This window comes from Lolium rigidum, chromosome 3, assembly GCF_022539505.1.
Source record: "Lolium rigidum isolate FL_2022 chromosome 3, APGP_CSIRO_Lrig_0.1, whole genome shotgun sequence".
In the NCBI taxonomy this organism is placed as follows: domain Eukaryota; kingdom Viridiplantae; phylum Streptophyta; class Magnoliopsida; order Poales; family Poaceae; genus Lolium; species Lolium rigidum.
In genome coordinates this window covers 407,456,389-407,527,574 of record NC_061510.1, presented here as the reverse complement: position 1 = coordinate 407,527,574, position 71,186 = coordinate 407,456,389, and the positions used below count along the sequence as shown (strand labels likewise).

The window sequence follows — 71,186 nt, the reverse complement described above, 5'->3', positions numbered from 1 at the left end:
ATGTTCCGGCACACGTCCTAGCGGTCGCAGGGGCGTGCCACCCGACCTATACCCGGTCGGAAGGGGTGTTGGATCAAGCTTCGATTAGTTTCCCGCATGGCAGTACACGTAAACATTAAACAGCGAGCCCTATCGGCTCTCAAAGTTGCTCGCGGATCGGGCTCAAAGAGCCGATCGCCCCCATGGTTCACGTCGGTCAACGATGACACGGGGCTCCTGCTTGATCAATACAAAGCTAAACCAATCTACGACAAGCTTTGGGATTTTCACCGCATGATCGGAACATCCTACGCGGTGAAGGTTGAGCCTAGTTGACACCGAAAGATAATGGAAAACTAACCCTAGAAGAGGCCTAAAAACCAACATTAAGTCAATTCCCTAACATCCCTCTTAGGATTAAAAAACCATACCTTACGTGCTACCGGATCGCTCAACCCGTTTGCAAGGCCTAACCATACGATATTAAACCAATCCTTGCAGAATCAAGGAGCAACTATAACAGATTGGATCTACTAAATAACGAACAAGCAAGCCTGCTCCTTACACCTGGTAGGAGTAGGGGCAGCTTAGATATCGGGGCAAGCATAGCTAACCAAGCAATGTATAAGAAAAGCATCCATGCCAGCCCCAAAACACCTATGATAAATAGTGTTACTCGCCATCAACAACGCTTCAAGCACGAGCAACACAAGGTAACGAATAAACGCGTAATGCCTAGATCGCAGGATGCGCATCTAGGCAGCATGATGCTTACCCGAAGAAACCCTCGAAAGTAGGGGTGGCGATGCGCCCGATTTGTGTTTGTTGTGAACGTGATTGTCCTCCTTTTTCGATAACCCTAGATACATATTTATAGTCCAAGGGGCTTTCTTGACTTCGAGTGCACCTAACCGTGCACGGGTTAAACTCTATCTTTTAATTCTAAACTAAGATGTGATCTACTATATTACGTATACACTGGCAATCTAGCCCAAACTCTTCGTGAAAGGCCGCTCGAAGATGCTCCACGCGTATATCCTTCAAGCCCATCTTCACTTACGGCCCATCTCCCGATTTGGGCAAAATCCGGTGATAACACATGCCCCCCGGTTTTGGTAATGATAATTTCAAAACCACTCGTTTTTTCTTCGAAGGGTCATGTCGTGGCAGAGCAGAACTGGCCGAAAGATTCTTCATCATGATGCCTTGCCTTCCCAACTTCTCTCGCACGATTTGACAGCTGTGGCACCACATCCTCGAAAACTCGCTTTGAGCATTAAATCTCCGCTATATCCCCTTTTATTTAGCCGCATCCTCAGCTCCCTTCGCACTAGCACTCCAAAAACCCTCCTTTCCCATCATGTCTTCTTTCTTCTTCTTCCTCCTCCGCTTCATCGGGTCTTTCCGCCTAATCCTCCCCTCCGCGAGCCGACGCCGGAGTGGATCCCAATGGCGGACCAAGTTCGCCGCGCCTAGAAGACGCGAGACGAGGCCGCCCACGACTTCTCCGTCTGGTCCAAGGACGACAAGTCCTCGACCGACGGGGAGAGTGACCTCCGCTTCCTCGCCGACGGGGAAACGGAGGAGGAGAGCGATGACGATCGCTTCTCCTGGGAGGACTTCACCTTCTCTGAGGAGGAGAAGGAGGAAGAGGATGAGGAGGATGACACCTCCTTCGACGAGCCGCCGGCCAAGCGCTTCTGTCCCGGGCCGGAAATCCCTCAGCCGACTTCGAGCAGCGACGACGATGCCGACGAGGAGGACGAGGACAACGAGGGCCCCGCCGGCGGTCTGCAGGCAGCAGCCGACGACAAGCTCGTCGGGAGTAGTGCCGACAACGGCGACGACGGCGACGACGAGGGCAGGCGACGCGCCCGTAGATAGGATCCTTAGTATAGGACCAGCAGTAGTAGATGGGGCAATGTATCCCCTAGTTCTCCCTTTTAAGAGCAATCAACTCTTTTATGTAAGAAATCCTATTATCAATGAAGAACTTCCCTTCAATTCGATTTTGCCGATTTCCTCCATGTTGATTTAGCCGATTCCTCCTCATTCCGAATTTCGCCGATTGTTAACTTGGTCAATGCTCAATGAGCCGATGGCCGCGCATCGCTCCTTCACAATGAATTGCAAGGCAGGTCAATTCAGCTATCCTCTCGTACGAGAACTCGCAACCCCTGCTCAAATTCAGATCCCAAATTTCCAATCGAACAAGTCCAACCCGCAGACTCGCACAAACCCTAGATCTTGGACTCCAAATCACCTCGAGCTTAATGTTAGATTTAACGGCAGAAACTCCTGAACCAATGCCCTCGTGAGAGCTCTAGGACCATTGTCGAAACACCTTGATGTCGAAGCTGATACTTCGCAGAACAGTACCATTTGCCCACAACTTTCCTTGTAATGCTCGTTTCTTCGCAGCAACAAGATGGCCTGCAGCCTATCAATGATGATGGCTCCTCTTCAAATTCCTCCCACCAGCTTTGGTGGTTTTCTATCGTAAGAACTTACCACCTTTCGAAAAGGTTGTACATCGAGAGCGCACCGATTCCAACAAAATCGGCTCTCAAGAGCAAAGAATCTTCAGTGACCGCATGCCCCCCGAGCCTCGCTCGTGGCGAGAATAGCAGATGAGAAAGATGGCTGCCACGAAAACTTTGAAGGGCGTCATCCTTCTAGCATATTCGTTCATTAATCCCGCTCTTATAGACCTCCACCGAAGATGATATCGCGAGGAGACGCAATCCAGCCGACGAGGCTCAAGCTTGGGCACCTCTCGGGGACACCACCACGTAAAACCAGCCGCATGTGCCACCATCGGCTTCCAAGAAAAGGTCAGCCCCCGAACTCCGCTGCCCCTCCAGCTCCCATCAAAGCAGTAAGGGAAGCTTACGCACAAGGGGCCGATGCACCAAGAGGGCTCCTAAGGATCAAGCAAACCCCTTTCTCGAACCAAGAAGCTTCATATGTAATGGCTCTCTAACTCCCGAAACTTCCAAAGGGGAATGTTGATGAGGTTCCGATGCCCTCCACATCTCCGGACGTAACAACCTCTAAAGGGGACATCGACCAAGTCGCCACCTTGGCCAAACCCCAGGCAGAAACGCCATAGCCGATCGCATCGTCATCGGCTGTTCCCATGGTATGCTGCCCTTGTTGTTTGTCAGGGCTGGGATCTCTCAGGCTTGCTGTCGTTCGACCCTGAATCTATCGAGCCGGCCCCTCCACAGCATGTGATGAACCAAGTCCCAGCTCCAACGCCTCAAAGCTCTGCTTTCTTCCCCCATTGAGACATTGGTCGAAAACTCTGAGGAGGTGAAGAACATCCTTGAAGAAATCCAGCCCCACGTCCCAATGACGCTGCAGTTGAAGCTCCGGCCAGTCGTGACGTTGTCTGCCTTCAAGTCAAGGGTGCGCTTGGCTCATCGAGAGGCCTGCTCAAATTCTAGAGTCGATGGCGTGCATCGGCTTTTTATTCTGAAGTCGATGCCCGAGCATCGGCTATGCTTAAATTTTTTTCTATTTCCGATTTTTTATTAGCCGATCGATTCGGCTCCTCCTCGGGTACATACTTCGTGGCCTTGTATCTTCTCCGTGTGTATGCCCTCTGAGCCGACTCCTTCAAGTGATTGAAGATATCGGCTTTTCAGCCAACTATAAGCTTGTCACACCACTCACCATGCTAAATAGCACAGCGACTAGCAAGTGTGGTGAGAATGTGTTTTGGCCGATTGCTGGAATCGGCCTCCCTTGCAGTTGTATCGCCAAGTAAAGGTCTCTACTCTTCCGATCATTCCATCAGATGCTGTAAACCCATTCCCCAGCTTCCCATCGCCTGCTAACTCAATGCTGAACACAGGCAGAAGGCATGTTGAGGCTAATTTTGGCCGATTGCTAGAATCGGCCTCCTTTTTCATTGCAATGATTACTGAGGGTTCACAACTTTTTGGTTCTCCGCTATGGCTACATGACCTGCTTGAGGTGAGATCCTTGCCTTTTTATTTTTGGGGCCGATCGCAGGGATCGGCCTTGCCACATACGTCCATAGACTTGGAACTTGTTACTCTGTCAGGCCGGTGGATAAGACCAGCCTCACCCCGTTTTTTGAAGCTTCGATGCGCTTACGGCCGTCCAGATTAATTCCAGAGAGCGGCTCTTGGTCGTTTGCTTCCCAGATGTTCATGGCGGCCAAAGAGATTTCGATCGAATCATCTGCATGAACAACCTCCACTTCATCTCCATCCCATTGTATGATGCACTGATGCATTGTGGATGGAATGCAACAGTTAGCATGGATTCAATCCCTTCCTAGTAGGACAGCGTAAGTGCTCTCGTTGCCGACGATGAAGAATGACGTAGGGATGGTCTTTCGTCGACCGATTAAGTCCACGTTCGGAACACCCTTGGCTTCCGACGCTTGGCCGTTGAAATCGCTCAGAGTGACGTTGGTCTTGATCAGATCTTCGTTGGAACGTCCCAAACGTCGTAACATGGAGTACGGCATTATATTGACTGCCGCTCCCGTGTCCACCAACATCTTGCTGATAGGCTGCCCATTGATGTAACCTTTCAGGTATAGGGCTTTCAGATGCCTGTAGCTCCTCTCTCGTGGCTTCTCGAAGATAACTGGTCGTGGACCGCAGTCAAACTGTGCCACTGACACTTCCTCGTCTTGGAGCACAAAACTCTGACGGGAGTATGAATACCATGTTTGTATCAGCCGATGCCTCCGCATCGGCTTTTGTCCGCTTGCGTCGCCACACTTTCTTCCGTGGCCGTGCCTCCGTCTCCAATGTTTGCTGAATTTTCACGGCCGGATCGGGCCGTGCTTTCCTCAATGTGTACGAGTATTGCGCCTCGGCTTCCTCCAAGTTACGTAGCCGTTGCACCCTGCGCTTTTGGGAGTGGTCGAGTCCATCGGGCACCACCTTGGTCGGTGATACCTATCTTCTTCGTCTCGACTCCTCGAAGTCTTCATCTTGGAGATGACTCAGCCCGTTTTTTCCGAGGTGGGAGAGGTCCTAGACGCTGAACACGGAAACTTCATTTGTTCCCTTCCTCTTCTGTCTACATTCTGGCAGTTCTCGATTGTAGGCAATCGGCTCATTCCCGAGTCCCAGCAGTGTTTGAAGAAAGGACAGGCTCCAATGCCTCTCCACGTCCTCTTGCTCTCTTGACCTCCTCTAGCGTGACGCTCATACCCTTCGTATCGACGGTATTTCCTGTTGTCTGCATCGGACCGACGATATCTATCATCGTCTACGTCGTAGCGCCGACGTCGGTCATACTGCTGCTCATATTTGTTGAGGAGGTGCGCGGAAAGTGGCCGTTGATACCGCACGCTTCTCACCTCTTCCTCGCCCAGGTACCGTCCGTCATCATGCCGGGGCCGGTCGCGTGGGTCGGCCTCCTCTTTATCTTTGCCACGGGAGTGATCTGCTCTCCGGCTTATCCTTGCTATGGCGATCTCGCAAGCCCTGCCATGTTGATATCAAAAGAGAAACCTGGCTCGCGTATGCAAGTGACCGAGATCCACCATGTTGACGTCGGGAAACGGATTTGTGTCAACTCTCATGGCAAACCGACCGAAGAGTAATCGGCCTTGTTCTATCGCCATTTGAATCTGTCCGCGCAAGACTTTGCAGATCATTGGTGGCGTGAGTGAACGTGTGATGCCATTTGCAGTATGGCATGCCGTTCATCTCTTGTACCGTGGGGATTTTGTGGCCTTCGGGTAACTTCAGCTGTTTTTCCTTCAGTAGCAAATCAAAAATTTGCTCCGTTTTGCTTAAATCAAAGTCAAACCCTTTTGCAGGCCCTGGTTGTTTCACCCACTTGCAAGACACGGGCTTTGCCCCCCGAGTCCATTCAGCTATAGCCGACTTCCCCGATCTCCCGCAGAATCTTCATCTTCTTCCATCTCGATCGTGGCGACGCGCTTGAACTTGTCCCTGGTACAACTCCGGGTGGCGCCGTTCATACGATGTCAATTTCTGAACCATATGCGCCAGTGAATTGTAGTCTGCTTGGAAGGTCACATCCTTGAGCGGCGCTGACAGGCCTGCTATCGCCAGCTCGACTGCTTCCTTCTCAGATAAACGAACCGAATAACATCGGTTCCTGACGGTCCTGAAGCGCTGAATGTATTCAGACACCGTCTCTCCTCGCCCGCCGAACTCCGTGTCGGATCGGCAATGCCGCCTTCGGTAGCTTCGAATGATACCGTATGTGGAACCGCTCTTCCAGGCTGCTTCCACGTCCGAACCGAATCTGGTGGCAACGAGGTGTACCACCCAAAGGCCGGACCCGTGAGAGATTGTGAGAAGAACCTCACACGCGACTCGTCTGAAGCTGAGACCATGCCCAACTGTGCCAAATATCGGCTCACGTGCTCAATTGAGCTGGTTCCTTTTGATCCACTGAATTTTGTGAAGTCAGGGAGCCAATACTTAGGCGGTAGTGGGATTAGGTCATACTCATTGGGATACGACTTGGAATAGCCGATCATTCTCTTCTTCGGCAGGATGCCGAACTGATCTCTCAAGATTGCAGTGATCTGATCCACCGTAGGAGCTGCGGAGGTTGAGCTTTCATGACTTGTTCCGGTGGCATATTTAGCTAGCCACGCCTGTTTCTCAGCATCTGCTCCAGAATTTCTTCCTCCTCCGAGCAACTACTCCTGTTCCGGCGACCCTTCCTGCCGTGGCAGTCCCTCCTGCTGTAACCTGGCTCATCCAATTGTTGCGATCCGGGACGTATGTGCACACGTATCCATGTGGAATCTCCTTGGGCGGCTCATACAGGAATTGGTAATCGCCGTGATCACCTCCAACCTTGTAGACAACGTACACCGGCGAACCTTGTTGCTCGTGGAGCTGCCATCGTGTACGGCAGTGGTGGCCTGGTGTAGAACGGTATCTCTCCCTGATGAGTTCATAGCGCAGGTCCTGAAGGAGAATACTGATGCTTCATGATTTCTTGCACCACGTGAAGCGCAACACGCTCCAAAGTGTTCACCAGGCTCTCAGAATGCCGATGTAGAGAATGAGCAACGGCATAGTTAATTTCTTGCCGCAGGGCTCTGGTACGTTCATCCGAAGGGAGAGATAGATCTAGTCCCTCCAACGCGCCTTCGGGTTGGAACCCTTTGAACTTGATCCCGTGCGAACGGGTCTTCTCGAAAGAGCCGATGAGATCGGCTTCGAAGATGGCCTTGAGATCATCATATTTCTTCTTGTGCTCAGCAGGCAGATCTTCGTACTTGACCGGTTCTTCCGCCATCTCGGATGTTGACGTGGTTGTTGCGGAAGATGTCCCACCGGGCGTGCCAGAATGTGTTGCCTGCCAAAACCCACCGGCGAGCAGTGGTTAAGCAACACGAAGAGCCGGGAGGCTTCCAAGACTGCAGGGGGCCCAGGTCCCTCGACGTCGTCCCGCAAATGTTCCGGCACACGTCCTAGCGGTCGCAAGGGCGTGCCACCTGACCTATACCTGGTCAGGAAGGTGTTGGATTGCTTCGATTAGTTTCCTGCATGGCAGACACGTAAACATTAAATACGAGCCCTATCGGCTCTCAGGTTGCCCTGTGGATCGGCTCAAAGAGCCGATTGCCCCATGGTTCACGTCGGGTCAACGATGACACGGGGCTCCTGCTTGATCAATATAAAGCTAAACCAATCTACGACAGTTTGGGGTTTTCACCGCATGATCGGAACATCCTACGCGTAGTTGAGCCTAATAGACACGAAAGATAATGGAAAACTAACCCTAGAAGAGGCCTAAAAACCAACATTAAGTCAATTCCCGGAACATCCCTCTTAGGATTAACAAACCATACCTTACGTGCTACCGGATCGTTCAACTCGTTTGCAAGGCCTAACCATACAGATATTAAACCAATCCTTGAAGAATCAAGGAGCAACTATAACAGATTGGATCTACTAAATAACGAACAAGCAAGGTGCTGCCCTTACACCTAGGTAGGAGTAGGGGCAGCTAGATATCGTGGGGCAGCATAGCTAAGCAAGCATGTATAAGAAAAGCATCCATGCCAGCCCCAAAACACCTATGATAAATAGTGTTACTCGCCATCAACAACGCTTCAGCACGAGCAACACAAGGTAACGAATAAACGTGTACTGCCTAGATCGCAAGCCCGGAAGAAACCCTCGAAAGTAGGGGTGGCGATGCGCCTGATTTGTGTTTGTTGTGAACGTGATTGTCCTCCTTTTTCGATAACCCTAGATACATATTTATAGTCCAAGGGACTTTCTAATTCGAGCGTGCACCTAACCGTGCACGGGTTAAACTCTATCTTTTAATTCTAAACTAAGATGCGATCTACTATATTACAGATACACGGGCAATCTAGCCCAAACTCTTCGTGCAAGGCCGCTTCGAAGATGCTCCACGCGTATATCCTTCAAGCCCATCTTCACTTACGGCCCATCTCCTGATTTGGCCAAAATCCGGTGATAACAGGGACAACAAGTGCAGTTCCATGATGATGCCTCCAAGGAGGACCGCACATGGACGTGGTGTCGTGAGCCTCAAGCACGATGTTCATCTCGACACATCCCTTAGTCCCGAAATCCGCCAGAAAAGAGCAATTTTGAGCCCTTGGTCGCACGGTTGACAAGATGAGACCTAGACCTCGATGCCGGGGAAGGGGGTAGGCACCGTTCCACCTCCACTAATAGACGAACTAGGAGGTGCAAATCCGGCCCGCCGTCGCCTAGCCAGTTATATGCACCACCATGGTGCTAGGAGGTCGTCGATGCGAGGCACCGACTGATGTCTACTCACGCTTCTTTTCCTGTAGACATTGTTGGGCCTCCAAGAGCAGAGGTTTGTAGAACAGCAGCAAGTTTTCCCTTAAGTGGATCACCCAAGGTTTATCGAACTCAGGGAGGAAGAGGTCAAAGATATCCCTCTCAAGCAACCCCGCAACCACAAAGCAAGAAGTCTCTTGTGTCCCCAACACACCTAATACACTTGTCGGATGTATAGGTGCACTAGTTCGGCGAAGAGATAGTAAAACACAGGTGGTATAGATGGTGGTAATATTGCAGAAAGTAAAGATGCAGTAAAACAAGTAAACAAGCGGCGCCGTGAAAATAGCTTGTCTGGCGTGGGAAGCAATTCTTTGTGGTGGAAACAAGGCCTAGGGATCATACTTTCACTAGTGGACACTCTCAACATTGATCACATAATAAATAAGTTCTCTTTCCTTTGTGCTACATATACTCTTGTTGGATGATGAACACCACTAATTGTGTAGGATTACACGAACCCTCAATGCCGGAGTTAACAAGCGCCACAACATTCGATATTCATGTTTAAGTAACCTTAGAGTATAATAGATCTTTGCAAATAGACCAAGTACTAACATAGCATGCACACTGTCACCATCACACTATGAAGGAGGCATAGATCACATCAATACTATCATAGCGATAATCAACTCCATAACCTACAAGAGATTATGATCATAATCTACGACAAGAACTACACAGATGCACACACTGTCACCATTACACCATGCAGGAGGAATAGACTACTTTAATAACATCACATGAGTAGCACATAGATAAATAGTGATACAAAACACATTGCAATCATAAAGGGATATAAATAAGCACTTCACTATGCCATTCATAACAGTGAATAAGTATTCTGTGAAATATAGCCTAAGAGACCCACACGGTGCACACACTCGTCACCTTTACACACGTGGGACAAGGAGTCTCCGGAGATCACATAAGTAAAACCCACTTGACTAGCATAATGACATCTAGATTACAAGCATCATCATATGAATCTCAATCATGTAAGGCAGCTCATGAGATTATTGTATTGAAGTACATAGGAGAGAGATGAACCACATAGCTACCGGTACAACCCCGAGCCTCGATGGAGAACTACTCCTCCTCATGGGAGACAAGCAGCGGTGATGAAGATCGCGGTGAAGATGGCAGCGGTGTCGATGGAGAAGCCTTCCGGGGCACTTCCCCGTCCCGGCGGCGTGCCGGAACGGAGACTCCTGTCCCCGGATCTTGGCTTCGCGATGGCGGCGGCTCCGGAACTTTTCTCGTACCGTGGCTTATTCGTCTCGGGGTTTTAGGTCGGGAGACTTTATAGGCGAAAGGGAGCCTCGGAGGGGGTCCGGTGGGGCCGGACACTAGGGCGGCGCGCCGGCTCCTTGGCCGCGCCGCCACCATGTGTGGGCCCCACGTGTCCCTCCTCCGGTGGCTCTCGGTGTTCCGGAAGCTTCGTGGATTTATAAGGTACCGGGCGTTGATTTCGTCCGATTCCGAGAATATTTCCTTACTAGGATTTCGAAACCAAAAACAGCAGAAAACGAGAACCGGCACTTCGGCATCTCGTCAATAGGTTAGTTCCGAAAAACGCATAAATATGACATAAAGTATGCATAAAACATGTAGATATCATCAATAAAGTAGCATGGAACATAAGAAATTATAGATACGTTGGAGACGTATCACCGACACACCCTCGCCACCAAGGACCTTGACCTACATCCCCGCCCAAGCCCGGAGGGCACAAACGAGCTCGATCTACCTACACTTCCTTCACCGTCATGCCGTTTATCGTCGGGATCCCGCTGCTTCGCCGCTGGATCCAAAGAAGGCCGCACGCCGCCGCCCGATAAGAGAGAACCTGCCATCACCATCGCCACCCAGGCTTTGCCCGTCGAAGCCTCCTATCGCCGACAAAGAGGAAGGGGCGGTTTTAGGGTTCCCTGTGTGCCTCAAGGAGAGATCGTGGGGGTTTGAGGCTCCATGTGCCGTTTAGTTTAACCACTTGTTTTGGTCTTTTAGTAATTTGTCCAATTTGATGTACTGCAATGTAAATTAATAAAGTCGGTCGTTTGGTAACAATTCTTCACTTTGGAAAAGGTCAATAATAAAAGGGAAGAAAAACTGAAGCTAACATTTCGACGTCTTCCCCTGCACAGAGAGAGGGGAAAGGGAAGAGGGAAAAAAAGGAAGTCAAAGGCTGAAACCCTCATCGAAGGTTGGTGGCGGCTCGGGCTAGCAGCGGCAGCCGGCGGCCAGCGAATCGAAGCCAATCCGCGGCGGCTCGGAGTCCCCCTCGAGGCTCCCGCGTCGATTCCCCAATCGGCTTCTTCACAGCCCGCCTGGCGCCGGCGATGGTACGATCTCCGCTCCTGGGAGCTGCTCGTGTTCTTGCTTACGTTTCCTCTTCTTAAAATTTCGACGGGATCGTCTCGAGCGAGCCGCCGGATCCATGGGTAGTTCTCGCGCGGAAGCGACCAGGCCCGTTCCAGATCCGCCCTTAGCTGTTGCGCTGTCGGTTTCTCATGCTGGGGGGGAATTCCTAAATTTCCTGTGGGCAAGTTCGTCACGTCAGTGTGGATTCTTTTCATTGCCACTGCAAGTCCTCGAACCTGAATTAGGGCAAGAACTGTTATAGCCGGCGGCCTCTTTGATTTCCACAATTCCGTGATGATTCTCCCCATTTTTTGTTAGGGTATTTTGTCATAAATTGAAGTAAATTGGGTTTCTATGTGTTGTAAAGATTGTCTAATCATATGTTAGGGATTTTATCTCCTCTTAGACATGGCAAGATTCTAATGAGCTTGCGGTGTTGCATCTTTTTTCAGCTCTCTGATTGCTGACTGGAGTGATGAATTCGAGACCAATAGTCCTTGTCTTCCTCCTGCTCGTGCTCATCATAACGTCGCAGTTTGAGTGGAAACAGCAGATTGGTGAGGCCGAGGCCAGCCCGGAAGCTACACGGCGGAGACAACAAGCGCTGGTCGTAAGGGAAGATGCTGTTAAAGAGAAAGTGAGCTCCTAGTGTTCTTGTGAAAGTACATTCCCTCTATTATTGGTTGTGCTACCATGTTTCCTGTATTATGTTCTAAAACAATTGATCTCGACATATGGTAAGGTAGTATTGCACATATCTTTTAGCATAGAGATTAAGAGTTTGAATGCTCAACCCACAGTTTATTGTGTGAAAAACGGCAGAAATATGTGAAGTGTGAACAACTTGGTTCTTTCGCCTGTATATAAATTCATCTGCCAGACAACTCAATCTGACTCTCAAACAGCCATGGCGTTGGTCCTTTATATGCTCTTTGGTTGCTTTCTATGCAAATTCTAGTATTGTAGTTGGTACTGAGTGAAGCCTTTATTTAGAACTTAGGAAGAAATGTTTGGCATGATACATAAGGTGTCTGCAAAATAGTCTTTCTGCTTTTATATCACTATATGCACTATAATTGCTCTTTTAGTTTCATCTTGCTACACCAGCCAATTGTATGAAATTCAGTTTTAAGATTTGGTTTATCCCTTACCTGAACTTGGACAATATGTGCAAGTATTTCATGCTTAAGAAGTCGAGTGGTATGTGGAAGTTTCATGCTCATTTTTCACCATTTGATATATTTGGAGTATAATGATTTATTCCTGTTTTTTGTACTGTAATATCTGCAGTTGTTCAGTATTAGTACCTGTTATATGCAAGTAGTTTCAGCATCAGTAGCCACTGTTATCTGTATTTCTTATGTTTTGTTGTGGTCATCTCTCTTGCCTTGATTCAAAACAGTATCCACTCTGATGATTATGTATTATCCATAGATAATATTGGCGCAAGAGAAGAACATCCAGCAGCTCACCGAGCTTATCCAGAGCCTCCAGGTGCAGCTACTGCACTGTCGTGGCAGCAACAGTACTACTGCTCATAGCGCCTCTTCAAATCAGTCGTCGACCAGCGACACCGAAGCAGAGGGACATGAACTAATCGGTGATTGATCACCCGCCAGCACACACATGTAGTCTGTCTCAGAGTACATCCAGCTCAAGAACATGCACCAAAATCAAAGTCGTCTCCCAGGGAACATCGTAGAAGTTTTATGGTCATCGTCACGACCAGTAGGACCCTAGAGAGTTACCTTGATGTACTAATATGATGTGCTATTGACACTACGAGCATTGCCTTTTAGTTTCGTTTTACCCACAGCTTGTACAAACTGATATTGTATCATGTAAATCTAGTCCACCATCCTGGTTTATATTTGAGATATACGTTTACTGATACCTGTTGTGATTCTTGACTCGCTTTATCATCAAAAACATATGTGGATCATTTCTTTGCAATGACAATGGCATGCTCTAGAAGAAAGGGATAAAGCATAGGATTACATCAGCTTTTGCAAGCAATGTGTTGGTGTTGTCTGGCTTAGCAACTTTCAGATCAAAGGTGGAGACAAGCAGTATGAAGCAAGCATCTCATCTCAACAAGGTACATAGCTCCAGAACACACCCACACTCAAATAAACAGCCACTGTGATGACTGAACTTAACTCTGCTAGTGTTTTTCTGCCAGCAAATCAGGTCGGAGCAGCAAACAAAAAGAGGAAGAATCAAGGACTGCATGATGGAGGGATGATCACTTCTTGAGGAACTGGAGGCCATTGGCCTCGGAGTACCGCTCCATGAAGCGCATGAACCTGTCCCAGTCCTTGGGGGTGCGCATCACGTACTTGGCCTCCACCAATGCTGGCTTCCCGTTGACGAACTTGGCGCTGACGTCCACAGTATTCAGTGTGCCCTCCTCGTCGATCATGTAGAACCCCGTGATGTCGCCGAGCTCCGCAGAGGAGTCGAATACTGACGGCTGGTCGAAGGTGAAGATGGCCACCCCGTTGGTGCCGTCCCGGGACTTGGTCAGCCGCACGTCTGGGATTGTTTGCTCGTCAGTGCCCTGGATGAACTGGATCGACGGCTTCGACGTCATCGCCACTACAACCGATGATGACGACCGGACTGAAGGCACAGGTTTCTGGGCCCGGCATTGCACGGTGATGCCGGTGAAGGAGGTGCGCAGCTGGTTCCTCGTCTCGCGAGATGGACCTGAAAATTATTTGAAGGCGTCAATTGCTGAAATGGCATATACAATTTATTAATGGCTTTTGTTTCAGTGTTCTTCCCTTTGTGTGCAATAGGAAGAACTCCGTAAATTTCTAGAAGAGAAACATTGACTTTTAATAAGGCTGGCTCCATTTGTTCTGGATAATTAAATTTTCACAAGTGAAAAGAAAGTACTCGAAGATTTCACTTCTGATGAATGGGATCATGGGAACAGAAACACTGCACTGCAGTGGCGTATGGAACGCATGAATTGGGCGGTACGAAAAGCATACAATCTTTCCGGGGACATGAAACAAAGGAAGACCACCTAGCTAAGAGCCAGAGCATAACGGTGTAGCATATCGCGATACAGATCGCTTCATGTCTGTACATGTGTAGCCCTACTTCTTCATGGTTTTCGATTAGCTATATAAACCAGATTGCACCATGGCTATATGTTATCAAGTTGTCGAGGCAAAACGAAGCAGACTGCAGAGGAAATTGAAATGCAGCTAGGCACGTAGAGTGATAACAAGATGAACCTGCGATGAGGCACCGACGACGGGGCTGCACCGACGCCGCGACGGGCGAGGCGACGGCCAGAGCTCTCATAGCTGCCCTGCAGTTCAGCAGTTGGATGCCTGCCGGGTCCGGGAAGGAAGATGGAGATGTGGTTTTGTGTGGTGCACAGGCAGATGAGGGGGATAGCGGGAGGAGCGATTGGGTGACAGTGTGTTCCAACAAGGGCCAGACGTCTCCTGCGCTCGGTCGGTGCCTCTGTTTGTAAATGTTTTTTCCATGTCATCACACCTCGTTTCAGTATTTGCATACATGTCCTTGGTGTCAGAGACTAAAAGGGGGTTAAACTTGGTTCAAAGGAATTTCGTAATTTGAAGGGATGCAGCTCTTGGAATATTTTCCTTAGAGGTTTTTGTTTTAAATTGAGGCAAAAGATTTGACTTTAAGCTAATTAAGAAAAATATGTTTCCAGTTAATAACAGAAAACCGGGCAAAAACGGATACAATTAGATACTAGCACAACCAGTACCAAGCCTCTATATACTACTCGACCGAACAAGACAACCTCCCATGAATGCTAGAAAGAAGACTCTGTGATTGCAATAGCTGACACATGGCACTCCAACGTAGATGAAGTAGTTTAACTTCTAGGAGAGGTGCACCAACATTACACCGATGACCGGCATCCGCAGCAACCTCATCGTTCACATGACACGAGATCGGAGAACTCAACACTGTTGAAGTTCTAGGCCCGCTACCCTGATATCTAGCTTTTCTTTACTACGCCAACAGAGTGTTAACACCACCAATGGGAACCACCGTTTCCATGTAATCCCGCTCGCGTTTGAGCCACAACACTGCATGACCCGTCCAACCGCAAACCGCACGTAGACCATGATCCTGCCGCACCAACATCTGGGGCAGGCACCCTGACAAAAAGTCAAATCTCCTCCGATGAAGCGTGTCGACGGGCCGACAATCTTTTTGCCGATAATTTTTTTTCTCCCCTAGCCTGGTCAATAACAACTCCGCATCATGAAATTGTTGTCCACCAAGATTTCATCATCCATTTTTTATTATATGAAAGACTCGAGAATAGTTCAGCTTTAAATTAATGAAGTCACCAACAATGAGTACAAGGAAACATAACACAAAACACAACATGGGGACATGACCTAAGTGCACGAAGCACAAACTAAGCAAGTTCAGGCTAGTGCCCCAACGCAAGAGCCACACGACATCCACACGACATAAATTAGGGATAACAACATGAAAGCTACTGAGATACTCCTTTCTAATGGTCAACTCCACGGTCTTGCGGTCTTGTTTTCTAGTCACTGACTTCCACACTTACAAGTATATAGACATTTTGTATAGTCCATCATCTAGTTGTGTCATGAAGAACCCTTGTTTATGAACCTATTCCTAATGTTTTAGAATGACCAACAAAGAGCGGTGCAACAGAGCTAGAAAATCCTCTTGGTCTGCGTAACATAGAAATCTAGGATCCTATAGACCTCCTCAAAGCACAAGGGGTTTTAGGAGCAACCAACAATTACCTAACTACGCTCCACATAAATCTAGTTGATATGGTTCGTATCTTCCACCTCCCCACCCCACATAAGGCACACTTGCCACTGGAGGCCCCCCACCTTCGCTTGATATTCTCGTTCGAATGGAGGCGCTTTCGAATCGGTTCTCAAAGGAAGACCCAGGAGGTACGTTGATCCGCCAGATCACACAGTAGTGCTTGCTCAGATATCAGTGCAAAGTTTACGATAGAGGGATCGCATCGAGAACCTCCCGAAGGTTCTAGTGCCCAGAATAGGATATCCGATGAAACAGGCGCGTTTCAGCAATGCCAAGCTCGTGTCAAAACGTGAAGTCCAAACCTTTCAAATCCTTGAAGTACTCCACTGAAGCCCTCGTGTCTAATGCCATAGAGAAGAGCCGCAGAAATACTCCCTATGTTCTGATTTAATTAGTCTACATTCTAGAAAAATGAGACAAACTAGTATTGCATTTATTAGTATTACTTAGATATGTGATCAACCAATCCAAGCTACATTGAAAATAACAACATCCAATAAAGAAGAAAAATCACTTCGTTTTGAGTGTTGTTGTTGACTAAAAGCTAGAATGTAGAGTATTTCAGAATAAATTTTGGAGCTAGAATGTAGACTAATTCAGAACGGAGGGAGTATGTCCTTAAGGGGCTCTCACCCGTGCCAGTGGTGGAAGTACCTTTATGCACCATGTGTCACTCAGGCTACTGTCACGACATGCACCATCCGGATAATAGGAGAAGCTCTATGGTTGAACACACCCTCCAAGTCAACCCTTTTGTCGTTTCTTTCACCGGAGTTGCCCTGAATCACCGTGTCACGAAGCATCGTCGAGTTATATGGTGCTTTTTAGAAAGCAAGCTAATCTATCTTTCTAAAAAGGCTTATATTGCGAAAGGAAGTCAGTAGCTTCTTACTCTTAGCCATTAGTGCACGATCGTCAAGTAGGAGAATCACGCACCAACGGTTAAACAGACCTTCCAAGACAACCCTTTTGTCATTTCTTTCACTGGAGTTGCCTTGAACCATAGTGCCATCAAGCATCGTTGGGATATGTACCTTCTTTCCGAAATGTAAGTCTAGCTTTCTAAATAGAAAGCTTATATTTTGGAAAGGAGTTAATAGCTCCTTAACGTTAGGGTGGTATTTTGGCACATGGAAGCATATGCTTCCTTTACTTTAAAATGCATGTTACACATATTTTAAAATTTTAAAAAAATGAAATAAAAAAATTTGCATGTACATCTTCACGTGCTACACGCTCATAAAGTCGTTTCATGAAACATTGACTTGTCGTGTGGTGTGTGTAAAAAAAAGATAAAAATCAATGCTAAAAACAGGGACAAAGACTGAGGGGGGGGGCTAGGCCACCCCAAAGTTCAGATTTTGTGAAAAATAGTAGGCATTAGAACTCATTTTGTTACCTATTTAGCCATCTCTGCCCCCCTCAAAAAGTTCACAAGATAAAATCTATCTATATTTCACCCCCTCAAGGTTAGATCCGGGCTCCGTCACTAGCTAAAAAAGCATTTTAGAAGATAAATTTTATCTTTTTACATAGACCACGAAATATGGTTCCTTGTGAAATTTGATGAACGTACATATATTACGAAGATGTACATATAGAATTTTTTGTCAAATTTTTTCGATAATTTAAAATATAACTTTTTTGGTAAAGTGAGCATACGCATCCGGAGGAGCCGAATTGAATTTCCGCTCAACCGTACCCTTTAGTGCACGATCGTAAGTCCGATCAGACGTGTGACTCGTTACTCGTATTTCTGTTCGTCTTGGAAATAGCACAAAAGGCATATATCAAGTGTGTTTAGTTTTAGGTGTTTCCATCGTGTCTGACAGACGCAGCCAACCTCGAACAGATTCGGACAACCCAGTAGTCAATTGATCATCCCAACGTCTCTCTCAGCAGCTCATCGCAACCAGCAAGGAAATTGCAGAGCATTTTCTACCCAATCAGTTGCGACCCACCCAAACTCCAAATCCAGAGAAATCCGACAACACAAATTCGAAGGACCCAGTAGTCAGCTCCTCCCAAAGTCTCCCTCAGCAACTCGTCTCAACAGGCAACAGCAAGGAAATTGGTGTGCATTTTCTATCCAGACAGTGGTTGCAACTTGCAAACCATCCGAACCCCAACTGAATACAGATGAACCAACCGAGTATTTTCTTAATCATACATAGACACCATTCTCAATAACCCAAGCATATATAGCATTATAGCAGCAACCCCTGTTCCATCAACAGCTAAATCTGATCTGAAACTAGAATAAATACTGCGCTAATAGTAAAAAATCTGTTAATATTTACAGCAGGAGATCAAATGAAAGCAATCAATGGCGACGGCTAGGACCAGCTAGGCTAGCATCCGGAGGTCTTGGCCCTGAGGATGGTGCACTTGGTCCGCTCGAATGCGGTGGCGGCGACGTCCGGGTCGACGAGCTGCAGCAGGAGCGGGCAGATGACGGCGACGGGGCACTTGTTGCTGCGGCCCTTGTACTGCATCACGCCGTCCAGCCGCGCCTCCACCTGGAACTGCCCGGCCTCCTTCTCTCTGGCGAACTCCGTCGGGCCGGCCGCGGACAGCTTGGGCAGGGCCTTGGCGACGCCGCCGACGGTGACCCGCACCGTGGTCGCCTTCTTGGCGCCCTGGTCGAACGGCAGCACGGTGGCGTCGTCCTCGAAGCGGGTGCCGTTGAAGGAGAAGGCGGCGGCCATGGCGCCGTAGGAGATGCTGCGGTACATGTTGGGGTTGCGCAGGGACATGGTGACCGTGACGTTGTAGGAGGAGAGGAGCTGCGTGGAGTTGGGTGAGGCGGAGAGGGAGAAGCGCGTGAGCAGGGCGTCGTCCGCGGTGGCGGTGGGCGGCTTGAAGACGGCGAAGGCGATGATGAGGACGGTGAGGACGGCCGCGATGACAGCGGCGACGGCGGCCCAGATGGCGACGGTTGTCCAGCTGCAGGAGCCGCAGTCGCAGCAGTCGCGCTGCCAGAAGCCCATGGCTGGCCGTGCTCGGTTCGGCCGGCCGGACTGATGAGGGTGGTTACTGGTTAGTTAGCTGGAGCCGGAGCAGAGCAGGCACGGCGAGCGGGCAGACTTTTGGCGAGGAGGTCTTCTTTCCACGGTTGTGGCCATCCAGATGAGAGCAGAGCGACACAAGTGGTGAAAGCCGGAGATGACCGTTGGCTCGTTGGTTGTGCTGGGAAAGGTTTTGTTGAACTGTCCGTACGAGTTAGTACTCCCTCCTTTCTAAATAGTGCAGTAGTACAGTACAATGATATCAAATATATTATGCATTTTCTTTTGTAGACGTTGATAATTTTTCCATATACTTGGTCAAACTACTTTGAAAAAAAAATACTATAAGCATCTTATTCATACAAGTATTTCCCGGTAGTAGATACTTTAGCATGGAAAGCCCAACCCGACCTGGCCTAGCCCAAAAAATACCAGGCCTAGGCAACCTGAGCATGCTTGCGGTTGGTGCCTAGGCCTGAGTTTTAGAGCCAATGGGCGGGCTAGGCCTAGACCTAGGCCTGAGTTTAAGCGCCAATGGGCGGGCTAGGCATGAGTTTTAGGGCCAATGGACAAGCTGGTGTCGTCGAGACCCACCACCATCCACGCGGTGGATGAAACACCGGTCCACAAGCAGACTCCTCTAGGTATCACGGGTCCAAAACGATGCCCCCAAGGGTGAGCAACCCAGGGTTTGGTTGCTTGCGTAGTTGGGATTTATTTAGAAGCGTTCCTCTGTCAGCAATGGCCAAGTCTTCTTTCTAGCATAAGGTGTTGTTGGGTTAATACACTTCTTAGGTGTATTAGAGTAGAATTTTGACTTAGATGGGGTTTAAACTCCCTCAACTCATGTCAATCCTCTTCATTTCGATACGGTTAACATTGATATGCGTACAAGAAATAGTTTGTTTAGTTGCTGGAGTGGAGGGTACATTCGTGTCGTGTGCATTCAACTATTGTTGAAGATCTACGTGTACCTACTTTTTTTGATAAAGGGAATATATTAATATCAAAAGATACCAATTACACCCAGTCTCTGCGACAACGCAACACCCTAATGGCAGTACGGATGCACACAGCCAAAAAAAGAAAAGAAAACTAAGAAATAAATGTCCAGTTACAGTATTCTAGTCCTAGCAACAACAATACATCCACCACCAAGATAACACCTGAAATACAGACTCTCCAAAAGCGACGCCTCCAAGAAGGAAACAGTGCACCAGCACCGTCGTCGCCCGACCAAAGATCTTAGGTTTTCACCCTGAAGATAGTCCCCGCTCTCAAAACAATGCCTCCAACAAGGTCATTGCCAGGCACAACCAGTTAAGGCCAGACCTTGGGTTTTCACCCTAAAAAGTAGGACTCTGAACTTCACCTATGTTGCCGCCCCCACTTTCATAGCACTGCTACGAAGCCCGAAACACCAAGCAAGTCCCTCAATAGCGCGGAGACTTGAATCTCCATTAGCTAGACCTCCGATCCGGCCTTCATGATATTCTCTTGTTCTGACTTCACCATGGATCAAAATGTCACTTGATGTCAACACAGAACAAAGCTTCCCGCCGCTCCCTCCAAAACCAAACGGCTGGAATAAAAACATGGGTGCGCACGACCGAATACCTCCCGATCCAGCAAACTCCAGAAAAAGATGTACTGTTTCATTCGCCGGCGGTGCCTTCCGAAACTCAACACTCTGGCCAGATCAAGAAGGGCAGACCTAAGGAAGGTCTCCATCTTCGCGCAAGAGAAACCCTAGGACCATCACCTTCAAACTGCGAAACAGATGAACAAACCCCCTCGCCGCCATCTGCTAGCCAGCAAAAACGAAGGAGGAATCGGTGGACGCACCATCCGAGACCCACGCGACCCAGACCTCAGATCGGGCCTGCCACGCCACGCGGTCTTGGACGCCGGTACCACACCATCCACACCTCGCAAGGTCGCTGCCCCCTCCTCGCGCCGTCAGCTGAACCGACGATGGGTCTATGTGGGAACTAGACCCACAGCCACCACGACCACCCATCACCGGAAGGCCATGGAGGAGCAGCCGCCGCCGCCGCACATCAAGGGATCTCCGCCCCGGACGTCGTGCGTGCCTCCCCGCAGCAGCTGCCCCAGCCGCCACAACAGATCGTCGCCACCACCACCCCCCGACCACCTTTAGCGTCGGGGCCCGCCGCCACCGTGGCCGGCACCGTCGGCAGCGGCGGAGGGAAGGATGCGAAGGGGGGCGGCAGCTGGCGGCGCTAGGGTTCGCACTGGCGTCACCCTGGCGAACGGCGCGAGGACGTACCTATTCGCTGGGTGATATCTACTCACGGCCCTGTGTTATTGGCTTAAAAGATAGAAAATCTACACATACAACATAAGGACTCTCAAGACATGCGCCTACATAAGGGGAGTATGACGACGGGAGAAGGGCAATCATTCTTCGATGCGACACACCCATTCATCGTTGTCATTCAACGTAAACCCAAAACCCTAAGTCGATTTACCCGATGAGTTAGGCATTCAACTCGATGAGTACCCCCTGGAAATCATATAATTGTGTTCTCTATATTGTTGAGTTAGCCATAATAATTTTAAGATGCCATTAAAAGGAAATGGATATAATACATATGTAAGAGTTGTTCGCTACTACAATTAAAAAAGATAGACTCTCAAGGCCCGCCGGATCAGTCTCTCATAGAGGTAGGGCGTGCGTTCGTAGGGGTGAGCGTCTGCGTCTTACTATGTTTCGCTGAAACCAGTAAAAAGAAATTTACATGGCTTCTGTACTGTCACCGGCAGTCTCCTTCAAACGATGTGGACAATGATACAGGGGGGAGAGGCCGCAGCTAGAGTTTTGGGGACTCCTTTTTCGCAAGGGAGTTGTTGTGTCGTCCCTTTCTTGGATAGGGTTACCACACGCAACGTGCGAACGTTGTGCCCCTTCTCTTTCTTCTTGAGTGAATGCCTTGAGATGATCTCTAGCAACGGCTCCTACATTTGCCCCCCTCCCCCCAAATCTTGGTAGGGTTCCACCTCTAATTTCTCAGCCCCTTTGCCGACTGACACATGCGACCCACCCGTCATTGGGCCATATGCGATAGTGGTGGCGGCGATGTTGGTCCATCGACAACAACGGTGGTGTCCTAGTGAAGTAGGAGATCACATACGAGGGTTCTCTACATGCATGGCTCTAGGAGATCTAAGGACCTCTCTACATTAAGGGCTTAAGTAGGGCCATGTTGGAGAGTATTTATTGGCCTCGACCTAAACAATGGAAGTAGGGATCTTTATAGGTAGTAGGGAACTTGCTAAAAATGAACTGACGCTTTGTTTCCCCTGGTCTCCCACAATACGAAAGAATATTTAGATACATAAAAGGCAGGAAAATGGGCTTGTACTAATTCTCGAGCGAGAAGTCGCCGGTTTGATCCTCACATTGACTACCTCCTTGATCCACGTCCCCAAGGACCTAGCGTGAGACATCAGCACCCCGATAAGGCTTTTCACTAAACCCATGTTAGCGAGGATTTTACACTATGGCATTAGGCTTTGTTTTGGGCGACGACGATGTTTGTGCACTGTTATCTTCTTGTAGGGGTCGTTTTGGAGAAGCTATTTTTTTGGAGTCGAGGTGTCATCACCACTAGTGGTGCATGCTATCCCTCATGCGAGTCCCTGATTATTTCGGCGGGGTCTTTAATGTAATTTTTTTCTTCTTTTGTTTTTCGGCTGCGTGCATCCTTGATGTATAGACTTGCTCCAGATATTATGTTGTTACAAAGGTTAGATGTAATTGATATGGTAATAATATATTCCTATTATTAAAAAAATCATGGTATACACAGCCTTGCGTTTAGTCTAGCTGCCTCCACCGTGTCGGACAGAGCAACCTCGAACAAAACTGAACGACCCGGTAGTCAACTCCTCCCAAAGTCTTTCTCAAAAACTCCTCGCAACAGCACAGAAAATACAGTGCATTTTATATGCAGCCAACAGAACATAACAGAGCAACCGGTTTGATCATCTACTGGCATATTCCAAGCTTTGTACAACAGCAACCTCGAAACAACCTCTACTCCAACAAATGAAACCTGCAGATAGAGTAATATTTAAGATGCTCTTTGTACAGCAGGAAAGCGAATCAAATGAAAGCAATCAATGGCGACGGCTAGGACCTAGGCTAGCATCCGGAGGTCTTGGCCCTGAGGATGGTGCACTTGGTCTGCTGGAAGGCGGTGGCGGCGACGTCCGGGTCGACAAGCTGCAGCTTGAGCGGGCAGATGACGGCGACGGGGCACTTCTTGCTGCGGCCCTTGTACTGCATCACGCCGTCGAGCCTCGCTTCGATCTGGAACGTACCTGCCTCCTTTTGTTTGCTGAACTCCGCCGGGCCGGCCGCCGAGAGCTTGGGCAGGGCCTTGGCGACTCCCCCGACCGTTAGGCGCACGGCGGTGGTCTTCTTGGCGCCCTGGTCGAAGGCCCGGACGGTGCCTAGCTCGTCGAACTTGGTGCCGTTGAAGGAGAAGACGGTGGCCAGGTCGCTGTAGCTGATGCCGTAGTACATGTTGGGGTTGCGCAGGGAGATGGTGACGGTGGCGTTGTAGGAGAGGAGCTGCAGCTGGGGCGTGGAGGCGTTGGTGGACGGGGAGAGGGAGAAGCGCGTGAGGAGGGCGTCGTCGGCGGTGGCTTTGGGCGGCTTGATGACGGCGAAGGCGAGGATGAGGACGATGAGGACGACCGTGAGTACGATGCCGATGGCGACCCAGATGATGATTGCTGTCCAGCTGCAGTTGCAGCAGTCGTCGCAGTCGCAGTCGCAGCAGTCACGCTGCCCCATGGCTAGCCCTCTGAGTCTGAGCTTGGGAGAGGTGGATGGGTAGCTTGATGAGGAGGCGTGGAGAAGGTCTGGGGGTATTAATGGTGGAGTCGGAGCAGAGTCGCCGCGAGAGGCGGGGGAGAGAAGGCGAAGACTTCTCGAGGTGAGGTCTTCTGGCCGCGGGAGCGGACCGAGGCCATTGGGTCGTAAAATAAAAAAAAGTGGAATGGCCGGAACGTGGTGAAAGGAGGAGATGACCGTTGGCTTGTTATCCCTTTTTTTCATTTTTCTTTTGGCAAATTTGTTGTGTCATTGTAGACAGCATCGGCCTGTGTTCTGAGCAATGGATATGGCGATGGTAGTGCCGGAGCACTGGTGTTTTGTGTTTTTTTCTTTTTCTTTTTAGTTTGCATGAACGATGGTGACAGAGTGTTGTCGAGCTGGAGGCATCAGACTTGCTCGCGCGGTTTGGGATTCTTTGTGAGACTCTGCCTTCCAGCGTTGTCTAGGTCTTCTTTTTTGTGCAAGTCTTGTTTCTGTATGGTCTGCATTAATAAAGGTAACGCGGAGCAGAATAACTTTTTGCGCAGTATAGACTTGGTTACTTATGGGAGCAGGTAAATGGAGGCCGAGCTATATGTAGCGTTTTGTTTTAAACACATAAAATTCGTATTTTAAATTTTTTTTAAAGTCCGGAAAACCGCAGAGGTAGCCAAAGATATATATACACAAACTTGTAAAATCTCAGTATGTATTCATTTTAAATTTTGTCAGATTTTATCTTTTTCTGTAGCCTAGAATGCAAATTAGCTCGTATTAAGATTTTGCATGTTTATAGCATATATTATTGGCTCCCTCTAGAATTTTATTTCAGATTTTTGATTTAAAAATACGAATTCTAACTGTTTGAAAATAAAGTGTGTAGCTTATTTGAGTTCCCGTTGCTCGGTCTTAAACTGAACTGGATCTGGATGAGCGGATGAATCCGGCAACCTGCGTTCAACCGAGAGCTGCTCCTCCTAAGCGTGGGTATATATAGTCCCAAAACTGAAGGAATTTTAGTTTACTTGAGACAAAGTGGGTTTTAAAACTAAAAGTTCTAAGTAGTTGATCGATTATTTTAGTGTGGTTTCGCCACACCAAATATTATATGCATCATATTCCCAATGTGGCCAAACCATCGAGAAAGAATACCAAAGCCCACAATAAAAATGTTCCTTTTTCACGGAGACATTCAGTTTCATCTCGGAAATCATGTCCAGCGATCCTTCGTTTCGCCTCATGTCCACAAAACATGGCCATCAAATGAGCTCGACTGACCTTATCTCTTCCCGTTCTTCTGTGGCCTCTCCTTGTTTCTTCCTCGTGTGTGTCTTCTCCCCTAGAAGTACAACCGCGGATTTTGCCCATCGATATTCCTCTCCCCCACCGCAACGGTGTCGCCGTTCCTCTCCCGTCACTACGTCTGCTGGGGAACACGTATAGAAAACAAAAAATTCCTACGTATAACCAAGATCATATGCGAGAGAGGAGGTAGCAAATCATACCCTCGTAGATCGATCTAGTTGTTGATGATGAGGTTGATGAAGTCGCAAGTCGATCCCCACAACTAGACTTGTCTAGTCACGTGGAGATATATTATCCCTCGAACGATGCCACGAACAAGCATCACACATGCAACACCTTCACGGTATCCACACGTACGTGATCAACAACACCGCGTTGAAGTGTGATCAAGCACACGGTCGAAGCCGAACGTGTCGATGAAGATCTGGCAGCGCTTCCGCGAGCTCGACTAGATTAGATCTAGAGGGGTGTAGAACTCGGGCAACACTCTATGAAGAAGAAGGGAAGAAGATCTCCACGGAGGTCTTCTGGTGACGTCAGCTAGGGTGGCATCAAGGGAGGAGGTGGTGCGGCGGAGGTGGTGGCCAATGATGGCACTAGGGCAACAGCGGCGCATGGGTGGCTCGGCGTAGGCATCGGCTAGGGTTTGGGAGAGGGGCCGTGCGGCATAGGTTTGGCTGACCCTCTCTCCTATGAGGCCGGTCGACCCCTCTTGCCCCTCCAACAAATCGACTTATAGGGGATTTGGAGTCTCGGTGGACTCCTCCCTCCCCCCCCCCCAAACTGACCTGGGAGGGGAGTTGGAGTCCAAACGGACTCCATCCCCCAATCCAAGTTAAGGGGAGAGAGTCCAATCCTTGGACTCTTCCCTCCTATTTATGTGTTGGCCATGGTGGGGCCCATGCGGACAAAGAAGGATCCTTTATGAATCTGGTGTTGAGGCTTAGTTTCATCGAATGTGAAATCAAGCTCAGATGTAGTCGCTGAGGGGTCACTCTAATGAAAGACGAAAGGAGTGGTTGGTTTCGTTTTAATTGGGGCATTCTAGGATCTTTTTTTAATGGGCGTTCGTTTCTTCTTCATTCTTTCATTCTACGGAGTAAGGAGTTTTCAAGCAAGAGTTTTTGAAAGTAATGAATCTAGTATCGACGGAATGGTATGTAGCTTCTTAATATTCATTTTCCTAGGGAATGAGCCAACCCACACAAGAGTCATGTCTTAGTCATGTCAACCTTTCGTATTACTATACGATACACATCTCATTGCTTGTCGATACATAATATTGCCCGAGATGAAACTCAAGGTTATCCTTGTTTATCGGCATGTTCTCTTTACTCAATCCGCATCACCGATATTCCTGTGACATAGCATCTTAGTCACGGGTCTGGTCAGACGATGATAAACACCATGATGCATGAGTAGGCCCAAAGTGTATCTCTCCATCGCTGGAATAGCAATTTCCGCAATCACATAAAATGACACTGCACCATACTATCCGGAATGAATGAAGACCATCCTTATTTTGACTGAAGCTAATACACTTATATCATAAAATATAAAGTTAATTATGAAATGGAAATAAAGAATAATAAAACTTTATTATTGCCTCTAGGGCATATTTCCTTCAACACCATCGTCTTGTTGATCCGTCTCGCATCTCCTCTCACCTTTCCTCATCTACCTGCAACTTCCCCTAATGAACACACCAGCCGAATTTTCCGCCGCCACAACCTCCTTGCACCGCCTCTCACCGCTTGTTCATTGTGTAGCCTCCCATTGCTAGTTGCTCGCGTCGCCAACCTCCAGTGGTCCCCACATGGCGATCCTGAAAGGTCACGGGATGGTGTTGCGAGCGATTTCCAGCCGTGGAAAGTTATGCTACGAGCTATTGTCGGCTGTGGGCGGCTGCTACGAGGAGGAGCGGAGCTATGGTGATCTAGATTCGGTAATGCTGCAAGTGGTGCTCAGTGTTGCTGCAAGCGGTGGATGGGGGAGGGGCACCAAGGAAGGGCAACGATGCTGCTACCAGTGGTCAATGTTGGTACTAGCAGCGGTTAACAATGCTGCAAGAGCTATGCCATGGTGATGCTAGCCTGAGTCGGGAATGCCGCAAGAGGTTTTTGGTGGTGGTACCATCCTTGGAGTCAACAAGGCTGCTACAGGAGGTGGGCGGCGATGACACCGACTCTGGACGGCGGTATTCGAGCAAGCCATGGTCGAAGATGGTGCAATCTGACGAGGGTTGGACAACGCTGTGAAGTGTGGTGGGTTGAGCTGCAAGGGTGTTGTTGTTTTCGTACGGGGAGAGGATATTTTCGTGCGGTTACAGAGGAGGTGCAGGACGCTGTATACATGATGGCATATTTTTTTTTATCACATGGTCTTGCGAGATTGATCATATGGCTAGCGAGCCCGGGGAGGGGGAGGGGGGATCATACGTTTTGATACCCCGAGACGCTCAACTCCCGCCTTTTTCAAATGAAGGCCTGAAGCTACCTTTAGACTTATAAAACAAACAAACGGTAGATACAAAGTGTTGAAATATCAGTTTATAGACAATGCGCAAAAACGAGCAAGAAAAACAGCTTGAAAAACGAGGCCTTTATCCAGCCACGCAGTTACCTCAGAGACATATCTTGCCTTTGCCAGCTCCCAACTTGCTTTCGTTATCGTGCCATCTGCATCCACCTTCAAAGAAGGCCCCTACCTTCTCGTCCTGGGTAGAAAGGCATCATATCGTCGAAAGATGGAGCAGTCCACTCTAGAGCATGCATGAACACACAAGATGGGTTGCCCAACAACAGAACACCGAGCACGACAAACCTCTTCACACCGGCTACCCATGAACATCGACGCAGCTAACACCTACCACCCAGCAAGACGCAACACCTAGTCATAGACCATTTTATATATTTGTACTATAATAACCATTATGGATGCAACTTGAATCTCGACTGGAAACAAAATAATATGTTGTTGCCTTGTTGCATCTTGGAGCATGGTAATCATGGATGCGGAACCAGCTTACCACAATTTAGGTACACATAGAACTTCACAGAAGGATATGCCAAGGAGATCCTGTAGATTTTCTTAGCGCAACGTCCAGGAGCAGATGGTCTAATCCTTTTTCCAACCGTAATGGTCACCTTTGTAAGCTTTGGGGCACATTTGAATATAAGTTCCAAGAAATCAAAGCCATGATTCTCTCCTCTGAAGTTTTGGATTTCCACTTCTTCCAGATGAGGCAAGGATATACTTTGGTTTCTCCAGTTCTTGGGCTCATCGCAGAAACAACTTTCTATGCATGCTTGTGTCGCCTAAAACACATAAGTAGTATTAATTAGAAATGTATAACGTAGGATATCTATTTTTTGTGAAACCCCGTAGGACATCTATTTATGCATGCTCCTCAACAAGGAATACATATGATAAAATGGTCTTGAACAATTACAGCTTATGTAAGGCACGTAAGTAGTTACCTCGGATTTCTCTGACCTCACTAGGTTGACCTTGAGTATTTTTGTAACACCGTGAACAGAAAGCGCCCGAAGGAGATGAAACATAGTTGCTCCATAGATATGCCCCATTGCTTCGAGACGTATGCCCACAACTGAGAACTTGGTAAGCGAAAGTTTCTCCATCTCTCGTGCAAAGTCGATACTTGCATATGAGGGAACCTGCTTAAAAGTATGACGACACATAAGACTAGTTAACAATAAGGTAGGGTAAATAGCCTACCAGAATGTCTTATAATTTAGAAGGAAGGTAGTAAGATAGTGAACAAATTAGGTAATTAAATTGAGCAAGACAGTGGACATACAGAGGCGGACATGTCCATGGACAAGACATGGGCGTGAGGGAGTTGTTGAATCGACAACCATGCGTCCTCTTTTCCATCCTCCGTGAGTCCCCGTTTCCTGATGCTCGCTGCCGTCTCTAAGCTCAAGCTGTGGAGGATCCAAAAACCGAACACAGCAGCTGGCCAAGTATACTTGCGCCGCCACGAGACCTTCTCCACCAACGGCGCCACGATGGATGTGGGGAGTTCCCCGCCGGCATGGACTTCCATCGTCAGATTTTTAAGTTGGGGGGTCACGATATCGATGCCACGGCAATCCTTGTAGGTTACCAGGACAAGCTCCCGCAACAATGTTGAGTGGACCATGATGCGGCGTCCGGACGTAGCACCCTCCACCTTGAGCACACGAAGGCTCGGGCAACTAGAGATAAATTCGCCAAGGCTGTCGATGTCGCAGTGGGAGAGGGACAATCTCCCGAGTGCCGAAAGCTCACGGTACAACGGTGATGTGATGCTGCCGATGCCCGACATGTTAATCTCGATCGACATGTTAATCTCGATCCCGGAGTAGAGGCCGCGGAGCTTGGCTCTGAGGACGCGTAGTCGTGGGCAGCTGGTGACCAAGTCAACGATGCGGACGATCGCGCCGGAGATGGACAACGTCTCGAGCGTGGGGAACTCGCCGGCTGCCAGTGGCTCGATGATGAATTCCTGGGTGTCTAGCACGATAGAGGTGGCGTGCTGGAAGCAAGGCAGTTCGATGATCGAGTCGGTGTGGTGTTGTCCGGAATTAAAACGGTACTGGTACGGTGCGATGGTGAAGACTAGCCTGGCCGGCGAGAAGAGCGCTGCGGCGTGCAACAGGGAGTTGGCGTCGGCGGCCTCAGGTCTCGATGGGAGGCATATGTCGAGCTGGAACGCCGTGCCCGCGGGGGAGGCGGCTTTGAAGGGGAGAATCGCCGCCTCGATCGTGGCGGGCATGACAGCACGGAAGGCGAGATCGGTGAGGCGGGTCCAGAGGCCGCGCCACCGGCGCGAGAGGAGGCCGGTCCGCACGGCGGCACGGACGCATTGCAGGCGCTCCAGGATCAGGAGGATCATGTCGTCGGAGAGGAGGCTGATGCGGTCAGCTCCGCTTGGACCACGCCGCCAGGAAGGTCCATGCCGCTGCAGCGGCGGCCGTGAGCGGAGGCGATGCCCCGATTGCAAATCCATGGATGCAACACGTACACAAAAGTTTGTGGGCTCTCTCCTTCTTATTTGTACGGACGTGACGGTCGGCAGAGAAAGACCCTCGATGTATGAATCCGAACCGGATAGGGATAGGTCCATCCAGCTCGATCGGCCGCCTCCGGTCCTCAACGTCGCGGTGGTGACTGACTGCACGTGAAACTGAAAGTCCACCGAGTCCGAGTGTGTCTTTCTTCGTTCGCTTTGAATTATTTCAGCGAATTCGTTCCACTTCCACTCGGTGGTGGACCGTCCCGCAAACAAGACACGTAGAGTAGCAAGCATGTCCATCGGCGCGACGCATTTCGGACGTCCAAACGGACACGTCGCGTCCGTTTGCGGCGGTCCAAATGGTCGAAATCGTCCGAGTGTCCGTTTGCGTCGGGGGTGGCTCCAGCGGCACGACGCATAATTTTTTCTTCCATTTATGAAGCCATAATTTACATTAATAAAAAACATAAAAAAGCCATAAAGGCGTGTTGCCTACTGCTTGTCGTCGCTGACGAGGTCAATGAACTCCGGCGTCGGCCATGGAAGCTGGTACGCTGGCGGTGGAGGAGGTAGCGCCGCTTGCGCAGGAGGCAGTGGCCACGGATCCCACGCCGGAGAAGGAGGCGGAGCGTGGCGTTGGAACGCGTCGGCGTGGCCGGCCTCCCCTGCGCGAGCGCGGACTCGCGGAGCTGGATTGCGAGCCCGTCCCACAAAGCGAGCTCGTTGAGCTTGTCCTGCTCGCTGTTGGCCAGTGCCATGGCAATGGCCTCCTCCTCGGAAAGGTCAGGCGGCTGGGTCTCTGGATCCCACGCCGTGGTCGTAGTCTGCCATGACGACGTCCTTGTCCTCGTCCTCGTCCGCGTCCTCCTGGTCGTTCTCTTCTTCTTCTGCGGCGATCTCGCGGTCGAAGTAGTCCACGTCGCCGAGGTAACCAGCGCGGCGGCGAGCGTCGAACTCCCACGTCCCGAATGAAATCCAGTTGTAGGAGTTCAGCGCGTACGCCTGATCCTCCCGCAGATCCGGCGGCAAGATCGCTCGGCGGCGGCGCACCTCGTCCCGCCGCTCTCGGCCCTCGCATGGTACCGGCAGGTTTTCCTCCCATAGTTGCCGCGCGAGGTCAACGCGGACGTACTGGCCGACCCGTGCCTTTTTGCCAGACCGCGAGCCGCTAGCCTCCTGGTCGTTCTTCGTCTTGCGGAACGGCTAGCATTTCTTCCCCATGGTGTCGGTGGGGTGGATAGTGTGGGATTTGGCAATGGTTTGGTCGGGGAAATGAGCGCCGACAGCGTCCCTTTAAGAGGCTCGGACGCCATCTCGCCTTTAATGGCCTGCCACTGCAACGCCTACTAGCTGCGCACGCTCGCGAAAGTCGAGGCGGGCCATTAACGCGGCCCTGCAAAGGCTGCAGCGCGCCGCCCGCAAGTAATGCCGCGGAAGAAGAAGCAGTTGTGCCGCTGCCAGGCGGGCCCGTGCGAGGACTGAGCGGACAATTTGCGCGTCCGCGCATCGTCCGCAGAGACGCAAACCTGGCGCATATTTGGGCCAGGTTTGCGTCTCCGCGGACGGCCCGGTCATTTTGCGTCGCGCCGCTGGAGATGGTGCCAGACGCATTTTTGGTCACGGCGGACACAAACGGTCGCTCAGCGTCCGTTTGCGTCGCGCCCCTGGAGATGCCCTAAAATTAGCTAAGCACAAGCGCGGTCGGTCGATCCCACCGGTCCATTCTCCCATCCCGAAAATCAAAATCAAACCCAAACCCAAACCCTAGATCGATTCCATTCCATTCCCTTTCTCCCCCTCCACACCACAGACGCGGCAGCGGCGGCGATCCAACCAAAACCCTCCCTCTCCGCTCCAGCATGCATTACTCGCCGGCGCGGGCGTCCATCCGTGTGCGGCGCTTCCTCGACCTCGCCGAACCGCGTCGCGCGCGCCCGCAACAAGGAGGAGGAGGAGATGGCAGATGCAGGTGGCCGCGACATGGCCTCCATGGTGACGTCCCCATAGAAGAAATTCTGGTACATATGTCGCCGGGTCGGACGCAAACATGCTAAATCTATGGACGCAAAGATGAAAGCAAATTAAAGAGATATCATACAGGTCGGAGGGCGAAGGCAGCCATACCAACATTCCTGCAATCAGGTTGTAGGGAACAGAGACAATGTCGAGCGACAAGCGCTTTGCGGGCTTCTTCTGGCGGTGTGTCCCTCGACACCCGACACGACGTCGGTGCGTGCCCTGACGAACCCGGGGGCTTGAGCGACGTATGATAATGCATCATCCTTTCATGGGATGAAACAGCGGGCAATCTTGTTGTTACCGTTATCTATGCGGCCATGATGTCTACGGGTGCTTCTATTCTTGTAGACAGTGTTGGGCCTCCAAGAGCAGAGGTTTGTAGAACAGCAGCAAGTTTCCCTCAAGTGGATCACCCAAGGTTTATCGAACTCAGGGAGGAAGAGGTCAAAGATATCCCTCTCAAGCAACCCTGCAATCACAAAGCAAGAAGTCTCTTGTGTCCCCAACACACCAAATACACTTGTCAGATGTATAGGTGCACTAGTTCGGCGAAGAGATAGTGAAATACAAGTAGTATGGATGTATATGAGTGGTAATAGCAATCTGAATAAAATATGGCAGCGAGTAAACATGCAACAAAACAGTAAACAAACAGAGATTCGATGCTTGGAAGCAAGGCCCAGGGATCCTGCTTTCACTAGTGGACACTCTCAACAATGATCACATAATAGAACCACTCTACACTCTTTTGTTGGATGATGAACACCACTAACTGTGTAGGATTACACGAACCCTCAATGCCGGAGTTAACAAGCTCCACAACATTCGATATTCATGTTTAAGTAACCTTAGAGTGCAAGATAGATCAACACAATTACACCAAGAACTAACATAGCATGCACACTATCACCATCACACTATGAAGGAGGCATAGATCACATCAATACTTATCATAGCAATAGTTAACTTCATAATCTATAAGAGATTACAATCATAGCCTACACCAAGTACTACACGAGGCACACACTGTCACCATTACACCGTGCAGGAGGAATAGAGTACTTTAATAACATCACTAGAGTAGCACATAGATGATATTCAACTAGATCACATAAAGAGAGAGATGAACCACATAGCTACAGCGGAGCCCTCACCCCGGGGGTGAATTACTCCCTCCTCATCATGGAGACAGCGATGGCGGTGAAGATGGCGGTGGAGACGGCGGTGGAGATGACTCCGGGGGCAATTCCCCGTCCCGGCGGCGTGCCGGAACAGAGACTTCTGTCCCCCGAATCTTGATTTCGCGATGGCGGCGGCTCTGGAAGGTTTTCTCGGGTTTCGTCAATCGTATCGATGTTTTAGGTCAGGAAGGCCTTTATAGGCGAAGAGGCGGAGTCGGAGGCGCCACGGGGCTCCCTCCCCATAGGGGGGCGCGGCCCAGGCCCTGGCCGCGCCACCCTGTCATCTGGGGCCCACAGGGCCCTCCTCTGGTGGCTCTCGGGTGTTCTGGAAGCTTCGTGTGAAAATAGGGTACTGGGCGTTGATTTCGTCCGATTCCGAGAATATTTCCTTACTAGGATTTCTGAAACCAAAAACATCAGAAAACGAGAACGGCACTTCGGCATCTCGTCAATAGGTTAGTTCCGGAAAACGCATAAAAACGATATAAAGTGTAAACAAAACATGTAGGTATTGTCATAAAACAAGCATGGAACATCAGAAATTATAGATACGTTGGAGACGTATCAGGCCATCTCGCTTCCTTGACTCCACCACCCTCTCTCCGGTGTGAGCTTCTTCCTTTTCTTGACCAAACCGGGCATCCGGGCACGACTACCTTTTTTGGGCGACCGCGGCTGAGAACCGGTACCGTCGTGTCTGGAGCAGTGGTTGTGGCGGCGTACAAAGCGAGGGACATCTTGGCCTCCATGGATCGAACTAGTGCACGACGGTTGCACATGCGTCAACTAGGTGAGAGTGGAGGGAGGAGAGTAAATACGTTGGAACAAACTTGTCCGCAGGGCGTAGTTCGTTTGCAGATTACCGTTGGGCCTCGTTCTTAGGCCACTCGGATAGCATCTATCCATTTGGGGGCCTCCATTGGAGATGCCCTAACATCACTAAACCACACATTATTTTGTCCATTTGTGAGCCTTCCTTGGATATGCCCTAACAACACCAAACCACACATTACTTGAAACAGTCCGGAAGCAAAAACAAAAAAAAGAGGCCACCTTGGAGATTTTCTAATGGAACATACAAAACTATATAAGTTTGTAATAAAACTTATATTTACCAGTTTTGAAGTGATAAAGCATAAAATATGGTGTAATGATCGATAACAAAAAAAATCGAGAATACACCTTGAAAAGGTGTATCAATCACATAGAAGAAAGCCACATATCGTACTCCGCCTTGATGTTCTCCCTAATGGACCGCTGCGAGGGTGAAGCTCCGTTGAAGACCACGTCCATTACGGTGCCTCCAGATGCACTAAAAGATGAGGATGATAGCTGTCCACATGTCTCGCCTATGCGCCGCGGGGCAAATCCGCGACGTCCACCACTCAAGAAGATCTGTGTCACTATCAGGGATCCAATCCATCCTATCCCACCGCCTGAGGGCCCAATCCTAGATCTCCCTTGCCACCACACACCCCAGGAGTAGGTGCTGAAGCATCTCGGGCTCTTGGTCGCGTAGGGGGAAAGCCACCGGGCAAGGCAAACCTCGACGGCCAAGGCGGTTCGTCGTCCAGCAACGGTTCTTCGCGGCGAGCCACGCAAAGAACTTGCAGCTGTAGGGTCCCCTCGAGCGCCAAATCTCCTCCACGATGGGGGGCCTTGACCGCGCCTGCAAAGAAATCTTCATAGGCCAATTTGGAAGAGTATTGGCCGTCTCCGGACCACCGCCACACCAACACATCCTCTTGATCCGACACGAGGGCAATAGCCGCAAGCCTTTGCCACAGGAGAAAGAACTCCACATGGGTGCCACTCCCCAAATCCGGCCCTACATCCCTCAACCATAGCCCCGTTAGACCGAGCGGGAGTTGGCTCGCCTTCGGGAGACCATCTTTACCACGTTTGGCGCAAAATCCGCCACCTAGTCCCCATTTAGCCAACGATCGGTCCAAAACCTGGCATGCACCCCATTGCCGATCGTATAGCAAGTGGCATCGTCAAAGATCGCAGAGCACATGCTAGGCAACCTGATGTCGAGCCCCGTCTACGCCTTCATATGATCCACTCTCTTGAGCCACGCCCATCTACAATGAAGGGCAAGATTCAAAAGTTTGAGGTTGGGGAGGCCCAAGCCGCCCAAACACTTGGGGAGGCCACCTTATCCCACACCACGAGGCAATGCCCGCCATTGATCTCACATGAAGGCTCGACAAAGCTTCCAGAGTGCTTCCAAGACCTTGGGGGGGGGATGTCCAGCGACATCAGGGCATGAACAGGAATCGCGCTGAGCGTGGTCTGGACCAAGATGGTCCTACCCCCTCCCCCCCCCCATTGAGGAGCTTCGCACACCACGGGGGCAACCGGCTGGCTGCACTATCCGCTAGAGGTTGTAGCTGCGCTGCCGTTAGCTTCCTCAAACTAAGCGGTAGGCCCAGGTACTTGAAAGGGAAAGATGCCACTTCGCAACCAAGGATTTGGTGCGCTAACTCCACTTGTTCAGGCTGGCAACGGATAGGGTGGAGGGAGCACTTGGCAACCAAGCACTTGGCCAGGTTAGTGACTTGCATCTGCCGGACAAAAAAAAAATCATGCCAATACAGAAGCATGGTAATCATGTTAACATGTAGAATCGTGACTTCTCCTTTGGTGTCTTTTCAGCTAACTAGACCATGCGTAATACAAAATGTTGAACATGTAGAAAAATGAAATACTCTCACTCTAAATCTTGAAAAATGCTGCGATTGTATGAGTTTCTCAGCAACATATATATAGGAAACATGTTCGAAATGATTTGAGCATCGATATAGTTTCTGACAATATACCATATTTCTTCTAATAATATAACCTTGTTGCATTTAGGAGCATGGTAATCATGGATGCGGTGACAAGACAGCCGCCACTTGCATCTCGCATGTAAATAAAATATGCATCTCGCATGTAAAGAAAGTATAATCTTGTTGCATCTAGGAGCATGGTAATCATGGATGCGGAACCAGCCTACCATTACCAAGGTACACGAAACAATTCACAGAAGGATACGTCAACGAAATACTGTAGATTTTCTCAGCGCAACCTTCGGGGGAAAATGATTTAGTCCGTTTCCCAACCTTAATGGTCACCTTCTTAAGCTTCGAGGCACATCTGAATATAAGTTTCAAGAAATCAAAGCCATAGTTCTCTCCTCTGAAGCCTTTAATTTCCACTTCTTCTAAATAACGCAAGGATATACTTTGGCTTCTCCAATTACTGAGCCTATCACGAACAAATTTCTTTTCCATGCTTGTTCCGCCTAAAACAAATATATAGTATTACAAATTTAGAATGTACAGTGTTTTTTTTAAATGTTTGCTCCACAACTAACAAAATTCCAGAACAATTCCACGACTAAGGACACCTGTATAAAACTATATATCTTGAACAAGTACTGCTTATGTAAGACACAAAAGTAGAGCAAAGTGTTACCTCGCATTTGTCTGACCTCAGTAAGTTCACGTTGAGTATTTTTGTAGCGCTTCGAACTGGAAGCGCGTGAAGGATATGAAACAGAGTTTCTCCATACACATGCCCCATTGCTTCGAGAGAATCGAGACCCTTTTCTTCAAGATGTATGTCGACAACAGAGAAATCGCTAAACGGAAGTTTCTCTATCTCTCGTGCAAAGTTGAATTCTGCACATGAGCGATGCTGCATAAAAGTACGCCAAGAGCACAAGAGCAATTTAAACAAGTTACTAACAAATTCGGTAAAAATAGTGAGCAGGACAGGTGGGCTTACGGAGGCACACAGGGCCATGGACAAGACATGGGCTGGAGGGAGTTGTTCAACCGGCAACCATGCCGAGGTCTGTACGCTCAAGCTCTGTAGAGATTGCCATTTATACGAGCACCGCCACGAGACCTTCTCCACCAATGGCGCCACGACGGCCGTGCCAAGGTACGGCTTGTGTCGTCCGGCATGCATGGACTTCCATCGTGAGCTGCTTCAGTTTATTTTTGACGATCAAGCTGCTTCAGTTTAGAGAAGCGGCCTGACACGTTCATGCAGATGTCGATGGACACCGCCACCTCGCGCGAGCCGAAAGCATCTTTGAGTGAGCCCAATTCCCGCTCGAGCTAGGCGGAACTTGGCTCGGTCGGTCCATCCCACCCCACCCCACCCCACCTTCCCCTCCCGAAAAAATCAAAACCCAAACCCTAGATCAATTCCATTCCATTCCCTTTCTTCCCCTCCACACCACAGACGCGGCGGCGGCGGCGGCGGCGGCGATCCCCTTTCGCCGCGCCCCAACCAAAACCCTCCCTCTCGCCGGCGCGGCCTTCCATCCGTGCGCGGCGCTTCCTCGACCTCGCCGAACCGCGTCGCCCGCGCCCGCAACAAGGAGGAGATGGCGGATGCAGGTGGCCGCGGCATCCACCACCACGCCAACAGCCACGCGCGTCGCCGGTAAGCCACCCTCCCTAAAGAACCCTAGGGCGACGCGAATCAGGGAGACTGCAGCAAGATTCCATTTTGTTTTTCTTGTTTTAGATGTTGTTACTGCAGTACCATAATTTTGGATCCCGGATCGGACAAGTGCTCTAATTACTCTAGTCGCTTGCTTCTGAATCGGTTCCCGTATATATATATATGCTATGCAAAATGAGCCTTTGATGTATCTCATTCTCTTCACTCACTTGCCATTCAATGCTTAACATACCGCTCATCCTCAGATTCCTCTTGCTGCGCCTCCAACAAGACAAGTAGGCTTGCTGCTCTTCTGCTCCAACGGCGGCGACGATGTTGGCATCCGTGCGCGCCAGTCCGTCGAGCTTGGTGAACTGCATCGCCCGCGCTCGCAACAAGGTGGTGATGGCGCATGCCCGTAGCCGCGACAACCACCACCACCTGCTGCTCTAATCCAACGGCAGCGACGATGGGCTGCTGCCGCTAAGCCGGTTAGCACTCCATGGAGTAAAACAGCTACTACGCCTCATACTAAGGTGCCTTTAACTGCATCTCTTAACGCCTAATAGGTTATATAACACTGCATATAAAGAACTTTCATACTCATATGCTGATGCTCTTCTTTGAGACAGCCCAGGCATGAGATGATTATATAAAACTATTGCTGTCATAAGTTGCAATTGTATCTGATTTCCTCTCTTTCACATGCAGTTCATGGCGTCAGACCGCATTTCAAGCACATGATCATCCCATAACTGGGGTATTCAAGGCAGAACCTTTTCAATGCCATGGTTTCAACTTCCCAAATCGATTTGAGCACAACTTAATGTGCCACAGCGATGGGTTATTTATCCTGCGAGCTGTTTGTGCTTTTCCACTAAATCTTTATCCTTTGGCTGGTCGCTTCACAATGGCGCTCTGCTTTCTTCTTGTGCATTTTTTCATGCTTTCTTTTGTTTGTTCACGGATTTACCCTTGTCTCCATCTTTGTTTGCTGTGATGAATCATAAGGACGGTATCTGATTCAGGTGGCTCTTGAAAAAGGCCTCCTTCCTTGATTATACATCCTAAGCTGATCATACATTCTGAGCAAACATAGGCAATTCTGAATGGAGAATCAATTGATTCACAAGTTGTTTGTGCTTTTAAATCGACCATCTTTTTTTTTTATCATGTTGTCTATCTCAATATAATGAGCACAACTACATGTTTGACTTGACGAATCTACAAGGACGGTATCCAGTGTTAGACTGCTAGTTCTCTGCATTTTCCCCCTTGTGTGCTAGAGATAGTGGCTGCTGGCTTATGACTTTGTTTATTTTAATTTTGCCCATTTCTTACTGCTAATTAGCATGTGATGCACATCACATCTTGTATGGCAGTTTTGTCATCTCAATGGTATCAGTTTGTTAATTCTTCTGGTTTGCACACTCGTATGCTTTATGGTTGCATGCTCTACTACGAGCGAGCACTGAGTTTTGGGTTCTAGATATAGAGATGAATTTCCTCGAACCATTTGAGGCCTTCCTTGTGCCGTTGTGTTACATCTTGATTTCGTCTTTTTAGTTAATAAGTATATGTAATCACATTCCAAGTGTGTGTGCTGCAGAAGGCTTTTGAGTTCATACCTGTAGGTATCATATCGGTCCTTGCATCTTTTAGTATTTGTTGTTATCAACATGCATCTTGGCTGAATACGAAACCTCCATTATTTCTTGTATCCATTTTGCAGTTGATGGACAAGTCATGCACACATTAGTATGCCTGTGCAGACTACCCCTGTGGAGACCCTTCTTCCTTGAGCCCCTCACCAGATCCCGTCGCCGACCTCTCTTCCCCTTGCTGCCGGCGGCCATGGTGGCTGGTGGTGATTGGGAGGGGGGCATGGTTCCCTGTAGTTTTAGGAGTTCTCCTTTTTAGCTTTTCGCACCCAAATAAAGGGATGGCTGGATCCAGATCCACCTTGGTCGTTCTTCTTTCTTCTCTCCCTCAAGCTTTTGGCTTTCAGGCAGAGAGATGGAGATGGGTTGACGGAGGCTTGACTTCAGTCGCCTTTGCTCCTTTGACCCCATCCCCTTGCTGTAATAATTTCTCCTGCTGGCTTCTAGATGGAAGGCCAAAATCTGAGCCTTCTTTTCTCTTGTCGTGGTGATGCTGAGGAGGAAGGATTCAATGATTTTGGCTGTGATGTGACAAGTCTGCAGTGGGGGGCTGCGACGTCCCCCCCCCCCTTGTGCTAGAGATAGTGGCTGCTGGCTTATTTCTTTGTTTATTTTAATCTTGGCCATTTCTTAATGCTAATTAGCATGTGATGCACATTGTATCTTGTGTGGTAGTTTTGCCATCTCAATAGTACCAGTTCATGCTTCTGGTTTGCACACTCGTATGCTTTACGGTTGCATGCTCTACTACGAGCAAACAGTGAGTTTTGTGTGCCAGATATAAAGTTTAAATTCCTGGAACCATTTGAGGCCTTCCTTGTGCAATTTTGCTACATCTTGATTTGGTCTTTTGAGTTAATAAGTATCTTTAATGACATTCCAAGTGTGTGCTGCAGAATGACATTAGCAATCTTACTGCAGGGTCTTTTGTCTGGTTGTTTCGTCCGTAAAGCAAGGCTTGTTACCTGTAGGTATCGTATTGGTGCTTGCATCTTTTAGTAATTGTTGTTATCAACATGCATATTGGCCAAATACTAACCTCCATTATTTCTTGTACCCATTTTGCAGTTTATGAAGTCATGCACACATTAGGATGCCTGTGACGTTGAATGCTGGTAGCATTTTTGAAGGGCCTTATGGCTGTCACTGTATGCAATAACTTGTTCAAGTTGTGTGCTGGATAAAAAAATGAACTGGAGCCTTAGATGCTGTGCTTCACGCTCGCAGGGAGCATTTGGGGAACACATAGGTGCTTAGTCTGCGATTTTGCTCGGATGGAACTGCCTGACGAGAAGTAACTTGGTAGCTTGTCCAGTTTGGGCTGGGATCTCTGCATTATGCATGTTGTATGCTAGTGTAAATGTTGAGATTCTGATTGTTCTTTTACCTGTGTTTGCGATTGATTTGAATATACGAAAAAAGAATGAAGGTCATGGCAATTTTTTTGGTACTTCTCGTAATTAGCCTAGCATTAGTTGATTATCTTAGCTATTACATGGTGTACCTGGTTTGGTACTTCACGAGTCACGACCACATAGGTCTAGGGGTAAAATGGCCAATCCTGGCCATCCGCCAATGACGCCGCACCTCTGGTCCTTCATGATGCAATTGCTTCAAACATGTGGGTGATAATAAGTGGGGAGGATGTAGCTGCTCGCCATGCAGCCGTACGAGAGCTAAAAAATCACTAATTAATCTCGTTGACGCCTACGCAAAAAAGTTAGAATAAAACTAGTTAAGATGGGCGGAAAAATATATAAGACGCACTTTCATTCTTTTTAAGTTGCATGCAAGTGTCTGCTTACAAGATTTTCCTTATAGAACTAGTCCATACGATCATTTTATGAACCCTAATTATTAATGTAACATTTGCATATACAATCTTCTGAGTAAGAACAAAATGCCGCCCGTGAAGAAATGGCACCTAGAAGGCCAGAACATAGGAACAAAGAGAGGGAAAATGAAGCGATGCTCATGGGTGCTACGCCAACCACCGAATGCAGTGCGTGACACCTGCCCTTGGGTCCACTTCAATCATCGTATTAAAGCAATGCATAGATTCGTATAAGACTAGGATCTGGTGGTATTCAGGACGAGTGCAATACCTTGTAGTGGGTCACGCTTGACAATAAATTATGTATGGTTCTGGTTTCCAGCGCTCACCTGTTCCGAATTAATTGAGAGGCAGCATGCCCTACGATATTTATACAAGCAGTTAAGCACACGCTTCCTCCTCTTCCACAACTCTGCAAGAGGTTGAACTCTTTAGCATTAGCAAAATCTTGACCTCTTCCCAGATGTTGCACTGCCTCGTCCCTGTGTGGCGTCGCTGTTGTAGACCTGGTGAGGCTGCACGCGGCTGCGGCTCGGTAATGTTTAGCGCGGCAGAGGGGCAGGAGGTGACTTCACTCTGGAAGAGCACCGCACTCTCCTCGTTAGCGCGTTCCTGGGCATCCGGCCACTGAGGGCATCTCCAACCGGGCTACCCATCCCGCGCCCGCGCGTCCGGATGGGTCGATCCGGACAAAATCCCGGCCCAACGTGGGGACGCACCACAAAAGCGGACGGCCGCGGTGTCCGGAACGACGCAAACCCGGCCCAAATCTTGGCCGGGTTTGCGTGGCCGCGGATGGCACGCGGCGTCCTCGCGTGTCCGCCTAGTCCGCGTGGCTGGCCCACCTGTCGGTGCCCCAGTCCTATTAAATGTGGATCGGGGAAGGGGACTGTCCCTATCCAGTCCCCACTTTCCACTCCGGCCGCACGCGCGAGCTCGAAGCTTCCGCGCCGCCATGGCCCCGAAGCGCGAGTTCTCGCCATCCGCGAACGACCACGAGGCCGGCAGCAGCCGGCCAGTCGCGCCGGCGCCGGCGCCGTTCGCCATGGGGCCGCCGGCGACGCCCAGACGCGAGCGGATCTACGTCACGGTAGCGGTGGCGCAGATGTTCTGAGACGCCGGCGTCCCAATGCCGTGGGGGGACATGCACCTCCCCCACGGATGGCACCTGAGCCCAGATCGGGTTCCGGTGCCGCCCATCCCGCGTCGCGGAGATCCGGAGGCGCCGCGCGCAGCTGCCGGCGGACCTCCAGCAGGACCCCGCGTACGGCGACGCAAGTCCCAACTGGGACTTGTGGTTCGAGGTGGAGCACGATGCGCGCCGGCGCACGTGCTTCACATCCGCGACGGGGCGGCCACGCGCGCAGCCGCTCGCGCAGCCGCACACACCTGCAACGCGGGCAGGCCGCCGCCCCGGCGGCCTCTTCATCGGCGAGCAGCCCCAGGTCCCGCACCAGCCCCAGGCCCAGGAGGAGGAGAATGACCCGGAGCTGCAGGCGGCGCTCGCGGCGTCCCGCGAGCAGCAGGATCTCGACGAGCTGGCCAAATGGCCGCACCTCGCCGAGACGTTGCGCGCCTCCGCGCTGGAGGAGGCGGCCATGAAGGCCCAGGAGGACGCCCAGGCGGAGGCGTGGGCCTTCCTCGAGCTGGCGCGCCGTCAGGAGGAGGCAACGCGTCAGGCGGCGCTCCGGGAGGAGGAGGAGCGCCGGGCCGCGCGCCTGGCGGAGGAGGAGCGCCTGGCCACGGAGCGGCTACAGGCGGAGCTGCAGGCCGCAGCGGAGGAGCAGCTCCGGCAGGAGTCCGCGCGGAGGGCACGACTGCGCAGGCCGGCGAGCCCGCCGAACCCGCACTCCGCCTGGGAAAGGGCGCAGTGGGAGCCCTGGCCGGAGTCCCCGGTGCCCTCAGGCGTTTCGAGCCGGAACAGCGCGTCGCCGCCGGGGGGCGTCGTCGTCATCGACGCCGACGACGACAAGTACTACTGGGGATAGTACTGCCGGCGGCCACCATGCTCGCAAACCCTGTCTAGGGTTTTTTTTTTTAGTTTAAAGCCCATATAGGGCTTTCCTTTGTGTAAAAATTGCCCAAAATAGAGCTAAGTTTAACTAACCAGTAGTTTATATTTATTTTGTGCTGTTTTTATTTTTCATTTTCATTTATGTTTTTTTATTACATATGCGGTGCGTCCACGCGTTGGGCGCAGCGTGCGACCCAAACGGACACGCGGACGCGGGGCGCTGTCCGGGTGTCCGTTCGGCCACCCAAACGACTCAAAACGGACGGTCCAGCGCGTCCGTTTGGGTCGCCCGGTTGGAGATGCCCTGACGATGTAGAGCTCGTCCCCAACCCCAACGACCGAGAACAGGGGCCACCCACGGAGCAAGGCCGCCCCGACCCGCCGCCGTTGCGTGGCGCATCGAGCGCGTGCACGCCCGCCATGCATGCATTTTCCTTGATCCTGTAGCTGCAGCTAGCCAAAGTTGTTCTCACCGGAGAAGATGAACATGACGATCCAGTATGCATGAAGAGGGCTCCCCCGCATATCTTCTCTGAACTAAGAGCCAACTGCAAAAGTGCAAAGAGTGACAACAGAATCAATGAACAATACTGCGGAGACCAGTCTCTTTATCCGTATGCTCCACGGGGCCGGCTTTGCAGAAAAATTTAAGCTAGATAACTTTTCTATTACTCCCTCCGTCCTACTTTTTAAGGCATATTTCCAAAATATTATAAGTTTGCTTAGTTGGAGGAGAGAGATTAGGAGTGAGAAGGGAAGTGAGCTCTTATGCAATAGTCAGCTCTAGCACGTGCTCATAGGCACTATGTGAGACTAAAATGTGGATCATGTATTGTAAAAGTACTACACTCTTATAAGTTATACATGCTAGCTATAAGTTTACTATAAATGATGTGGCAAACTGTTATAGCTGGCTGCCTGGCTACACTATTGTTCTTGCACTAATGAAGTAAACCATTACAATCCCATGGCTCTGATCTAGTCCCTGCAACTAGAACTACAATCCCATGGCTCTGATCAAAAACTCGTAGCTGCACCCTAGGTATAGTCACTGCAACTAGAACTACAACTGTTAGGCTGGTCATAGTGGTAACTAGTAAGTATCATGTAGTAGTATCATGCATATGATACTACTACATGATAATATTTATATAGTGGGTAGTATCATGGAGTAGTATCATAGTCATCCTATATTTATTATTTTTTAGAATCTCAATGCAAATTTGTGTACAAGATTTGTTTAGCATTAACTTTTCTCGTTGTTTGCGCTATGATACAGTATCTACCTATGTTACTCTAATCTCCTCTCTCCTACTTAATTAGCTGCCACATTAGCATTTTTGCGGGACCAATGTGCATGATACTAGCTATGATACTAGCACTATGGCTAGCCTTAGAATGGTCTTGCATTGACTTGCACACATGCCCAGCTATTTAAAATAATGATTGAACTGGAAATAAATAATAGCTTATTCCCAGTTCCTCGCCACTAGCCTACTGGTTACCCCCACCCACACACACACCCCAAAAAAGGTGATATCTATTTTCATATATAAGAGTCTCTCCCCGCTTCATGGTACCCACGCCTATTTTGTAGTCAACTTAGAAATCGAGATTTTGCTACCCAAATTTTCAATACTCTTGCATTTATTTATTATCCAACCACACCTCAATCGCCTCCATCTTGTGTGCAATAGAATCTTCGGACCCATGAAATATCCGGAAGAAAAAGTTGGGCGGGAACAACAAACATGTTTGAGTGTGCCATGGCCTCACGTGATTGGACGGGAAAAATGTAGAATCTTCGGACAACCCGCAACCCTAGCATGACGTCGAGACGGCGCATGAAACTCCATGCATGCAATAGTAGATCACTCGACTTAAAAAATGTGCATATAATCATGGCGAGTGGCCACCTGCGTGCATGAAGTAAGGGTGCGTCGTGACACGATAAAGATGCATGAAATGTAAGGTAGTCATCGTCCTCGGGTAGGAAATAAGTCCCAAGGACGCGTGCGACGAGACGACAACCACCACACTATCATTTCATTAATAAGAAACACATAAAATTTACGAGGCGTCAAATGCAATGACATGTTATTACCTACTCGTGAGGCCCTACTAAGTCACAATAAAATATAAGGACAAAAGTCTGTCCATTCGTTTGGTCGATTCGTTATTGCGGGTCATGGAACGAATACTAGACGACCTTATTTTGGGCACAACATTTTTTTAGGCGCTCAAATTCAGATTGACTCGGGAAATAAGACCTCATAAAGCGGCGACATCGAAAAATAGAAGCGTTGTAAACCTAACTTTTGGAGAGCTTACCAACGATACCTCAATTGCCTTTATCGTAGCTCGTATGCGATAGTTACAACCCTTGCGACCCACAATAATCGGATGAAAAATTTGGGCGGGAACACCCATCAAGTACACACATGCCAACGTTACTTCGTGAAAATGGTGGAACCGAAATATCGAGGGAAAGCCGAAAAAGTTCAAAATGGGGGGGGGGGGGGGGGGGGGACTTCCCAAATCTTCGACAGCATGTCATGGGGAACATGAGGAGGGGGAGATGATGGAATATTTGGAAAACCTGCAACTGGAACAACGCCACGGTATCGAGACAACCTAGGAGAACCTCTCATCCTTAATTGGGGGTTCATAACTTAAAAATAAAATCCACCAATCTCATTGCACATGAAATAACACCGCACGAGACAATATGAGCCTTGAGAGATTCGGAAGGGGACGTCAGTGCGGTTTATGTGACGACATACAAGGAGACGAGCACAGGATGCCAATGGAAGAAGTGACTTCTTGGGATTGGCGAGTCGAAGACGAGCCGTGTTGGAGCCTAAGATGAGAGTGGATGACATAGCGGTTTACTATGATGATAAAAACAAAGACGGGGCATGCGCGGGTCGGAAGCGGACATCGGCGTGGTTTACCGCGACGACAGACACGGAGACGAGCACGTGACACCAAGAGAAGCAACAACTGATTTGGGTTGGTGACGAGCCGCTCCTCTCAAGGCAACATCTTAGGGTAGTCGAGTCAAATATGAGCCATTATTTTAAAGGAAGCAACAATTAGGTCAACCGGAGTCTGGAGTGGTCAATGTTGTGGTTTACCACGACGACGTACATGGCGTCCCGTGAGCGAGTCGGTAGTGAACATCGGCGCAGTTTTACCATGAATACCAACACGAAGATGAGCACTTGTTGCTAAGGGAAGCAACAAAAGATTTGGGTTGGTGCGTTGAAGCGACAACTTCTTAGGGTTTGCAAGACAAAGATGAGTCATTCTTCTCGAGGAAGCGATAACTTCTTAGGGTTTGCAAGATAAAGAGGAGCCGTGTTTTCAAAGGTAGTGGCACATATGGTTAGGGAGGTAGCCCCAAATGTAACAAAGGCTAACACCCCAAGATATCTAAAACGGTTGCATGCATCATTTTTATTAATCATATAAATCCACATTTGTAGGTCATGGTTGAAGTAGATTTTCTTAAGTATTAGCCATTTGTTTTGGCTATAATCATACATTACCATTTTATGTCAAAAAGTAGTTTGTCATAAGTCTTAATCATTTGTTTTGCCATTATTATAGCCGTGCCACACTGCCACCCTAGTATGAATAGCCACCTATGTCTACGACTACATGTGAAGTATTATATTTGTTATTTATTGGAAATTTTGGACGAGGTTACTTGTGATCCATCCGTAGCTGATGCAGTTATCGTCTCGATATTATCCGTGCTCTATGACAAACTTGTCTCGATATAATGACTTGGAAAAAGTTTATGTCGTGTCAATACAAGATTTTTAAACATCCGGCGCATGAAATATTAGGGTATTAACTATCTCATAGCAAAACATAACGAGTTACAAAAGTAAAGCATTCACAATTGATAAATAATATTCGTAAATGGGCTCTGTTCAAAGTCATAAACTGTGTAAGAACCAACATGAAATAACCATGTGGGACCGTAGGTACGATGGAAGTTTAGTTCTAGATTGCCAATGGAGAAATATTTTAACTTCCTTATAAGAGAAACTCTAATGATTTGCTTTAATGTAATGACAAGAGAGACCTAGTACGCTACATGTACGCCACACATTTGCATGGATTTCAGGGCCAACGTTGATTTCATGGATTTCAGGGCCAACGTTGATTTCATGGATTTCACGCCCAACGTTGCTAAAACTATGTGCATGGATTTCAAGGCCGTTAAAGTTGCTAAAATTACGTGTATGGATTTCAAGGCCCAATCGTTGCTTGCATGGATTTCATGCCTAGAGGACTCGAAAAAGACTGACCTTTCGAAAGGTCCGATCCGTGCTCGCGCGGACGCTGACGCCAACCCGCGCGCAGCTCCAACCCCGCCCTTCATCCACGCACGCGAGTACAGCCGCATGCAAACTCAGCTATTCCATCCATCGCGCGTACACAACAGCAGCCACTTGCGCGGTACACGCATATGCATTGAGTACTCTCTCTCCCTCCCAAGCTAGCACATGGATCGGTTTGGTCAAGTACAAAATACTTGCATGCACATCACGATCGACTCTCAGCTTGAGTACGTACAGCGAAACTAAACTGCGAGTACAAGTATAGCTACAAACATAAGCGAGTACAGGCACACTCGTGTAAACGAGCGAGTACAGGTACAGTCGCGCATATGTGACAAGTACAGTCGTGTACACGAGACAGGTACAGTCATGCACACGAGTAAGTACAGTTGCATACACGAACGAGTACAGTACAGACGCGCAGATGAGACAGGTAAAGTCGCGAGCGAGTACAGTTGCCCACATAAGATAGGTACAGTCGCGCACACGAGTAAGTACAGTCGCGTACACGAACGAGTACAGGTACAGTCGCTCACACGAGACAGGTACAGTCGCGCACACGAGTAAGTACAGTCGCCTACACGAGCGAGTACAGGTACAGTCGTCCACATAAGACAGGTACAGTCGCGCACACGAACGAGTACAGGTACAGTTGCTCACACGAGTAAAGGGAAAAATGCACTAAATACCTTTAAAACAGAAGTACTTATCAGTTAATGCACGAGTACAGTTAGATACACAACACGAGTACAACCATACTAGTATAGGAAGTACGAAAAAAAAGTATCTCGAAACCTATCAACATGGGATCTAGTTTTGAAGATCTCGACGAGAGGATCTCAAAAGTGAAAACGGTTCGTCATTTGGACTTACGGTTCTCAAGATATTTTATTTTGAGAAAATGAATCTATGAAAAAAGGGAAAAACTGACACAAACCAGCTCTTCTCTCTCCTCCCTCATCCCCACCTTGCTTCCCCTTGCGACACGTGGCGAGCAGGGAGACTACTTCCCAGGAATTTTCTGGCACCACAGCGCGCCACTTGTCGCATGCGAGCAAGTTGTCTTCCCTTCGCGAAGGTCGGCTTTTTTTTAACGATTTCGTGCCTAGAGCAAAGACTATAGTTGTAGCATTGATCGATTCAAATACTCTGAGAAACCTGTTTTTTGTTGGACTAAATTGAGCTGCCATTTGAAACTAGATAGCATACTTTTGCTTTTTTTCTTTTTTGCTTTTGGCTGGCTAGGTCTTGAGAGATGGAGATGCACGTGCGCATGTAAGATGTCTTGGTAGAATGGTAGGAGTCTGCACCAACGATGAAAACCATGACATGGGCCTCGCACGCCCTTGGTGCAGGAGGAGCCGGAGGACAGGGTCTCGTTGCCCATGCCTTTGGCCTCCGCATATAGTGAGCTTAGATTGTCTCTAGCTAGCAGCCTGGCGCCCGCCGCCGACGTCACGCTAGACTTAATATCGATGATGTCCGTCTCGGCAAATTGGACGGGCAAGGAGGCCGGTCCGTCTTGACACAACCCCAAGTTCATTCAGTGCCTTCCAATGATCGGAAGCCGCCGCAAAGCGAGAATCAATCATGGAGTCCATGCGCAAAGATATGCTCCTGCCAAGATGCATGCGTACCCACCAAGGTTCACATGCGTCTATCAACCATCAAAAACCACCAAGGTTAAAGAGTGAGATTACATGAGGATATACTCGTCGGTAAGTCATATGGCCGTTCCAGCGGGAAGCGGGACACCGGCGGCAACAAAGTACATAGTTCTCCAGGCCCGTCAGAGTCATGGTACACGAGGACATTTAGTGCAGTCAAAACAAACTAGAATCAATTTACAACCAGAGGTTCAGAACAAGGAGATCATGAAGACTCATACATGACATAGATTACATGACATAGATCGAGTGCAATGCAATACATCTAGGCTCTAAAAAACATCAACAATGCAATCTCAACTACGTAAAAGCTACATGCCCCACAGAAAATGAAATGGGGCTGCCAAATGATGCTTTCCATCTATATTTGGAATATATTCGGAGTAGACATGTAATATTTTTATTCACTTCAGAGCGGTGGGAACCTAGGATTTTATCATTGGATATGCCACAACAAAATTTGATGTCAGTTTTAATATTTTTTTACTAGTTAAATAAATAACTGTATAATTTGTATTTATTGTTAAATGGTATACAAGCCGTAATATCTAATTGAAAGATTAAATTAGAAAGTTGCACAAATTATCACACGAGTAGTTCAAAGACACCAAGTATTAGTCTAGAATATGCATATAATTTTTATAATACTAATTTGTCTGGCCTTCCCTTTCTAAAGGATATGAAGTCTTGATGATATTATCTTCATCCAGTTCAAAGAAAATATCCAACTTAGTGCAGCTGGCGTTTTGATCAAAGGATAACATGTTGATGCAGTGTCATATCATGTTTTCTCTTCTCTTCAGATGGTTGATACATTTATCGACCTTGTGCAGCCCATGATTTAATCTTATGTAAGACTCAAATGCTTTAGTGAGGTAATAGAAGGATTTGTGCAGAGGCTGGGGCTATATATGTCTCCATTTCGAAAAATATAAGAATCTATGACTAAAAAAATCAGCTACTTGGATAATTACCTCAGCACCTATGCAACTTGCGGGCGTTGATGATTATCCTAAGACCATGATCGTAGGCTTAGGTCGGTCGCTGGCCGGCGAAGAAGAACCAACATTTAAACACACGGCGTGCATGCGAATGAGGAAGGAAGAACTAGTTTCTTACGACCTCGAGGCGTTGCGGCAAGCGGAGTGCCCTATTAAACCTGGCAACATGCCGACGCCGCGTCGAAGGCGTCCACATACCATAGTCACGATCAGGTGACTGGACCAGGCATCACGGTGTCTACGCGTTGTAGTTGCAGACTTGCAATGCGTCGGTTTAGGATCGATAGTCGACGAAGACGCGTAGAATAGGCCGTTTGAGATAAGATGCAGCTGTTGTAATGGATTGATTTCTTTCCCCACTACGCGGCACATGCAAGGACGAGCAGCTAGGCTAAGCGCATTTGCATGCAATTGATCAGATCTTATTTACCCTAGTATTAGTACACAAAACGGCTGGCTCCATGGTATGTCGGGGCATATCCGGCATACCCTTGGGTCCACCACTGTTTCAGAGAGACTACAATTTCTCCCGATAATACACTCAGGCATGCAATACTGAGTAGGAAACCAAGATTTCTGAACTGGAGCGGGCCCGTTAAGTAATGAGAAAGTAGGCAAATGAAAAACCTCATGCATTTCATATGGGTCCATCCGGCCAAGCGTAGAAGCCACAATGGTGGGAAAAGGCCCAGCAGCTTTCACGCAGTGCTGCCCAAGCCGAAAAGCTAGCTCACCTTGCATGTGCGTGTTCTCCAATGTTTAGTCCCACCTTGCTAAGCTAAAGAGTTTGGGACCAGCTTATAAGGAGCACTTTTCACGGTCTTGTAGATGGTAGAAACCAGTAGTAGTATACGTCTATATAGCGCGTGCGCTCGCGTAAATATTTGCGACTTAAGACTTTTGGACGCTTGGCGACGGCGCACCTAGCAAATCTAGTTTACTTTTTTTCTCAACAAATAATACCCCGAGACGCTCAACTCCCGTCTTTTTCAAATGAAGGCCTAAAGCTAGCTTTATACTAATTAAACAACAAACGGCAGATACAAAGTGCTGAAATATTAGTTTACGGACAACACATAAAAACGAGTAAGAAAAAAAAAGCTTGAAAAACGAGTTCTTCATCCAGCCACGCGGTTACGTTGGAGACATATCATGCCTTTGCCAGCTCCCAACTTACTGTTGTTATCGTGTCATCTACATCCACTTTTGAAGAAGGTCCCTACCTTCTCGTCCGTCATATCGTCGGAAGATGGAGCAGTCCACTCTAGACCATGCATGAATACACAAGATGCGTTGCCCAACAACTTACTGTTGTCATCTACATCTACTAGGGTTTTTTGCGTGTCAATTTGGGTGGCACTTCGGGTGGCGGTGGCGCCCCCTTGATTGATCATGGCCTCCATGGTGGCGTCCCCATCGAAGAAGGTCTGGTACATTTGTCGCCGGGTCGGACGCAAGCATGCTAAATCTATGGACGCAAAGATGGAAGCAAATGTAAGAGATATCATACCGGTCGGAGGGCGAAGGCAGCCATACCAACATTCCTGCAATCAGGTTTTAGGGAACAGAGACAATGTCGAGCGACAAGCGCTTTGCGGGCTTCTTCCGGCGATGTGTCCCTCGACACCCGACACGACGTCGGTGCGTGCCCTGACGAACCCGGGGGCTTGAGCGACGTATGATAATGCATCATCCTTTCATGGGATGAAACAGCGGGCAAGCTTGTTGTTACCGTTATCTATGCGGCCATCTCGCTTCCTTGACTCCACCACCCTCTCTCCGGTGTGAGCTTCTTCTTTTTCTTGACCAAACCGGGCATCCGGGCACGACTACCTTTTTTGGGCGACGGCGGCCCTCTCGGTGGAATGTCATCTGATTAGATTGCAAGCATATGAATGGTTCATAAGAGATCACATACCACGGTACGAGTAAAGAGTACTTGTCAGAGACGAGGTTGAACAAGGTATCGTGATACCGATGATCAAACCTCGGACAAGTAAAATATCGCGTGACAAAGGGAATCGGTATCGTATTTTCTAATGGAACATACAAAACTATATAAGTTTGTAATAAAACTTATATTTACCAGTTTTGAAGTGATAAAGCATAAAATATGGTGTAATGATCGATAACAAAAAAAATCGAGAATACACCTTGAAAAGGTGTATCAATCACATAGAAGAAAGCCACATATCGTACTCCGCCTTGATGTTCTCCCTAATGGACCGCTGCGAGGGTGAAGCTCCGTTGAAGACCACGTCCATTACGGTGCCTCCAGATGCACTAAAAGATGAGGATGATAGCTGTCCACATGTCTCGCCTATGCGCCGCGGGGCAAATCCGCGACGTCCACCACTCAAGAAGATCTGTGTCACTATCAGGGATCCAATCCAGCCTATCCCACCGCCTGAGGGCCCATCCTAGATCTCCCTTGCCACCACACACCCCAGGAGTAGGTGCTGAAGCATCTCGGGCTCTTGGTCGCATAGGGGGAAAGCCGCCGGGCAAGGCAAACCTCGACGGCCAAGGCGGTTCGTCGTCCAGCAACGGTTCTTCGCGGCGAGCCACGCAAAGAACTTGCAGCTGTAGGGTCCCCTCGAGCGCCAAATCTCCTCCACGATGGGGGGGCCTTGACCGCGCCTGCAAAGAAAGCTTCATAGGCCAATTTGGAAGAGTATTGGCCGTCTCCGGACCACCGCCACACCAACACATCCTCTTGATCCGACACGAGGGCAATAGCCGCAAGCCTTTGCCACAGGAGAAAGAACTCCACATGGGTGCCACTCCCCAAATCCGGCCCTACATCCCTCAACCATAGCCCCGTTAGACCGAGCGGGAGTTGGCTCGCCTTCGGGAGACCATCTTTACCACGTTTGGCGCAAAATCCGCCACCTAGTCCCCATTTAGCCAACGATCGGTCCAAAACCTGGCATGCACCCCATTGCCGATCGTATAGCAAGTGGCATCGTCAAAGATCGCAGAGCACATGCTAGGCAACCTGATGTCGAGCCCCGTCTACGCCTTCATATGATCCACTCTCTTGAGCCACGCCCATCTACAATGAAGGGCAAGATTCAAAAGTTTGAGGTTGGGGAGGCCCAAGCCGCCCAAACACTTGGGGAGGCCACCTTATCCCACACCACGAGGCAATGCCCGCCATTGATCTCACATGAAGGCTCGACAAAGCTTCCGGAGTGCTTCCAAGACCTTGGGGGGGGGGGATGTCCAGCGACATCAGGGCATGAACAGGAATCGCGCTGAGCGTGGTCTGGACCAAGATGGTCCTACCCCCTCCCCCCCCCCATTGAGGAGCTTCGCACACCACGGGGGCAACCGGCTGGCTGCACTATCCGCTAGAGGCTGTAGCTGCGCCGCCGTTAGCTTCCTCAAACTAAGCGGTAGGCCCAGGTACTTGAAAGGGAAAGATGCCACTTCGCAACCAAGGATTTGGTGCGCTAACTCCACTTGTTCAGGCTGGCAACGGATAGGGTGGAGGGAGCACTTGGCAACCAAGCACTTGGCCGGCCAGGTTAGTGACTTGCATCTGCCGGACAAAAAAAAAATCATGCCAATACAGAAGCATGGTAATCATGTTAACATGTAGAATCGTGACTTCTCCTTTGGTGTCTTTTCAGCTAACTAGACCATGCGTAATACAAAATGTTGAACATGTAGAAAAATGAAATACTCTCACTCTAAATCTTGAAAAATGCTGCGATTGTATGAGTTTCTCAGCAACATATATATAGGAAACATGTTCGAAATGATTTGAGCATCGATATAGTTTCTGACAATATACCATATTTCTTCTAATAATATAACCTTATTGCATTTAGGAGCATGGTAATCATGGATGCGGTGACAAGACAGCCGCCACTTGCATCTCGCATGTAAATAAAATATGCATCTCGCATGTAAAGAAAGTATAATCTTGTTGCATCTAGGAGCATGGTAATCATGGATGCGGAACCAGCCTACCATTACCAAGGTACACGAAACAATTCACAGAAGGATACGTCAACGAAATACTGTAGATTTTCTCAGCGCAACCTTCGGGGAAAATGATTTAGTCCGTTTCCCAACCTTAATGGTCACCTTCTTAAGCTTCGAGGCACATCTGAATATAAGTTTCAAGAAATCAAAGCCATAGTTCTCTCCTCTGAAGCCTTTAATTTCCACTTCTTCTAAATAATACAATGATATACTTTGGCTTCTCCAATTACTGAGCCTATCACCGAACAAATTTCTTTTCCATGCTTGTTCCGCCTAAAACAAATATATAGTATTATAAATTTAGAATGTAGAGTATTTTTTTTATGTTTGCTCCACAACTAACAAAATTCCAGAACAATTCCACGACTAAGGACACCTGTATAAAACTATATATCTTGAACAAGTACTGCTTATGTAAGACACAAAAGTAGAGCAAAGTGTTACCTCGCATTTGTCTGACCTCACTAAGTTCACGTTGAGTATTTTTGTAGCGCTTCGAACTGGAAGCGCCTGAAGGATATGAAACAGAGTTTCTCCATACACATGCCCCATTGCTTCGAGAGAATCGAGACCCTTTTCTTCAAGATGTATTTCGACAACAGAGAAATCGCTAAACGGAAGTTTCTCTATCTCTCGTGCAAAGTTGAATTCTGTACATGAGCGATGCTGCATAAAAGTACGCCAAGAGCACAAGACCAATTTAAACAAGTTACTAACAAATTCGGTAAAATATTGAGCAGGTCAGGTGGACTTACGGAGGCACACAGGGCCATGGACAAGACATGGGCTGGAGGGAGTTGTTCAACCGGCAACCATGCCGAGGTCTGTACGCTCAAGCTCTGTAGAGATTGCCATTTATACGAGCACCGCCACGAGACCTTCTCCACCAATGGCGCCACGACGGCCGTGCCAAGGTACGGCTTGTATCGTCCGGCATGGACTTCCATCGTGAGCTGCTTCAGATTAGGGGTCACGATCTTGATGCCAGGACAATCCTCGTAGGCTCCTACGAAGAGCTCACGCAGCGATGCTGAGTGGACGTTGATGTTAGATTTGGACGTGGCGCCGTCCACTCTGAGCACGCGAAGGCGTGGGCAACAAGAGACAAATTCGCCAAGGTCGTCGATGCTGCACTGGAAGAGACACAATCTCTCGAGTGCTGAAAGCTCGCCGTGCAATGGTCGTGTGAAGCTGATGTGCGGCATTTTGATCTCGATCGATGTGGCATGGTGAAAACAGGGCAGATCCTGAGTGTGCCGGACTTGCGTTTGGCACCTACTCGTGTAGACGAGCTCCTGCAGAGGGAGATCCGCCGCTTTGCTAAGAAGAGAGAAGCGGCCTGACACGTTCATGCAGATGTCGATGGACACCGCCACCTCGCGCGAGCCCAAAGCATCTTTGAGTGAGCCCAATTCCCGCTTGAGCAAGTCATACCCGTGGCGGCGGAACTTGGCTCTGAGAACGCGCAGGCGTGGGCAGCGGGCGACAAAATCACCAATTTGCATGATCGCGCCGGAGATGGACAACCTCTCAATGGTGGGAAACTCACCGGCTGCGAGCGGCATGACGGTGAACTGCTGCGACTCCATGTGTAGCACGATGGAGGTGGCGTGTTGGAAGCACGGTAGCTGGATCACGTTGATGTTGTGTCTTGGACGCGTAACTACGGCTTGATGGTGAAAACTAGCCCGGTCGGCGAGAAGAGCGCGGCGGCGCGCAGCAGTGACTTGGCCTCGGCGGCCTTGGGGTCTTGGCGGGATGTGGATGTCGAGTTGGAACGAGGTGCCCGCCGGCGAGGCAGCGCTGAAGCGGGAAAAGGCGGCCTCGATCATGGCAGGCGCGATGCCACGGAAATCCAGATTGGTGAGGCGCGTCCAGAGGTTGCGCCACCGCCGCGAGAGGATGCCGGTCCGCACGGCGGTGCGGACGCAGTGAACGCGTACCAGGATCAGGAGGATCATGTCGTCGGAGAGGAAGCTGATGCGGTCAGCTCCGCCGGGATCACGCCGGCTGGAAGATCCATGCCGCTGTAGCGGCGGCCGTGAGCCGAGGCGGCGCCCCGATCGCAAATGCATCGTTGCTTCTTGTCTCGCCTCGCCTGATGGACTTCTTATACGGCCGTAGCGGAGGACTCTTGATGGGTTCCTAATGGAATAGGTCCAGCCCAATCAGCCACCAAAAAGCAAACCACCAGTATATCGAGTTATCGACACACTAAGCATGCACGATTCATTTAGAATTCACGAAGCAGAAAAATTATATATTTAGCTACAAAAATTATAATTTAACTAACTTGAATAACTAAGCAACATTATCCACCCTATTTTCTGATGAAGAACCACTTCTTCACGCCAGCACCAATTTCTCGCTCGATGTTCAAAAAATTGTACTCCTCTCGTCAACATTCAATATCACATTTTTCTATGGCACCTATTTCTAGTTGATCATCATATAGTTTCTTCTATATTGCAAAAACATTAGATCTTAAATCGAGAATAGCATGCCAAGTAACTTTTCTAGTAGTAATTTATATCTTTGGAGTCTATAAGTCCAAAGCTTTGGTGGTATCATGGCTTCTTTATTGTATCTATCCATATTTTATTTAAGTACATGATTGGCAATATATGAACCAAAACCTGCTTGATGAACATTAACAGGGTTCTTTAGTAAATATTTGCAAGATTCACATAAATTCATGCAAGCTACACTTATCAAGATCAAGTATAGGTGAAGTGCAGTGTCGGCGCGTGGCATCCCATTCCATCCCCTTCCTGAGAAGGAAAGGACTTGCTTGGAAGGCAAGTTGGTCGGTGACACCACCCACCAGTCCCCGACAACGGAAATGAGGCTAGCACCTCCCCGTCACCGTTCCACCCTGTATGTGTGTGTGCAGAGAGACACCTCATTTGCGGTGATGTAAAGCGGTAACGTAACCGAAGTTGGAGAAGGAGAGAAAGGCCGATGTCGAAGCAGGTTCGCTGGAATTCGTGTCTTCGCCAACAAGGACAAGGATTGCACTGCCCCGAGCGGCGCGTGTTATCACCAGAATGTGACCAAGTCAGAGGTGGGCCGCGATCAAGATGGACGTGAAGATTGTACGTGGAAGAAATACGTGAATCGGCCTTGTTTATCAAGTTTGGGCTTGTTAGCCCGTGTATCTTTATATAGTAGGTTACGTAGAGATTAGAGTTTATCTCGTGCACGGTTTGGTGCACGTCCACATTAGAAAGTCCGCTGGACTATAAATATGTATCTAGGGTTTATGGAATAAACAACAACCAACGTTCAACACAAACCAATCTCGGCGCATCGCCAACTCCTTCGTCTCGAGGGTTCCTCCGGTAAGCACCATGCTGCCTAGATCGCATCTCGCGATCTAGGCAGCACGAGCCTGCCTAGTTGTTCATGCGTTGCTCGTGCTGAAGCCTTTTTGATGGCGAGCAACGTAGTTATCATAGATGTGTTAGGGTTAGCATTGTTCTTAGTATCATATGCTTTCGTAGTGCAACCCTTGCGCATCTAGCCGTCCTTGTACCTCATCGTGGGTGCAGGGACGGCACCCCGCTTGATCATCGTTTAGTAGATCTGATCCGTTACGGTCGCTCCTTGATTCATCAAGGATTAGTTTAATATCTGCAATAGTTAGGCCTTACAAAGGGTTGGAGGATCCAGCGGCATGCGGGGTGTAGTTTGCTGCCCCTAGACGGGACGTTCCGAGGATCAACCTAGTGTTGGTTTTTAGGCCTTGTCTAGGGCTGGCTTACGATCACCGTGCGTGAGCGCGAGGCCCAATCGTGAGTAGGATGATCCGATTATGCGGTGAAAACCCCGGATCGTCGTGGATCTCATACGCTTTATCTTGATCAAGCAGGACCACCATATATTCGGCCACCTTGGACGAATCATGGGTGGATCGGCTCCATGAGCCGATTCACAGGACAACCTGAGAGCCGATCGAGGCTCGTATTTAACGTGTACGTGTGTGCCCTGCAGGAAACTTAGCGAGGCATCATCCACACCTTCCTGACCGGGTATAGGTCGGGTGGCACGCCCTTGCAATTTGCATCGGCGCGCGACCGAGGAGGCTTTGCGGGCCGTCGCTCTGAGGGACTGGGGCCAGCCGCAGCCCTAGTTGTTCCCGGCTCTACGGTGTTGACCAGTCACTGCCCGCCAGTGGGTTTCTGATGTCAACACATTCTGGCACGCCCGGTGGGACCATCTTCAACGACAACCACCTCGCCATCTACATCAGAGATGGCTGAAGAAACTCCTGTTACCTATGAGGAGCTCAATGGCGAGCTCAAGAAGAAGTATGACGAGGTCAAAGCTGTCCTCGAAGCCGACCTAATCGGCTCTTTCCACGAGACCCGCTCCCATGGCATCAGATGGAAGGGGTTCACACCTGAAGGCGCGCTTGATGGAGTGGACCTGTCCACCCCGTCAGAGGAACGCACCAGGTCGCTGCGTCAGGAGATAAACTTCATGGTGGCTCATTCGCTGCACCGCCATTCTGAGAGCCTGGTGAATACGTTGGAGCGCGTCGCGCTGCGCGTGATCCAGGAGATCATGAGCCATCAGTACTCTCCGTCAGGACCAGCCCTAGGGACTCACCAAGGGGAGTTGCTACTCCAGTCCCGTCCACCGCTGCCGTTCGCGTTGGCAGCGCCCGAAGCGCCGAACTCATCGGCCTATGTCGTCTACAAGATTGGTGGTGACCCCGGTGACTACCAATTCCTACATGACGCGCCCAAGGAGATCCCGCACGGATACGCATGCGCATACGTGCCGGATCGCAGCACTCGGGCACCCTCGAACCAGGTTGCTATAGCAGGGACTTCGGGGCAACGGGAGGAACGTCGGAGGCAGACCACGAGAAGCAAACGTGGCTAGCTAAATACGCCACCCCGACAAAACTCCCGAGCCCAGCTCCTGCGGTTGGCTCGGAGCCGGAAAAACAAGCATGGCTGGTTAAGTACGCCACTCCGACGAACCTTCGGGGTTCGGCACTCGCAGCCATCACCGCGGATCAAATTTGTACGATCCTCGAAAGACCAGTTCGGCATGATGCCGAAAAGAAAGGCGATCGGCTATACCAAGCCGTACCCCAACGAGTACGAATTGATCCCGCTACCACCCAAATATCGGCTCCCGGACTTCACAAAGTTCAGCGGATCGGATGGTTCCGGTTCCATCGAGCATGTGAGCCGATATTTGGCGCAGCTGGGCATGATCTCAGCATCGGACGAGCTGCGCGTGAGGTACTTCTCACGGTCCCTCACGAGATCGGCTTTCGGTTGGTACACTTCGCTACCACCGAACTCGGTCCGGACTTGGAAGCAGCTGGAAGAACGGTTCCATGAGCAATATCACTCGGAGGCTTCCGAGGCTGGCATTGCCGATCTAGCACAAGTACGACGAAGCGCGGGGAAACGAGTGTCGAGAATACATCCAGCGCTTCAGGACCGTTAGGAACCGATGCTATTCGGTTCACGTAAGCGAAAAGAAGCGATCGAGTTGGCGGTGGTGGGTCTATCATCATCGATCAAGGACGTGGCCTCCCAAGCGAGACTACCCTTCATTAGCACACATGGTGCGGAAGGCTGTCGGCGTATGAACAGCGCCACCCAGATGTCTACCAGGACAAATTCAAACGCGTGGTTACCATGGTTGACGCAGGCGAAGATGAAGGCGCTACGGGAGAACAAGAGGTTGCGGTGGCTGAGTGGACTCGAGCGGCAGGCCCAGTAACCTGCAAATGGGTGAAGCCACCGGGGCCTCCAAGAGGGTTCGACTTCGACGTGACTAAAACGGAGCAGATTTTCGATCTATTACTCACGGAGAAGCACATAAAGGTACCCGAAGGCCACAAAATTCCTACGGTGCAGGAGCTGAACGGAAAGCCATACCGCAAATGGCATAACACGTACTCCCATACCACCAACGACCGCAGGGTGTGGCGTCGGCAGATCCGGAGGGCGATAGAAAATGGGCGACTAATTTTTAACCGAGTACGCCATGAAGGTCGACACACACCCCTTCCCCGCCGTCAACATGGTGGAGTTCGCCCACCTCGGAGGGTGCCAGCCTGATTTCTCAGCCAACATCAGCATGGTAGAGCTTGGACACCGCTCTGAGAAGGACGGGGATGAGAGCAGCTGCTCTCGCAGCAAGGACACAGAGGGGGCCGCTCCATGCGATCGGCTCCGCCAAGATGGCAAGCGCTACGTCACGGAGGGGGAAGTGAAGAACATAAGATATCAACGACCCCTCTCTGATCACCTCCTCAACAAGTATGTGAGTCAGTACGACCAACGCCGGCAACACGGCGACGACGATGAGAGAGACCGTCTGGCTAGAGGAGCCAGAAGATATCGTCGGCACGATCACAATGAGGAGGAGCACGAGCGCCGTGCCACGGAAAAGCCAAGGGAGCAAGATGACAACGCCAGGCACTGGGACTGCCCCTTCTTCAGACACTGCTGGGATTCAGGAATGAGCCGATTACCAACAATCGGTAACTGCCCAGAATGCAACCAGAAAAAGAAGGAGGCAGCCAACGTGTCTGTATTCGAGCGCCTAGGCCCTCTCCCACCACAAAACAGACGTGCTGAGATCCCTCGGTTGGAAGATCTCGAGGATTCGGAAGACGAGGGGGAAGACGAAGAAGATAGGTGTCACCGTCCAAGATGGTGCCCTGATGGTCTCAGCCATTCACAGAAACGCAGGGTTCAGCGATTGCGCGGCTTGGAGGAAGCCGAGAGGTTATACTTGCATACGCTAAGGAAGGCACGACCTGATCTGGCTGCAAAAGTTCAGCGAACCCTGGATGAGGAGGGACTGCCGCAACGAAAAGAGTGGCGCCCCAAGCAAAGGAAAGCCGATGATGAAACATCGGCCCGGCACAAACATGGTGCTCGTTCGTCCGGCAAGGTGTGGAGCTCCACGACCACACGACGCACCCGAGGCGGACAACAGCAAGCGCACCAACGTGATAAAGTCAGAGATTGGGCTGGTTTTGTCTACCGGCCTGGGCGAGTAGCAGGACTACGTCAATAAGCAACGTGGCGAGGCTGATCCTTGCGATCGGCCCTCCGAAACTGTTGAAGGGATATTACTAAACCTTACTGAGCAAGCAACGTGGAGGCCGATTCCAGCAATCGGCCAAAATTATCCTCACCATCCATTTTGCCTGGGATCAACATTTGGCCCAACAGGGGCTACCTAAAGAGCCGATACCATCAATTCTTGACAGAATCGGCTCGGGGGCACCTAGATGGGTGAAACATGAGGGTATAAGGTGACACTATCATATATTGGGGCCGACACACAAATCGGCCTAGAAAATTCAAAAAATTTTGAGCACAGCCGATGCAGGGCCATCGACTCAAGAGGAATAACTGTTACGATCAGAGGGAGATTTTAATGGAAGAAAGTCCTCAATGGAGTAGTTTGGACGTGCAGATCAGGTCAAGGATGGATTGCGTTAGATCCGCCAAAGGAAAGGAGCCGATCTGACCAGCAGGGCGCTAAGAGCGGACTGGAGAAACTCGGGGGGCAGCTCGCCTTGAAAGCTCTCTGCTTTGGGAAGCCGATTTATGTACAAATCGGTTGGCTCTGCATGATCAAGCCCAGGCTAGTTCAGCTAAGTTACGCGTCCTCGTTTCTATTTTTGCCTTGGCAAAGACTCGGGGGGCAGCAGGCCTGGTGGATGCTCTGTTTAAAAGCCGATTGGGATACCATCGGCTGATCCTTCATTTACAACTTTCTTCACAGATGATGAGTATTGAGGAGGATTATTGGGTTTGGTTGGAAAAGTTTAAAGGTTTTCCTGAAGATCCTGCATTTTCTGCCAGATTCAGAAAGTCATCAGTTGAAGAGGAGAAGAGCGAGTTTCAAAGGGCCGATGCGATGCTATCGGCTTATTACGCATTGGCAAAGGGGACGAATCGGCAAAGTCAGTAGAAGAGGGAATCGGCTCAATTAAACTCAAAGGAATCGGCAAAATTGGAATTGGGGAAAAGTTCTCCATTGATTCGATAGGATTTCTTACATAAAGAGCTAATTGCTCTCAAAAGGGAGTACCAGGGGATCCATTGTCCCATCTACTACTACTGGCCCTATTCTAAAGGTCCTATCTATGGACCATCACTGCCCTCGTCGTCGCCACCGTCGTCACTATCGGCGCTGCTTCCGGTGGGCTCGTCGTCGCTCCAATGGCCGCCGACTGGGCCCTCGTCTTCTTCGTCTTCTTCGTCAGCGTCGTCCTCGTCGCTGTCGAAGTCGCTAAGATTGCCCGGCCAAGGGCAGAACCGCTTGGCCGGCGGCTCGTCGGAGGAGCTCTCGTCGTCGTCCTCCTCCTCTTCTCCCTGCTCCCCTTCCTCCCCGGAAGAGGTGAAGTCACAGGAGAAGCTGGCGTCGTCGCTCTTCTCCTCCGTTTCCCCAACGGCGAGGAGGCGGAGGTCGCTCTCCCCGTCGGTCAAGGATTTGTCATCCTCGGACCGGACAAGGGAGTCATGGTCTTCTTTGTCCCACTTCGTGGGGGCGAGGATATCGTACGCCGCCTGCGTGCCCCACGAGGGCGTCGACTCTCGGAGGGGAGAGGACACATAGGAAAGACCCGATGAGGAGGAAGAAGAGGAGGACGAAGGCATGGTGGCAGAGGAGGGTTTTTTGAAGGCTAGTGCGAAGGGGATAAGGAAGAAGACTGTTTGCTGCGGTTAAATAACAGGGAGCATAGTAAAAATTCAATGCCACAGCAGTTTCCGAGGAGGTGGTGCCAGGACTGTCTAATCGTACAGAGAAGTTGAGAAGGCAAGTTATCATGATGAAGGACTCTGCGACGGTTCTGCTCTGCCACGACATGACCCGACGAAGGAAAGGCGTAATGATTTTGGAAATGTCATTTCCAAAACCAGGGGGGCATGTGTTATCACCAGAATGTGACCAAGTCAGAGGTGGGCCGCGATCAAGATGGACGTGAAGATTGTACGTGGAAGAAATACGTGAATCGGCCTTGTTTATCAAGTTTGGGCTTGTTAGCCCGTGTATCTTTATATAGTAGGTTACGTAGAGATTAGAGTTTATCTCGTGCACGGTTTGGTGCACGTCCACATTAGAAAGTCCGCTGGACTATAAATATGTATCTAGGGTTTATGGAATAAACAACAACCAACGTTCAACACAAACCAATCTCGGCGCATCGCCAACTCCTTCGTCTCGAGGGTTCCTCCGGTAAGCACCATGCTGCCTAGATCGCATCTCGCGATCTAGGCAGCACGAGCCTGCCTAGTTGTTCATGCGTTGCTCGTGCTGAAGCCTTTTTGATGGCGAGCAACGTAGTTATCATAGATGTGTTAGGGTTAGCATTGTTCTTAGTATCATATGCTTTCGTAGTGCAACCCTTGCGCATCTAGCCGTCCTTGTACCTCATCGTGGGTGCAGGGACGGCACCCCGCTTGATCATCGTTTAGTAGATCTGATCCGTTACGGTCGCTCCTTGATTCATCAAGGATTAGTTTAATATCTGCAATAGTTAGGCCTTACAAAGGGTTGGAGGATCCAGCGGCATGCAGGGTGTAGTTTGCTGCCCCTAGACAGGACGTTCCGAGGATCAACCTAGTGTTGGTTTTTAGGCCTTGTCTAGGGCTGGCTTACGATCACCGTGCGTGAGCGCGAGGCCCAATCGTGAGTAGGATGATCCGATTATGCGGTGAAAACCCCAGATCGTCGTGGATCTCATACGCTTTATCTTGATCAAGCAGGACCACCATATATTCGGCCACCTTGGACGAATCATGGGTGGATCGGCTCCATGAGCCGATTCACAGGACAACCTGAGAGCCGATCGAGGCTCGTATTTAACGTGTACGTGTGTGCCCTGCAGGAAACTAAGCGAGGCATCATCCACACCTTCCTGACCAGGTATAGGTCAGGTGGCACGCCCTTGCAATTTGCATCGGCGCGCGACCAGGAGGCTTTGCGGGCCGTCGCTCTGAGGGACTGGGGCCAGCCGCAGCCCTAGTTGTTCCCGGCTCTACGGTGTTGACCAGTCACTGCCCGCCAGTGGGTTTCTGACGTCAACAGCGCGTCAACGACTTCCGCACCATCCCATATGAAGGTAGCCGGATCCTCGGATGTGTATTGCCAGAACCGGTGGAGAAAAGTTTTGGTGACTCTTCCAGCTCCGAACACAGGACCTAACAACATCTTTGTGTTTTTTCTAGACCCTATCCCTAATTGTGGTGGCTTATTGTAATTTTCCCTGCAACATCTCAATGCAAAATAGTTTGTATTTTTGGACTTTGAAATAATAACAAATCCTGACAAATTTGAAGGTTTTGAAATTTTATTGGATCTAGAAATTTATCATTTTTACACAACCTAGAATACAAATATTTTTCATTTTTTTTTTGCACATAGGCATAAGTCATCATTATCTACATTTTTTTTATAACTTTTTGAAACTTCAAAATGTCGATTTCAAACAAATTGGAGCAGATCCCGCTGTCAAAATCAACCAACTCCATGGTAAACATGGTAATGTTTAGCATCGTGCCTTCTCCTTCAGTGACTTCAGCTAAATAGACAGTGCGGAACACAAAATGTTGCACATGTAGAAATAGAAATACCCCGTTAAGCTACCAATTACATTCAACCTCGGCAAGAAAGCAATATCCCACTACTAGAAATAGAGCTCCAAGAGGAGGCGATCGGGAGGCGGCCAATAAACCCCATCTATTTTGTACAAGCCACACATATTGATTCTGAGTGTTCTGCTTGGGAAATTGCATGGTATCTAGTGGAAACATCTTGTACTTGTTCAGAACTTGGAGGAAGTGGGCCGGTCAGTAGCAATCCTATGCTATATGGCCATGGGCAGAAATTGATCTGTATACGCTTATTTTAGTCAACCAGATATACTTTGAAATTTTCACTGGTTGGAGTTCGTTTTCCTTGCATATCAACAACCAAACTACCATACAGTCATGGCAGTTGTGGAATTTTCATAGATTGGCTTCACTCCGGTTTTACTGGACATAAATTATCAATTCTAGGTCAGATGGATTGTCTTGGTGAACTTCATTTCTGGACTAGTTGAATGGACCAAACGGTGCTCAAGGATGATGGTTTGAAGTGTGAACCGATGCAACTAGTTTCTTCTGGCCTGATATACTTTGGAGAGATTCTTGATCATTGTAACATATGGCTGATGCTTTGGAGGGCAACTGAAAATAAAATTCTCGTACTGCAGTTCCAAGACGCTCAAAAACAAAATATTTTGTTCATTGGAAGCAAGTTGAGCTCTGCAGCCAACTCTGAGATGGTGATAGATGTGCACTCTAGAGGACCTTCAGCTATGGATGAATCTGATTGTGTGGCACCAATGAATTGGGTGGTTTCTAGTACATCAACATATCCTGATTTTGATAACAGAAGTGAGGTTTCAATACAAGTCCTTAGAAGAACCGTGCAAACTTTTCTTATGGCTATTTGGGTTCAGTCTTGCTATACTGGGTCTCACTCCTCAACAATGGACAATGCTTTTCTTGTTGAAGTCGCCGAGTCCAAGTGTTCAGTGCTTATGCAACGACAGACTTGGTTTTTGTATTGCACTCCTGGCAAGCCTGCCCGAGATACCTCTGAACCCTTGCAAGACAACATTCAACAAATATATATTGAGAACTTTCAGCTCCTGACAGTGAAGCTTGGTTACTTTGTAACAGATTCTTATGTGTGCATTCAAGGGTTGGTCGCCTGGGTGCATTCCTCTACGATTTGTCATTTCAGGATAATCCTTACCGATTACAACAAGGTCATGCATGTAGCTTGGGACTTCAGAGGCCGTCTCTTTCTTTCAGTTGGATGTGGTGCTGCGACAGATCAGGGGAAGGCTTCTTCGAGCATTCCATGGGACCCTGGTGGCGCTGTGTGGTGGCGGCTTGAGGACAAGCCACCTTTTAAGGAAGGGGGAATGTTAACGCCTACCTCTACTACTACGGTGGGACCCAACCATCACTGCGCCTATTGGTATGAGACCGCACTTGGTCAGCGATATAAATACAAGGCAGAGAACAACTGGGAGGACATGGCTTGGAACCATTGTCAAAGCCAACCATTGTCGAGCCGATGGTGTTTCATTCATGCATACGTGCTCGGTGACACCCTCGTCAGCCAAGACCCAAACACACAATGCAACAGCGCAATCGATCAAGGAGTGGCGCCAGGAGTCCACCGCTCCACACAAGTTGCACGCGCTCGTATTGGCCATATTTCTTCTGCATCGAACATCACCTGTCAGGATGGATTGGTGTGTCAAATTCCATAGGAAAACACGTATCTTCAGAGGCACCTAGGCAGACCACAGTCTTCGCTAGGCATTGCGCTCTCCAACTGAATTCAAAGTCGATGTACTGCCATCAAGCCAGTCCTCTCTCCTCTTCTTCATTTGGACGAGTAGATGGTACATGGACCTCATGGTTAGCACCCCACACCTATCATAGTGCCAAGCCCATCTGTCGTCAAGGCGGCGTGTGGTAAGGGGAATGGAATGGAATGGATCACTTCGAAGTCCACAGGAAGGAAACACTCGCTGAGGAGCACAGTGTTCCATGTCGCAGTGGTGGCATCAATGAAATCTGCCACATGCAATGGAGGGTTGGGTTTTAGACACACCAAGGGCCTAAGCATGTGATCTCTCGGCAACCTGTTGTGATTAGGCATGAGTGTCCTCCCCCGTCCCTATTCTTCGGATTAAACCTTGCCTCATCGTATCTCGCCCTTCTATGATTGACCTCCACACCTGAGAGGGGTGCGAGCCAAGTTGCGCTTCGAGGAAGTCAGCTGAGGGATGATACACAACCTTCAGAATTCGCGAGCTCAAAGCATCGGGATTTTGAAGTTTGCTCCATGCCTGACGAGCTAACATGGTAATGTTGAAGATCTCAATATCGCGAACCCTATTCCTTCAGAGAATTTCGGAGAGAACATAGTTTCCCATGAAACCCAACAGGTCTTGCGCTTCCCTTCCTTGCTCCCCCACCAGCTGAAGCATGGCATTAATAGTCTCGCAGAGACCTCTTGGTAGCTTGAAGCAGGTAGCCTTCATCAAGACCTCTTTTCCAGCTGATGCCAGCAGTTGTTCGAGCCAACCTTATATTTTCTTCCACATACGATCCTTAATATACTTGAAAGCTCCATTCTTAGATTACCCAACATCAGGGGCATCCCTAAATACTTCTCATTCAAGGTCTCATCGGGAACATTCAGAATGTTCTTTACCGATTGCCTCCTTGCTTCCGTACAGCCCTTGCTGAAAAAATCGAAGATTTATCCAGATTTACACGTTGTCCAGAAGCATTGTAGTATTTTTCCAAGATTGTATTTACTTGCATTGCACCCTCATCACTTGCCTTAACAAACAGCAGGCTATCATCGGCAAAAAGGATATGCTTAATAGCCGGGGCTGTGGATGACACCTTGATCCCTTGGAGATGTGACGAATGACGACTTTGTTTTAGGAGGCCAGGCATGCCTTGTGCTGCAAGAAGGAAGAGATAGGTGATGAGTGCAGAGCACACCATTGGGAAACCCCAAGAGGAAGGTATGATGAGCACAGTAGCAAGTTTTCCCTTAGTAAAAAACCAAGGTTTAATCGACCAGTAGGAGAAAGAAATCACTTCTGAAGGTGTTGCTAGGTGACTTTTGGCAGGGCGCACTACCGGCGTTCAGCAACAATGTGCAACTTGCACACAACACAACAAAAATACTTTGCCCCAACTTACAATGAGGTTGTCAATCTCAACGGTTTTGTTGAAAACAAAGGATTAACCGTATAGTGTGGAAAGAGATGTTTGTTTGCAGTGAAATAAAGAGAACAGTGCTTGCAGTAAATAAACATAACATGTATTTGCAGTAGATGATTTTATCAGTGTAAAAGAAAGGACCGGGGTCCATAGTTCACTAGAGGTGTCTCTCCATAAATATAAATAACATCTTGGGTGAACAAATTACAGCTGGGCAATTGACAGAATAAAGACCATACATGATAAGATGATTACTATGAGATTCATTTAGACATTACAACATGATACATAGACCGTAATCCAACTGCGTCTATGACTAATAATCCGCCTTCAGGTTTGCGTCCGCACCCCTTTCAGTATTAAGTTGCAAGCAATAGATTATTGCATTAAGCAAAGTGTGTAAAGTAAACAATAAAATTATCCTTAGACAAAGCATTGTTGTTTTCTCCCTAGTAGCAACAGGACATATACAACCTTTAAAATTATTGTCACTCTCCCAGATTACTAGAGGCATGAACCCACTATCGAGCATAAATACTCCCTCTTGGAATCACAAGCACATACTTGGCCAGAGCATCTACTAGCAACGGAGATAATGCAAGATCACAAATAACATATGACAAGTATATAATCAATCTCAACCATATTATTCAATACTCATCGGATCTCAGCAAACACAACATGTAGCATTACATAAAGATGATCTTGATCATGATAGGCAGCTCACAAGATCTAAACATGAAGCATAAATTGGAGAAAACAACTATCTAGATACTGCTATGGACACGTAGTCCAGAGATGAACTACTCCCGCATCACTTCGAAGGCGGGCATGACGGTATAGAGGCCTCCGGTGATGATCTCCCTCTCCGGCAACGTGCCGGGAAGAGCTTCAAAACCCTCCCGAGCTAGGGTCGGCGATGGCGGCCGCGACGGAACTTTTCGTGGATGGAGGCACGGGTGTTTAGGTTATTTCTGAGCAAATGAACAAATAGGCGGAAGGGCGAGGTCGGTGGGCGCCCGAGGGGCCCACACCACCCCTAGGCGCGGCCAGGGGTGGCCCGCGCCTAGGCATGGCGTGGCCACCTCCTGGCACTTCTTCGTCTGCCCTCTGGACTCCGTCTTCGTTACAGTAAAATAGGAACTTCGGCTTTTGTTTCATCTAATTCCGAGAATATTTTCTGTACAACTTTTCTGAAATACAAAAAACAGCAGAAAACAGGAAACTGACACTGTGGCATCTTTTCAATAGGTTAGTTCCAGAAAATGCATAAAATTGCAACGAAGTGTAAACAAAACATATAGAAATTGATGTAAAACAAGCATGGAGCATAAAAAATTACAGATACATTTGCAACGTATCAGCATCCCCAAGCTTAACTCCTGCTCATCCTCGAGTAGCTTGTTCTTCAGGAAATCTGACAAACCTGCATCTTGTGGTATGCCTCCACCTCCTAGCTTCTTCATCTTGATCCTAGCTAATGTATGGATGGTCTTGTAGCATGGTACTAGATTATCAAATGGATGAAGGGTGTGACTCCTTTTATAGGCTTGAGCAAGCTCTAGTATCATGACACATAGGTGGGTGACTCTTGTTTTGGTTTGATGAGTAAGGTGCTTGGTTGTCATGCCCTCATACATAGCAATCCTTTGAGCATGAGGTGGCATAGCTTGGAATGCAAGTCATGTAGATATTTTCATCCTATGTGGCATGATAATTATCCTCTCATATGATTTGTTTTTGGATAGCCAAGTGGCATTTGTAACTAGACGTCTTGTGAATGCTTTTATACTTGTGAATAATGCACCATATCATATATGATTGGATTTATGTTATATTATTGCTCAAAAGGTCAAGGTTGAGGGTTATTCCTCAATTTTGGATAGTTGGTGTTTGATTTCACCAAGGCACGATCATATGAGTTTCAAAATACCCATAGTTAGTTTTATTCAAATAGTTTAAACTATAATTCGTAATGTAAACGGATTTAGTTTTATGATATCCCATATATTTAATAAGTTATGATTTAAATAAGAATATGTGGCTTTTATGCACTTTAGACCCTGTGGTTTACCTTATTTGGTAATAAGTGTAGAAGTGAATTAAATACACACAAATGTAGTTGCTAACTTTAAGTGTTAATAAGTTGGGGTTTGATTCTTAAAGAATGTGTTGTTGTAAGGAATACCATGTTATGTTATGATCCTTTATAGGATCTGGTATTTAAATCTATACCTAATAATAAAGGAGCTAAGGTTTCTGCCAAAATTTTCGTCTAATTTTTTATTGGACCGTTTTGCCCTCCCATCAAGTCGCATAATACATCAAATGCCACCGTACCGGTTCAGTTTCAACCTTATTTTCCTGCTCCCACCGAGACCCTGGAGCGCAAAGCGCGGATCTATTTGTGTTTCGTCCGTCTGGCTTTCTCCCATCTCTCCGCACGAATCGTATGGAGCAACTACCAAACTCGATTGATTTCTTTCCCCCTCTCCACGAAAATCCGCAATATATAGCCCCTGTTCTCTGTGCGGGATTCTTACCTATCACGGAACCACCGGATTTAGCTGAATCCGCCGTGCCCCAAATCGAGCAGCACCGCCCTCCCTCTAGAGCCAACCGATCGACGGCGCCCCTATTCTCTGTGTGGGATTCTTGAAGAATCACCCGATTCGGCCCTGGCCTGTCTCAAATCAAGCAGCGACGCCCTCTGGAGCCAAGGGAACAGTCATGGAGGCGGGGAAGGCGGCCATGGGCGAGCTCCGGCATAGGACGAGCGGCGCGCGCGAGCAAGCAGGCGCAGGCGGCTGCCGCGGGCGAGGTCGAGCAGGGGATGGCCACTGCGAGTTATTTATTTTCTTTCCCCACCGCAGCCTAACCCCAACTCTGCCTCCACCCAGTCTGATCCAACCGACACAAGCCGCGGGAAAAATTGATGATAACCCCTCAAGTTGGCGCGCCTTTGATCATAACCCCCCTTGTGTCACTGACTTGTGGGTCCGTCAGTGACACAAGGGGTTATGCGCGCCAACTTGGGGGTTATCATCA

The 71,186-nt window shown here is 49.0% G+C and overlaps 4 protein-coding genes and 1 non-coding gene across 5 annotated transcripts; 2 read left to right on the top strand and 3 right to left on the bottom strand.

Annotated features, from left to right (window-relative positions):
• The first annotated feature begins 10,969 nt into the window (after positions 1 to 10,969).
• Positions 10,970 to 13,062, top strand: LOC124704682. The gene is made up of 3 exons (XM_047236954.1): positions 10,970 to 11,155; positions 11,627 to 11,811; positions 12,609 to 13,062. The coding sequence occupies exons 2-3, from the start codon at positions 11,650 to 11,652 to the stop codon at positions 12,780 to 12,782; spliced, it is 336 nt and encodes a 111-aa protein (XP_047092910.1). The 5' UTR covers positions 10,970 to 11,155; positions 11,627 to 11,649; the 3' UTR covers positions 12,783 to 13,062.
• Positions 13,063 to 13,246: 184 nt separating this feature from the next.
• On the bottom strand, positions 13,247 to 14,615 carry LOC124704681 (photosystem II reaction center PSB28 protein, chloroplastic-like). The gene is made up of 2 exons (XM_047236953.1): positions 14,423 to 14,615; positions 13,247 to 13,883 (listed from the first exon to the last, which is right to left on the bottom strand). The coding sequence occupies exons 1-2, from the start codon at positions 14,490 to 14,492 to the stop codon at positions 13,420 to 13,422; spliced, it is 534 nt and encodes a 177-aa protein (XP_047092909.1). The 5' UTR covers positions 14,493 to 14,615; the 3' UTR covers positions 13,247 to 13,419.
• Positions 14,616 to 18,169: 3,554 nt separating this feature from the next.
• LOC124701022 lies at positions 18,170 to 18,995 on the bottom strand. Its single transcript, XM_047233084.1, has one exon. It carries the CDS (start codon positions 18,977 to 18,979, stop codon positions 18,341 to 18,343), a length of 639 nt encoding a protein of 212 aa, XP_047089040.1. The 5' UTR covers positions 18,980 to 18,995; the 3' UTR covers positions 18,170 to 18,340.
• A 4,092-nt stretch (positions 18,996 to 23,087) lies between these two features.
• Positions 23,088 to 23,874, bottom strand: LOC124701021 (NDR1/HIN1-like protein 6). Its single transcript, XM_047233082.1, has one exon. The coding sequence runs from the start codon at positions 23,820 to 23,822 to the stop codon at positions 23,166 to 23,168; it is 657 nt and encodes a 218-aa protein (XP_047089038.1). The 5' UTR covers positions 23,823 to 23,874; the 3' UTR covers positions 23,088 to 23,165.
• Positions 23,875 to 38,799: 14,925 nt separating this feature from the next.
• On the top strand, positions 38,800 to 38,907 carry LOC124704849. Its single transcript, XR_007003724.1, has one exon. It is a non-coding gene; the product is annotated as a small nucleolar RNA Z118/Z121/Z120 (small nucleolar RNA).
• The last annotated feature ends 32,279 nt before the right edge of the window (positions 38,908 to 71,186 follow it).

What these genes read in the sequence shown, in the direction of transcription:
- LOC124701022 (XM_047233084.1), bottom strand. Translation starts at nt 18,979, where the DNA reads ATGGGCTTCTGGCAGCGCGACTGCTGCGACTGCGGCTCCTGCAGCTGG.
- LOC124701021 (XM_047233082.1), bottom strand. Translation starts at nt 23,822, where the DNA reads ATGGGGCAGCGTGACTGCTGCGACTGCGACTGCGACGACTGCTGCAAC.
- LOC124704682 (XM_047236954.1), top strand. Translation starts at nt 11,650, where the DNA reads ATGAATTCGAGACCAATAGTCCTTGTCTTCCTCCTGCTCGTGCTCATC. An exon ending in AAGATGCTGTTAAAGAGAAA is followed by an intron (nt 11,812 to 12,608) that starts GTGAGCTCCTAG and finishes TATTATCCATAG; the next exon opens with ATAATATTGGCGCAAGAGAA.
- LOC124704681 (XM_047236953.1), bottom strand. Translation starts at nt 14,492, where the DNA reads ATGAGAGCTCTGGCCGTCGCCTCGCCCGTCGCGGCGTCGGTGCAGCCC. An exon ending in TCGTCGGTGCCTCATCGCAG is followed by an intron (nt 13,884 to 14,422) that starts GTTCATCTTGTT and finishes AATAATTTTCAG; the next exon opens with GTCCATCTCGCGAGACGAGG.